Source organism: Phoenix dactylifera, chromosome 12 (assembly GCF_051530095.1).
Source record: "Phoenix dactylifera cultivar Ajwa chromosome 12, Ajwa_hap1_PhDact_Kaust_v1.1, whole genome shotgun sequence".
Lineage (NCBI taxonomy): Eukaryota > Viridiplantae > Streptophyta > Magnoliopsida > Arecales > Arecaceae > Phoenix > Phoenix dactylifera.
Window position 1 is genome coordinate 6,644,455 of NC_143201.1, and position 72,089 is coordinate 6,716,543.

The following is a 72,089-nucleotide window of genomic DNA, read 5'->3' on the forward strand; positions in this document are numbered from 1 at the left end:
AGCTTCGGGGTCGGCTCTACCTAGGCCAGCCGATGCTGGCCTTTCGGGCCCATCGGGCTCGGGGGGACGGGTGCCCCTTGCACCCACCTGGTCGGTGTTCAAGGGAGATTCAGCCCTCGAGAACCCTCGAGTAGCGCTGGAGGTATTCCGGGTCGCGCTGCTCCCAGCTGACCGGGCAATGATGCAGTCCATGAGCTATAATGCTTTCATGGACTACACTCGCTGCAACGCCGTCCGGGTAAGTAAAATCTTCTACTTGTGTAATCCGTATAGATTTTCTACCAGTGGCGCCTTAATACTTTTCTTTTCGTCTCTTTTACAGCATTTGCACGAGACGGAGATGCTGATGCACCTAGTCCAAGAATACCGGGAGAAAGCCCGGAGGTGCCAGCGCGGCTATGACGAGGCCCAGAGGAGGTACACGGCCGCCGAGGTGAAGTACCAGGCCTCTGAAGCGAAGTACCAGGCCTCTGAGGCCGAACGACAGGTGCTCCAAGAAAAAGTCGGAGCATCTGATGGAAGGATTCGAGCTCTGACCGCCGAGCTCGATGAAGAGAAGGGCGCGCACGCATTGGCAAGGTCCGAGCTGCGCGCCGCGGAGGCTCGATTGGCTAAGGCCGAGCAGGCGTTGGCCTCCCGCGAGCAGGAGGTGGGAAATGCCCGCCTCCGACATTCGGAGCTCGAGCAGGAGCTGAGGGGCCTCGAGCGGAGGGCCGCTTACCACGAGGCCCGGGAGATGGAGGCCCGGGAGAACGCCCAAAACGCAGTGAAGCTCTTCCGTGAGTCGGAAGAGTTTCACGAACTCATGGCTGAGGAGGGCGTGAACGGGCTGATCCAAGGCTTCCGGGATTTCCGCAATCAGCTGCGGCGGCTTCTCCCAGATTTTGATGTTAACCTGCTCCAGCCGGGAGCAGGGAGGGCGGAGGCAGAAGCAGAAACCTCGGAGGCGGAGGCAGAAACTTCGGGGGCCGAGGTGGTCGCGGCTGTCCCCGAAGTGACCGAGGTTGCCCCCGAGGTCGCCCCCGAGGCTACTCCTATTGCTGCCGAGGCCATCGAAGAGGTCCCGGCAGCCGAGCCAACCACTCCTAGTACTGCCGAGGCCGAGGTGGTCGAGCTTGAGCCTCCGATGTAATTTTTGTTATTTTTTGTAAGATCGGGATGGCTTCCCATACTTGTAAGGGCCAAACCCGGATTTTGTACTTAGCCTACGGGCCTTTTTGAAATGAATATACATTTCTTTTTTGAAAACTCTGTCTGCCGTAGCCAAGTTTTTCTGCTCGGATCCATTTTAGGTTCCGAGGATATGGGCTCTAGGTCCTCAGCTTTTCCCGCCACAGGGTTTTGAGTTAGAGTTTGGCTTGCCGAGCTCCATTGCTCGGTTCTTCGACTAATGGTATAGCAACGCTTGTGCTTATACCAAGGGTTTGGGCTCGGAACGTTTTTCCGAGCCTAGTCCAGAATTCGACTAAGCCCTAGGGCGGTCGTTAGGACTTGGGACTTCTTAATGCGGCGAATTTCGAATCCGAGCCTCGGGTTGCCGGGGCGAACCGGATTCTTTTCTTACAAATGGACTGCATACCCGTCAACCCGTGACGGGGATTCACCGGACTTGCAACAATGTGTCGGTGTCATGAGCACTTCTTCGCCGAGGCGATCGAAGACGCTCCTCTGTTCGGTGTCCGCTTTTTGAGGACATCGGCAGAGAAAAATCCAAGACAACGTAGAAGCATTAAATGAATGGGTACCTTGTACCATATGCGTCCTTGCGCCGAGGCGGCTGAAGACGCTTCTCTGCTCGGACTCCGTTCTTTGAGGACGTCGGCAGAGAAATTCAAAAGCAGAATAGATAATGTAAAAAATATTAAATAAATGGGTACCTTGTACCGTATGCGTCCTTGCGCCGAGGCGACTGAAGACGCTTCTCTGCTCGGACTCCGTTCTTCGAGGACGTCGGCAGAGAAATCCAGAAGCAGAATAGATAATGTAAAAAACATTAAATAAATGGGTACCTTGTACCGTATGCGTCCTTGCGCCGAGGCGACTGAAGACGCTTCTCTGCTCGGACTCCGTTCTTCGAGGACGTCGGCAGAGAAATCCAGAAGCAGAATAGATAATGTAAAAAACATTAAATAAATGGGTACCTTGTACCGTATGCGTCCTTGCGCCGAGGCGACTGAAGACGCTTCTCTGCTCAGACTCCGTTCTTCGAGGACGTCGGCAGAGAAATCCAGAAGCAGAATAGATAATGTAAAAAACATTAAATAAATGGGTACCTTGTACCGTATGCGTCCTTGCGCCGAGGCGACTGAAGACGCTTCTCTGCTCGGACTCCGTTCTTCGAGGACGTCGGCAGAGAAATCCAGAAGCAGAATAGATAATGTAAAAAACATTAAATAAATGGGTACCTTGTACCGTATGTGTCCTTGCGCCGAGGCGACTGAAGACGCTTCTCTGCTCGGACTCCGTTCTTCGAGGACGTCGGCAGAGAAATCCAGAAGCAGAATAGATAATGTAAAAAACATTAAATAAATGGGTACCTTGTACCGTATGCGTCCTTGCGCCGAGGCGACTGAAGACGCTTCTCTGCTCGGACTCCGTTCTTCGAGGACGTCGGCAGAGAAATCCAGAAGCAGAATAGATAATGTAAAAAACATTAAATAAATGGGTACCTTGTACCGTATGCGTCCTTGCGCTGAGGCGACTGAAGACGCTTCTCTGCTCGGACTCCGTTCTTGGAGGGCGTCGACAGAGAAATCCATCGATGAAGGAACGAGCCGAGCTCGTTGGTTGAAGCTGGTAAAGAATGAGCCGAGCTCGTTTGGCCAATAAAGACAACATCCCAACGTATCGGGGCATCCCGACCGAGGTCGGGGTGGGAGCACGAGCCAAGCTCGTCCGGTCAGAGGACCGCTACCCAATAGTCGATGGAGCACGAGCCGAGCTCGTCCGGTCAGATAGGACCGCTACTCAATAATCGATGGAGCACGAGCCGAGCTCGTCCGGTCAGAGAGGACCGCTACTCAATAATCGATGGAACACGAGCCGAGCTCGTCCGGTCAGAGAGGACCGCTACTCAATAGTCGATGGAGCACGAGCCGAGCTCGTCCGGTCAGATAGGACCGTTACTCAATAATCGATGGAGCACGAGGCGAGCTCGTCCGGTCAGAGAGGACCGCTACTCAATAATCGATGGAGCACGAGCCGAGCTCGTCCGGTCAGAGAGGACCGCTACTCAATAGTCGATGGAGCACGAGGCGAGCTCGTCCGGTCAGAGAGGACCGCTACTCAATAATCGATGGAGCACGAGGCGAGCTCGTCCGGTCAGAGAGGACCGCTACTCAATAATCGATGGAGCACGAGCCGAGCTCGTCCGGTCAGAGAGGACCGCTACTCAATAGTCGATGGAGCACGAGGCGAGCTCGTCCGGTCAGAGAGGACCGCTACTCAATAGTCGATGGAGCACGAGCCGAGCTCGTCCGGTCAGAGAGGACCGCTACTCAATAATCGATGGAGCACGAGGCGAGCTCGTCCGTGGAGAGCGCACCATAAACTCATGGACATCTTCAGGGAGTCCACGCAGGTACTCCATCATCCCGAAGTATCAGGGCATCCCAACTGTGGTTAGGGAAGAATAAACCTGATGCCATGAGATAATCAAGAAAATTGGTGAGCTCGGAATAAGTTCGCAATCCATCAGTTTGCCGTGAAATGAAATTTATAGAGTGAAATTCATAAGATAAAATTTAATGGTTGAATGATGAGGGACCCCTTAGGGTTCTACTGGTGGTACACGCGGAGATTTTCAGAGCTCCAGCTCCGCGGAATGGGAGTCCCATCTAGAGACTCCAATTGATAAGCTCCGGGCCGGCGAATGCGCGTGACTCGGTATGGTCCTTCCCAATTCGGGGCCAGCTTCCCTCGCTCAGTTGGTCGGGAGGTTTCAGCTCTTCTTAGGACAAGGTCCCCTGGTCTGAAAGATTTGACTTTGACCCTGGCGTTGTAGTACTGAGCTGTCTTTTGTTGGTACCTCGCCATACGCACTTGGGCGACCTCCCTTGTTTCCTCGATCAAGTCGAGGTTGCCTCTGAGCTGCGAAGAGTTGGAGCTAGCATCGTGGTGCTCGACTCTTGGAGAGGGGAGCCCAATCTCTAGTGGAATGACGGCCTCCGTCCCATATGTCAGGTTAAAGGGAGTCTCGCCGGTGGGAACGCGGAACGTAGTCCGGTAAGCCCACAGGACATTGTATAGGTCTTCGACCCATTGTCCTTTGGATTTGTCGAGCCTGGTTTTGAGACCCTGCAAAATAGTACGATTTGTTACCTCGGTTTCTCCGTTTGTCTGAGGATGCGCGACCGAGGTGAAGCGGTGGTCAATGCCAAGCTCGGAGCAGAACTCTCTGAAATGGATGTTGTCGAACTGGCGACCGTTGTCAGAGATAAGGATGCGGGGAAGCCCGAATCTGCAAATGATGGATTTCCAAACGAAATCCCGCATCTTCTGCTCGGTGATCCGGGCGAGGGGCTCAGCTTCCACCCACTTAGTGAAGTAGTCGATGGAGACGACCAGGAACTTCCTTTGCCCGGTGGCCAGAGGAAATGGCCCGAGGATGTCAATTCCCCACTGGGCAAAAGGCCAAGGGGAGCTGATAGAAGTCAAAAGAGCCGAGGGCCGGCGCTGAACGTTGGCGTTCCTTTGGCACCGGTCGCATCTCTTGACGAAATCCATAGCATCCTTCTGGAGTGTCGGCCAATAATACCCTTGGCGCAGAATTTTATGGGCCAAGGCTCGTCCTCCCAGATGGTTTCCACAAATTCCTTCGTGGACTTCGCGCAGGGCATAATTAGCTTCCGTTGGGCGAAGGCATCTGAGAAGGGGAGAGGTGAAGGATTTCCGATAGAGCTTTCCCTCGTATAGTATGTATCGGGTGGCGAGGCGCTTGATTCGGCGAGTCTCTCGTACATCAGCAGGGAGAGTTTCGTCTTGCAGATAGCTGATGAGTCCATCCATCCAGCTTGGCTCGAGCTCGGTGCAGAGGGTCTGCTCGGTCTCGTCCGTGCTGGGCTTTTGGAGATATTCCAGGACTGCCCCTTTGGGAAGCTCGCTCATGCGAGAGGACGCCAGCTTTGATAGCTGGTCGGCCCTGAGATTCTCCGACCTGGCAATATGTTGAATGTGGAAAGAGTCCAAGGTCGAGGCGAGATCCCGTACCTTCTGGAGATACTTCTGCATGGTCGGGTCTCTAGCTTCGAAGTCGCCCACAATTTGGTTGACGACGAGCTGGGAATCACTGAAGGCCTTCAAGTCCTTCACTCCTAGCTCTTTGGCTAGCTTAAGCCCGGCGACGAGCGCTTCATATTCCGCCATATTATTGGAAGCAGGAAACTCGAGGCGCAGGGCCTGCTCGGCGACCACCCCCTCCGGGCTGGTGAGAATAAATCCTGCTCCACTACCCTCCGAGTTTGAAGAGCCATCGACATGTAGAGCCCATGTAAAACTCGGGGTCTGCTCCAGCGGTGGCTCAGGTTCAGGCTTGACCTCATCTGGTATAGTGCACTCGGCCATAAAGTCTGCGAGTGCTTGTGCTTTGATCGCCTGTCTGGGCCGGTACTCAATGTCGAATTCCCCGAGCTCAATGGCCCATTTAGTGATCCGACCCGCACGATCCGATCTTTGCAGTGCTTGATCGGCTGGTCAGTCAGCACGGCCACTGTGTGGGCTTGGAAGTAGGGTCGGAGCCTCCGAGCTGAGATGACCAAAGCATAGGCGGTCTTCTCAAGCTTGGAGTATCGGGTCTCAGCATCCCTTAAGATCCGGCTGGTGTAATACACCGGTTTCTGAAGTTTTCCCTCCTCTCGGACCAGGACCGAGCTTACTGCTACAGGGGAGACAGCTAAATATAAGTAGAGGAGCTCACCCTGTTGAGGCTTCGTGAGGAGGGGAGGGGACGCCAGCAGGTGCTTTAGCTCTTCAAAAGATTGCTGGCACTCGTCCGACCACAAAAAGTTCTTCAGCTTCTTGAGGGCTGCAAAGAATGGAAGGCAGCGCTCGACCGAGCGGGAGATAAACCTCCCGAGAGCTGCCACTCGGCCCGTGAGCCGCTGTACCTCCTTGACCGTCCTGGGAGGCGTCATCCTTTGGAGGGCTCGGATCTTCTCTGGATTGGCCTCGATTCCTCGTTGTGTAATGATGAAGCCGAGGAATTTGCCGGAGGTGACCCCGAATGCACATTTAGCTGGGTTGAGCTTCATCTGGTACTTTCGGAGTGTGGAGAATGCTTCATTGAGGTCGGCTATGTGGTCTTGCGCTGCCTTGCTTTTCACCAGCATGTCATCCACGTAGACCTCCATGTTTCGGCCTATTTGGTCTTTGAAGATCCGGCTGACCAGCCTTTGATAAGTCGCCCCGGCATTTTTTAAACCGAATGGCATCACTTTGTAGCAGTAGGTTCCCCCGTCGGTGATGAAGGCCGTCTTTTTCTCGTCTTCTGGCGCCATGCGGATCTGGTTATATCCGGAAAAGGCGTCCATGAATGCCAGCAGCTCGTGACCCGAGGTGGAGTCCACGAGCTGGTCTATGCTAGGAAGTGGAAAGCTGTCCTTCGGGCAGGCTTTATTCAGGTCGGTGTAGTCCACGCACATACGCCACTTTCCGCTAGCTTTTTTGACGAGGACCACATTGGCGAGCCATTCCGGGTAGGATATCTCCCGGATGAAGCCGGCTTCAAGGAGCTTACCGACCTCCTCGGCTGCTGCTCGTTGTCGTTCAGGGGCGGTGCCTCGCTTCTTTTGTCGCACGGGCTTGCAGGTCGGCTTTACCTGAAGCCGGTGGACCATGACCTCCGGGTTTATTCCCGGCATGTCTATAGGCAACCAGGCGAAGACATCCATATTGTCCCGTAGGAAGTTGACGAGGCGACTCCTCCCGTTTTCGCCAAGGCCAGAGCCGATCTGCACGGTTAGCCCGGGAAAGTTCTCTCACAAGGGGACTTGAATTAACAACTCACCAGGCTCTACCCGCTCCTTCTGGGGGTTGACCCGTGCCTCCATAGCTTCAGTTGAGGGCTGGTCAGTCGTTGGGGCGGGCACCTCGGCTGGTCGTCTTGCCTCGTGGGTCGCTAGGTAGCATCGCCTTGCCACCATTTGGTCCCCTCGGACTTCACCGACTCCCTGACTGGTGGGGAATCGCATCAGCAGGTGGTGAGTTGAGACTGCTGCTCGGAGGGCGTTGAGTCCTGGCCTTCCGAGGATGGCGTTGTAAACCGAGGGCAGGCGTATCACAAGGAAGCTCATACCCACGGTACTTTTACGAGGGGCGAGCCCGGCTGTGACCAGAAGGTCGATCTCGCCCTCTACTGGGACTGAATCCCCAGTGAATCCAACTAGCGGAGCATTCATCCTCCGTAGCTGTTCTTTTGTCATCCCCATTTTACAATAAGCATCAAAATACAAAACATTCGCCGAGCTTCCATTATCAACCAGGATGTGTTTTACATCAAATTTATTTATGATCATGGAGATGACCATGGCATCATCATGGGGAGTTTCGACTCCTTCTAGATCGTCGTCTGAGAAGGAGATAGCTTCAGATGTGCGCGGGCGCTTCGAGGAGGCTCCTTCCCCTGAGGCTTCTCCAGCCGAGGTCCCTCCTCGGATAGTGTTGATGACGCCGGCGATGGGCCTGTTGGCATTGGAACCTTCAGGCTGTGCTGCTCCTTCGGCTGGCTTCTTCCCTTCGCGCCGGCCTTGCACAAACCGATCGAGCACCCCTCGACGAATGAGTGCTTCGATCTCATTTCGGAGCTGATAACAATCCTCGGTATCATGGCCGTGATCCCGGTGAAAACGGCAATACTTCCGGAGATCACGTCGGATTCTGGTGTCTGGCTTTGGAGGGGGGAGCCGGATGCAATCCCGATTCTCAATCTCCATGAGGATTTCAGCCCGAGGAGCATTGAGGGGAGTATACTTTTCATACCTCCCTTCAGGTGCACGGGCTTGCAGTGGGAACCTCGGGCGGAGTGACCTCTGCTGCGGCGGTCCTCTCAACCGGGGTGGACTCTTCGGGCGGGGCGGATTCTTGGCTCGTCGTGGAGACGAGCTTCTGGGTCGGCCGCGTTCCTCGCGGCGCCTCTTCTTGGGATTCTGCTCGGTTCCACCCCGCCTAACTGCCACGGCCTCTTCTGCCTTGGCATACTTCCGTGCCCGAGCGAACATTTCGTGAGGTCCGCTGGGAAATTCTTCTCAATCGAGAAGAGGAATCTGTAGGACCGGGCTCCAGTCTTCAGCGCCGACATGGCGATTGACTGGTCAAGCTCCCGGACTTCCCATGTTGCGGCGGTGAACCGGTCCAGATATTCCTTGAAGGACTCTCCCTCCTTTTGTTTGATGTCGAGGAGGGAGTCGGATGTCCGCCGCTGGGGCTGGCTAGCGGCGAAGTTGCCGGCAAACTGTCTGCCGAGCTGCTCAAAGGAGGAGACAGTACTTGGCTTCAGCCCGGTGAACCAAAGCCGGGCTGGTCCTCGGAGTGTCGCCGGGAAAGCCTTGCACATCATGGCTTCCGAGGCTCCTTATAGGTCTATCAAGACTCGGTAACTCTCCAGGTGGTCAAAGGGATCAGCCTTGCCGTTGTAAGGCTCCACCTGGGGCATTTTGAACCGGAGGGGAACCGGTTCATCTTCAATCTCCTGGGAGAAGGGCGACTTCGTATTGAACTCGAAGTCGCCATTACGTCCCGATTTTCTCCCGTGGAGTGCCTGGATTTGGCGCTCCAGCTTTTCGACCTTCTTGTCGAGTTCGTCATTCTGGAGGATCGCTACAGTGGTTCCTCTGGGTGCAGGTTGCCCTGGAACCGACTCGGCTTCTGAAGGCTGTGGCCAGCCTCCGTGATCTCTGACTGGGTGCTCTCTCCAGAGGGAGGCCTGGACTTGAGAGTCCTGACCTCGAAGAGGAAGCCCGCTAGTAGGGGGCCCCAGTTGAACTGGAGCCGGGGGAGGCGGTGCTGCTGGGATGCCCCTGGGTTGCAAGCTTTGAACGGCGGTAGCCAACGCCTGCACTTGCTGCACCAGGGCATCAAATTGTTCCGGTCGAACTTGAGGTGCTGGCTCAACCGGGGGTGATGAGTTCCGAACGGAACATTCTGGGCTTGGTGGAGGACGTCGAGAGGCGTTGGAAGCCCCTTTGCTTCTTAGCTTCATGGTAGCGAACTCGGGCCCTTCCTCTAGCGCCAACTGTTGCTGGAAATTGGACCCGGGGGCCGCCGTGAAGCCGTGGAAGGAGGAGCTCCGCTGCTGCAGGAGGCGGACGGCGGTGCGCCGGCTGGCTGCGTCCTCCGCCGCGGGGGGTGTGCAAGTCCTGCAAGAAAAACCGGTGGCCGGGCTCCCCGGCGCCGGCCCTCCGATGCCTAAGTCAGAGGGGGCAAGTATGTGGAGAAAGTAGGGGAGAGAGTATGTGGAGAAGACAAAGGGAATCTTGTGTTCGATTGTGTCTGTGCTGTTTTCCTCCTTTTTCCCCCAGGTCTAGGAGGGTTCTCTCCAGCTCCGGGTTTTTTCTCTTGTTTTTTGGTCCCTCCTCCCTTTTCCCCCCAGGTTTCCTTTTATAGGAGGATTTTTGTTACCTGGGAGGTGACAGGAGGTTTGTCCTGTTTTGTAATAATTGGGCACGATTTGGCCCATTAATGGCGTAATGGAGAACGGGACCGGATCAGACCGGAATCAGGGGGTTGTCACGGTCGATCGGACCTGTTGGAGTGGTTGAACCGCCGGCCGTAGCGGGCCTGGGGTCCGTGGATGGTAAGTGCATTTATTACCGAATGAACCGGCGGTCAGGTAGAGCCATGCGCTCTGATGGTTCAGTGATCCGGAGATCGTCTTGGGCCGTGTTCATTAAATGACTGAGTGCATCGGAGACTTGAGTCTCGTGCATTAATGGCAGGTCGTGCCGAATACCTGCGAAGATCTTATGCCTTGATGGCTTGGAGATAGTGGCAGGTCGCAAGCCGTAGGAGTTGTCAGTCCCTTGGACTTTAGACGGAGGTTGAACATTTGGTTAAGGCATCGGCTCGGCAAGAGTGCCGAGCCGAGCTGGTCGCCCAGTGGGGCGCCCTGTGGCGGGGTTGCTTCAAGTACTCCTGGTCGGCGCCCTTTAGGCGAGCACCTTCTAGCAGAGCGCCTTGGCGCTGTCTTTGGTCGGCACTTTCTAACCGAGCAGCTTTGGGTGGGGCACCTCTTGGCGCACGCTCTGGTCGACGCCCTCTAGTCGAGCGCCTTCCTGGTCGGCATCCTTTGGCCGAGCAGCTTTCCGGTCGGCGCTCTTCGGCCGAGCGCCTCTATGGATATATGACCTAGGGTTTTTCCCCTAACAATTAAAATCTTTTCCTACATAGTAATTAATGAAGTAGCCTTTAGTTTCTTTTAAATTAAAAAAAATTTATAATAAATGAAAATAGTCGTATATGATATTACTATTATATATCCGAAAATTGCAATCGTAATAATCTAGCCTTTTTGTAACTATTTAGGACTAGTTTTATCGTCTCTCATTCACCATGTAATTTCGAATAGCAAATATTAGTATGATATATGACAACAAAATTTTAGACAAATATAAATCAAGCTTGTAATCATCGAGTGCTTATTTGAGAGGCATCACCTCTTTTCCCTTGATCAAAGGGGCAGGTATTTGTTCTGAGTAGCACAGTACTTCACTTCAAGCCCCAATTAACAGGTCTTTGATTTTGCGAGCTTTGATTTGGTCCAGTCAAGGACCAAGGCTTTGACCTAGGTCAGGTGCGTTAAAGTAGTTAAACCCCCCCTCCTTAAAATAAAAAAATCAAGTTTGTTTCATTTTATTCTTTTTTTTTTATTTTTTTGGAGTAGTTGAGATTAAGATTAAGGAAAAAGCTATGTGATGTACATAACTCGGCGAACCAGTTCAAGATGTATCACTATATTGATGTATCACTTTAACAGCCATCTAAGCCTGCACTCAAGTGGGGCTATACCCATCCAAGTAACTTACCTTTGGTCCGGTTGGAGTGTACCTTTCCATTTGGCTGGAGGGTTCAGCCTTACCATAATATGGTGGTTATGCCTTTGTTTTATAAGCACTTTCTTTTTTTTTTGGTTGAGAAAAAGGGAACAAATGAAACAAAACGACACCCACAATGACAATTGTCTTCCTTTTTTTTTTTTTTCCAGTTTATTATCATTAGGGCATCCGTCCGGACGCCGGAAGCTAAATGCCAGATCAATTACCTCTTGAATGTAATGCTGGAAAATGTTTCCAGTCCATGGTCACTTGTTTTCCTCCTACTTATCACTCTTTTCACTATTTGGTGTCCACTTCTAGAATTTTTCTTGATCCTTGCTGCTCAATTAGTGATAACTTATTCATTCTTGCAACCCTCAAGCTGTAAAACATTGTGTTATGGAACAATAGAGGGAAAAAAATAAAATGAAGTTCAGAAATGTGCACAATGTCACAGTGTGATCATGTGTGAGCAAGACAATCTCTGCAGGAGTTGTACAATTTTAATTGATGTAAATATGTTTATGCTTCAGTTGGCATTTTGGTTGTAGGTCTGTTTAACTCTTGAGGGAGTTTTGCTTATGTATTAGGTAAGGCCAGCACCAAATCAATGAAAACAAAGAAAAAGAAAAGAAAGAAAAGAAGAAAGAAGAGGATGATAATGTACTAACAACATTTCAAGGTTCAAAAATTTAAGTACCATGTACATAATGATCAACATTTTTATATTTGACAAAATTTATTTTTTTTAAAAAAAAAAGAAAAACAAAGCATAATTGACCAATGTAAATTTTGTTGTTCAAAATTAGCCTTTCAAGCTGCCTTCATGCATCCAAACGCTGTCATCATTTGCCTATCCTATTCTTCTACTGTGTTTTTTCTTTGTTAATGGGTTAGGCTAACCTTGTCACTGGAAGGGTAAAGTGAACTGATAATTAAGGTCCCCTTGCTTGTCATACATGATCGAGGCATAGCATCCAAAAAGTAATTGTTAGGTATGCTGAAACATGAGTGATGGCATTTGTATCAAAAAAAAAAACATGAGTGATGGCATCATAACCAACTTTCTTGCAATATGTACTAACTCTTAGGAATAAAAGTATCAAGTTTTTAATATTCCTACCCGCCATAGTTGGCATCCCCTTTAAACATGGCCAGATGTCCATGTTATTACCCTTGTTTATCGTTATATTGCTCGAGTTAACCCTAATAAGTTGGCTTTTGACTATTGCAAGTAGGCCTGTTAACGAGCCGAGCTGCTCGGGCTCAGCTCGGGCTCGGCCTATTAAAAGCTCGGCTTGTTAGTCAAACAAGCTCGAGCTCGAGCCTAAAATGAGGCTCGTTTAAATTCGAGCTTGAGCCCGAGCAGCTCACGAGCCCAAACGGGCTCGAGCCACAACAGTGAGACCAAGAAAATGGGCCTCATTTTAATGATGTAAGGACCTCATTTGTGGTATTTAATGTGGATTTTTGTTATGGGGCTCGAGCCCGAGCTCGAAACGAGCTTTACGAGCCCAAGTCCGAGCTTTTCTTTTACCAAACAAGCCCGAGCTCGAGCTCAATACAGAGCTCGGTACCAAGCCTGAGCCCGAGCCCGAGTTCTGTGAAACGAGCCGAGCCCGGGCCTCCCCAAGCTCGGGCTCAGCTCGGCTCGTTAACAGGCCTAATTGCAAGCTCCTGTAATTTGATAGACATGCCTACAGAAACACACATGCATCGATCTAGGATTAGCTCAATTTTGGTTGCATCATGGAAAGACCTCATAGATTTTCTTTGTCTAATATCCACCTTCACTAGATTCCTGTCTAAATCCAACATAACCTCCACCTTCCTTGGAAATAATAATCTCCCGTTTTCTCGCGTTTCCTGATGTGCTCAAATGATAACAAATCCCTGCATCAATCTTGCTCTCTCTTCTTGAATCCTCCTAGAATTATCTCATTCACTAGTCTTGCTAATTCCTTCGCTTTATGATGTTCCCTCCCTTTCTTTGTAAAAGCAAAGCACCTCTTCACCTTTTTGTCTACGTATAATGTAGTATGGCAACACATGCACAACTAACCATGGGAAAAATTTCATCCACAGTAAATTCTACCTGGCTGCAGACACTAACATTGTCAACTTCCATTTGGGATATTTGTGATTTTAAGCTTGGTTAATTCTCCATTAAATACTATGATTAGCTGTAGATCTAAAATGTTGCTCGCGGCCATTTTGATCGTTTTGATAATCCAAAAATAAAAAAAGAAAAAAAAATAGCAGTCATGTCCTCCAAAACTTGGAAAGTGAATCCCAAATATTTAGACTATACTTGGTAACTTATACCCAATATGCCTTCTTTAACTTTCTAGAAAGGGCAAAAAAAAGAAGCATACTTAGATTCTGTTTAGCATCATTTTTTTTCTCTATTTTTTTTTTGAAAATAGAAACATAAAATCTGTTGCTGAAAATATGTTTGGTTATCTTGTTTCTATTTTTTTAATTTGTTAAATAACTGCTATTATTTCTAAAAAAATAAAACAAAAAAACTTTTACTTTTATTTTTTTTTGAAAGTAGGTTTCACTCCTCTCTCATCCCCTATGCCCAACCTCTCGGTCTCTGCTCCACCCTTCTGCCTTCTTGAGCCCTTCACTATCCACCCAACCGCTACCTATCTCTCTAATGACTTCTTCCGCCCCCTCGCTGCCATCCTCCTTAGTTTCGCCACCTTTTTTTGTCTATAAGTTCGTTCGTTCCTAGTGTCCATCTTTCATCATCAATAGTCCATTCTTTCTTTCTTGGTATCCATTCATTCATTCTCGACATCTGTCTTCCATCATTGTTTGTCAGTTCATTCTTTCTCTTGGGAGCAATGGTGTCTATCCATTCCAGCATTCGTCGGTGGCTCTTGTCATGTTGTCTCAGGTTGCCCCCCTCCCCAACTCCCTAGCTACCATCTCCATGCTTGCTCGGTTCCATGCTTCCGACTTCTACCGTGGTCTTTCATGACTTTTGTTATTAAAAAAAAAAACATATTTTATATTGTTAGAAATTCAAAGCAAATTTTTATTCTAATTTTTTTAAAAAAATTAGAAACAATATCCAATACAGCCTTAATTAAATATCTTATAAACCTAGATCTATCTATACATTAAAAAAATTATCATATTTAACTTGATACATATTTACATAAATACTTTTTAAGATCTTCCATAACATGTATGCTTAACCTACCCCACCTCCTATTGCTATCAATAGTAGTAAGTTGGACATTAAACTAATGCATATCATGCATCACACATAAATCCAAACATGTATTCTGTGATTACTTTAGTGAAGATTTGATACCGAAACCAGAAAGAAAGCTGCTAAATGATTGGAAAATTTTGTGACACTTTAAATAAATGTTTCAGTTGTCTTGGCTCTTGTAAGTTGGACCTCATCTCAAACCATCTCGAACAATTGGCTGCTTCTCCCTCCCACCACCGGACGTTGACTGACAGCCAAAAGGACCCAAAGCTCCTCCCATCCATCACGTAAATCCCAACCCTTCATTCAATGGACCTCACGCTCCTCGTCCAAGCTTTGTACTCCGCTGGGACCCACACCACGTTACCAGCGCTCCCATGACCTGACACGTGGGCCCGTAACTGTCGCCCAGGCTCGTCCGTTTCTGAACTCCGTGGATGCCACGTAGAGAGATAAAGGTTTGTTTAACGTACACCGAGGAGCACCAGAATCCGTGCCTCCGATCCTAGCCTTGAGCTGGCCCTGTCGGCTTATCCGAACGCAAAAGGATTGGAGGAAACGCCATTAACGAGTGTTATATTTTTAACTGCAGCTAATCCGACTGCATGGAGATTTCTATGCAAAAATTAGCCATTTTCTGCATCTGGTTAATGGAAAAGCCACCCTATTTTGACCTCTCGCACAGATATTTTAATGCAAGCGTAGGCAAATTTGATAAATACTTTGCACCATTTCATGAGAGACAGCTTAACCAATTATCTTGGTGAAGACATAAAGAAGAAGAATGCCATCCTTAAAAGAGTACATGAACATCTCTATCTTCATGCAAAAGTTTTATCTGCCAACAAGATTGCTCTTTTTCAGATTATTCGCATCACGATCGAAGGGACCACTTAGGAAAAATATGTGCAGTCTTATTCTCAATTATAAAAGCCTTTGGAGTTTAGTTATTTACTGTTGTAATAGAATCGATGACTGTTAATGCAATTTGTTTGGCCAAATTTTGGTTGCTTCATCTTGGAAGATAATAATCGTCAGGTTATCTTTGGAATAAAAGTAATGAGAGTAACCATACTATTTGACAATATCATTGATGTTTTTATAGCACAATATAATTAGCATTTGTTTATCTATAAAAGGTACTAGTATAATATTGATATGCTTTCATGTAAACAATAATATCATCGTCAGTGGCCACTAGGATGGTCCTAAAATGTTGTTTATAATTGCAATGCACATGTAATAGCTATTATATTTGCTTGACCCTTGCTTGCATATTAAGAGATTCTACATTTACTACTACATCCACATCCTCATCTATATATAAAATTATTAATACAAAAGGTATCACATTTAATATATTATTAGGGGTTGCTGTGGCAGTTGTATAAAGTAGACATGACATAACAACCATTAACTTCTCTGACCACTACATCATTTTTACATGCATCACACTGTAGGTCTCTTCCATTTGTACTCTAATCTTCATTTAGAATCATGTTTTATATGAAAATTTTATGCAAAAGGAGCTTCCTAATCCTCTTTCCTTCCTCTTTTTCAGGTTTATCACCATCAAGCTCAAGTTAATCCAGTGAGGACATAGATGACAGTCCACTGTTCTACCATTAAAACCCCACTGAAAGCAACAGGGGAGGGACTAGGGAGGGAGGGAGAGAGAGAGAGAGACTTAAGTTTTTTTTTTTTTTAACTCCAAAATCAAGTAATTAATTCTATTCTCACCTGCCTTTAACCATGGTTAGTAAGTGCTCTTAGCATCCGCAGCTATATATAATTCTCCCACTGGACGATTTTAAAATGAGGAGAAGTGGAGGAGAAGAGAAAAGCCGAAAAAAAAAGGGCCACAAAGAAGAAAGAAGGCTCTCTCGCTCCGGCGCGAGAGGGAGAGAGAGAAAGAGAGAGCCCCAAAAGAGCCCACCAGAAACCCAAACGCATTGCCGTCCTCGCCCTCCAAAGCTGCTGGAGATCGAGGGGCGACGAAGAGAGCTTATCCAATATCTCGATTGGATCTTTTCCCGCCGCTGGATTCGCTTTCCGGCGTTCCCGGAGCGAGAAATAGCGTTTTCTCGCCGGATATCGGTAGTCCGGTGATTGGCGGCGGTGGCGGAGTCGGCTGGGATAGAGGACAGGGGAATCGGCTGGTTCCGGGAGTGGAGGAGGTGGAAAGGCGATGTTTTGAGCAATGTGGGAGAGATGGTGGGGGATCGGGTAGTAAGCAGTTCTATCTATGGGATTCCGATTGTTAGGGAAAAAAAGGTGGTCTTTTGAGGTGATTTCCGGGATTGGTTGATTCGATCTAATGTTGTCAGTGGAGTTTGGATCTCAGTTTGTGGAAATTTTTGTCTGGTTTTCCTTTTATAGCAGTATGGGATCTCGGACCTCAGTCTTGTTATGAGTCAGAAATGCGGATTTGATTTGTTTTATTTCTCTGAGTATTAGATGTAGTTGGAGAAGTTATAGGAGATCTCACTAGATGAACTGAAGATTTATGGAGCAGGGTGTTTCTATTGGGGACTGAGGAGAGTGGTGGCAGATTGGAGCAAACAAGCTGCTTTTCTGGGGATTCAGAGAAGGTCTGTTGATAGATTACAACATATTTACATTTGTGGATCAGATCCATGGAGTCTCGAATGGATCAATACGAGATAATGGAGCAAATTGGGCGAGGAGCCTTTGGAGCGGCGATTCTAGTGAATCATAAGCTGGAGAAGAAGAAGTAGGTTCACATCGGTGCTTTTAACTTAAATTTGTTTATTTTCGAATTATTTCTTTACAGTTTGGGGGTCTTTGTTCAGCTGCTTAAGAGTTTTTTGGATTTCAGGTATGTTTTAAAGAAAATCCGGCTCGCAAGGCAAACTGAGCGCTGCAGAAGATCAGCTCATCAAGAGGTTGGTGAAATAGATGTGATTTTGCTTGCTTGTTCTGGTCATTGTTTAGAAATTGTGTTCTAATCTTTATGAAAATTTGAGACTAGATGGCTCTCATTGCTCGGCTGCAACACCCTTTCATCGTCGAGTTCAAGGAAGCTTGGGTGGAGAAGGTTTGAAGAGAAGTAGCTAGAACTCATATATACACTTAGATTGTTTATATATATAATATGTATATATAGACACCCCCAAACATACACACATAGAGCTAGACTTGGCTACACTCAAGTGGATGTCCACTTAGATTCGATCAGGTCTACATTGGACAACCGAGGCCCTATATTAATGATTCGAGCCGTTGGATATGATCTATTATGTCTAAATTGCTTGTACACCAAAAAACATGTGATTTAGAGATGGCTAGTCTATGCATCAAGTCATCAAAAATTAATTTTATTTAGTCTATCCAATTTTTGACCACTTGATGCATAGGCTAGGAGTCTCCAAATTATATAATTTTTAGCGTGGAAGCATTTTAGACGAAGTGGATCATATCCAACGGCTTTGATCATTGAGCTTAGCTAAGTCCATCTCTCTCTCTCTCTCTCTCTCTCAATATATATATATATATATCTTGTTTATAGCTTATGTCTAGATTATGCTTCTCAATGCAGGGCTGCTATGTTTGTATAGTTACAGGATACTGTGAAGGTGGAGATATGTAAGTGCACTTCTGATATCGGATTTTCTTTTTTCCATAAAAAGGAAACTTGGTATGCCTTATTATCTGTGGCATCTGGCAGGGCCGAGTTGATGAAGAGATCAAATGGAACGTATTTCCCGGAAGAGGTTATGACAACTTTCTGGATAATTTTTGACTTAAACAAGAGCTTTATATGCTGATTGTTTATTGATAATTGTTACTGCTCCTCAGAAATTGTTGAAATGGTTCACTCAACTATTATTAGCAGTTGAATACCTGCATTCCAACTTTGTTTTGCATCGTGACCTCAAGGTTTGTGAGTATATGGAAGCAACTCTGTCTTTCTTATTCTACAGTAAAATATCAACTGATTCTTGTTGCAAATTTATTTTTGAACCTTCTTGGCAGTGCTCAAATATATTTCTGACCAAGGATCAAGATGTTCGCCTTGGTTAGTTTCTCAGGACCCTTAAATATGTAGAGACTTAGATTTCTTAACATCATGCTAACTTTTATTTTTTCGCCTGTGTGTTTCATATTGATGTGCAGGGGATTTTGGACTTGCTAAAACCCTCAAAGCAAATGATTTGGCTTCTTCTGTATGTGTGATTTTACTTAATTTTTTCAATTTAAAAATTTCATGAAATTAGTGGCTTAAATAATCAATATTTGCCAGTCCTTATTTTTTATGTGAAACATGCTATTTGAGGAATCAAAAACCTGGGTACATTTGATGTTACTAAGTACTGGTAGGTGAGAACGGTATAGAACTTCTGAGAAAAATTTCACAGATATGCCAACATAATCCAAACATATCCGTTCAAGGGTGTAAACTTGAGGAACCGTGTTGTAGCTCCAAAAGTTTACATTATACATGATCTTGAATTTCAAATGAATTCCATGAGCTTCCTCCAAAAAGAAAAAACAAGGAAAAAACTGATTGCAATGGTATTTTCCCCAGCTTGTGATTGCTGTCAAGGACATTAATCAATGGCATGCTGATTCTATTGCAAACTTTTCAAGTGTTATCATCTTGACATACCATTATTCTGATTTTCAAGGCTCTCCATTTTGGAAGTCTCCTACATGGAAACTTTTGCTTGAAAGCTAATGCCATGTTTTAGAAAATGTTGCCATGAGATAATGTCTTTTATTGAAAGTAAAGGCAGGAAAGTTTTTTTCCTTTTTAGGGTCCAGGAAAATATATTTATGCCATTGGAGCAGCCATAATAGTTAAATGGCGTCCCCATTATTTTACATTCTTTTGTTGTTGTTTTTCTATATACTGTTGAATTTGCGATACTTGCTATGTCATTAAGAGACTGATGGCTGGGAATTTGCTTTGTTTAGGTTGTTGGAACTCCCAATTACATGTGTCCAGAGCTGCTTGCTGATATTCCATATGGCTTCAAGTCAGATATCTGGTCTCTGGGTAGGACAACTAAATTATAAACTTCTTCTTGCAGATGCTTTGTTAGAGATATATACTAAATTTTGAGCTTTGAATGGAATTTGGATGGGCAGGATGCTGTATGTATGAGATGGCCGCTCATAGACCTGCTTTTAAAGCTTTTGTAAGTTTCTTTCATTTCTTTTTCCCCTCTTGGTTATTAGAAAAATTGATGTGATGGCATTAATTCTCAACGATGTCAGCTTCCAACATATTCCCTTAGATTAAAGGTTCCTTACTGATATCAGTGCCAGCTTACACCTTATACTGAACATGATCAGTATATCTTATGCCTCCATTCTATCATAAGTGAAATAATGAAGCAGGAAATAGTTCCCTATGGTATGCTTACCTTTTGTCTTTTCTGCTTCTCAACAAAAGATGAATGATACATGGTCAACTTATTATGGGCATTGTTTTGAATTATATATGATTATATGCGTGCATAAAAAGAAATGTTACTGCTATTGATTTTTCTAACGTAAATAGAATGCAAAAAGTCAGTATTTTATGAAAAATATTTTGTTATTAAATAGAGGAAGACATTAAGTAAAAAATTTCATCATACATTCTCCAATTGAACTCTGCCTCTACCTTAAAAGAATGCAATAGCTCTGCAAAGCCTCAAAATGGTTTAAGCTCAAAACATTTTCATAGATTCAAGTATTGGCTAAAGGCCAGAAACAAAATATTTTGGCTGAATTATTTTGAAATTTTTGACAATCATAAATTGATGGACCTCAGAAACTGATAGATGCCTGTATAGTCTCTGTTTCAGAAATTTGGCACTTATTTCACTTGTTTCAGCCAAAAGAATATTGGTTTTGAGCTAGTTAGAGCATCATCTTGGTGTACATTCTATTTTAATATTGTCCATTTTTTCAAAATTTTGTTTGTAAGCTGATTTCTAGTTCCCCATGCTCTTTCAGTCAGTTTCAACAAGAATAATTTTTGAAGGACATTGGTTTGTTAAAAGCCCATAGAAAAGATACTCTATTATCGTTGGCTCAAACATGGGCTAAGACTGATTTAACCTTTAACATTTGCCACACAACAGTTCTGAAAAGTTCTTTTTTCCCCCTGCTTTTTCCTTTTTTAAAGAACTTCATGGTTGAAGCATAGAAACCTCCCGTGGATTCCAAACACTGCAGAGAGAGGATATAAAAGGATTGAGCAAGGAAGTTGTTTTTTACTCACCACCTACAAAATGATGTTCTGAAGTGTCATGTTAAATGAGGCTACTGCAACTGCAACTCAAATCTCAACCTTTCCCATGCCAAAAATAAATTTCATGGACTGTGTGGAGACTTCTAATAAAGTGTCATAGCTTTTCATTTTCGTTGAGTAATATACCGTGAAAATAAGTATTTCCAATGTTAAGTATAAAGAATCATGGACCAGCAAACTTGATATTGAATTTAACTATATGTATATGCATATTATTTATGTACAATATAAGCTTCAATAGTCAAACCAAAAACCCAAATCCTTTACATGTATTTTACCTAGACTATTGGTAATCATAAATTGAAAGTTCTTAAGGGCAAGACAAAGATTTCATGTGATTTGTGGTTTGGAAAATCTAAACCAAGTTATGTTGATCTTATGTGTTATGAAACTCATAGATCATGATCATCAGTGTTAATTATTGATAAAGCCCATCTTGCATTTTCAAAAACAACATGTGTATCCAACTATCCATTTTATGACTGCCTGATCCATTAAGAAGAAACTTATGAAACATTTGATTTTTGTTTTTAGGAATTCTAACTAGTCTAGGTCATGTAAGCTTTGTGGATTCTCTATTTTAGTGCCTTGCATCCATTTCATTTATCACCCAGTTTATTCATAGGAAACCATATGATTAGATGAACCATGTCGAACTGGCCGGTTCAAGGTGTATGGAACCAGACTGGTCAGTTATTGGTAGGTTTATTGATTCAACTCAGAAAATAAACAAGGCCCCTCACCCATTTGACGCTTGGATGAATTCAAAACCCTAACCCCGGCTACCTTTGTCCTCGTATGTCAATGATGCCGTCGTTGTATGATGATGACGACGTCTCTGGGTAAGTCTCTCTATCCTCCTCTTTCTCTCAGTCCATTGCCAGATTTGGGGCTCTCTAAGCTCCCCGTTGACAGCCTTCGATCTCTCCCTCTCCCTCTCCCTCTCCCTTTCCCTCTTGGTCCATTGCTGGATCTGGGGCTCTCAGAGCTCCCTGTCAACGGCCTTCGACCTCTCTCTCTCCCCCTCTCCCCCACCCTCTCTCGATCTATCTCCAGATTCAGGGCTCTCAGAGCTCTCTGTTGACAGCCTTTGACCTTTCTCTCCCTCCCTCTCTCTCTCCCTCTCCTTCCTCTCCCCCCTCTCTCTATCTATCTCTCCCCCTCTCTCTTCCTCTTTTGGTATGCTCTGGAATGGTGTCATACGGATCCCTATCGTATTGAACCAGTTGCTCATAGGTACCATCTCCGGTACTGGTTTAGGGAACTTTGATTGAAGTGCAACATGGTGAGAAAATTGTGGGATTAAAGGATTGGGCATATTGGCCTCATGCTGGCTAGGAGCTGGTAAACTATGGCTATATATACCTAAGTTAGCTAAACTAGGCCCAAACCACGATCGCATTGCACCCAGACCCAGCCCAAGCTGCTTGGTACCACTTGGCTCTAAGCAAGTATCAAGGCCCTTTCTTTTCCTTCTCGATCATTTGAAGGCAGAAGAGAGCTCTAAAGGTATTGGGGAGGCTTCTTTAACATTATTTATTAAACCATTTATTTCCAGTAGCCTTATTACATTTTGATTGTTAATTGAAACATATAGTTTATGCAAAAAAATATAGAAGTAAAGCAATAGAAACAAAATAAAAGGCAAAAGAGTTGGGGGCCAAAATAGACCATATGGTGTATTAGTTGTGCCAGAGTGTTCCAGTTGGTACTATTTGTTGGTGTTCTGTGAGATATGGCACACATCATCTGGTCATCGATACACCTTGGTATTTTTGAAGTTTGAATCCTTGAGAAATACATTGAGGTCGTTGAAAATTGAGATAACAAAAGCTAATCGCTCATTGACTATGCTCTAACTCACAAGGCCCCACCATGGGGCTTTTATACTCTGGCAGATGCTTTATGGGCTGATGGTTAAATGACAGATTTCTCATTGCCTCTTTGTGTGGCATACATTGAATTAGCTGCACCAGTAAGCCAAACATGGTGGTCGTCCAAAGGAGTATATGTTTTCACTTTGATCATTTGCTCCCCAACCTCCAAAATATTCAATCAGAGGAATTATATCTATGCATCTTTTCTTCATTTGTAATGCATTAAGGCTTATTTTACCCAAAAAGGAAACCCTTTGAAACATTTTGGTTCCTAGGCACTCTACATAGCCAATTTTATTTTTAGTGTTGGATTCTCTATTTTAATGGCCTCATCATGTAATTTGAACTGATACAATTCAGAATTAAATTGGTAGGATTCTAGCTCAGCTATCTCTCTCTCTTTCTCACTCTCTCACATGTGTATGTTTGTACATACATTGTCACAGATACAAAATGTGGTCGTGGCCATCCCATGTGTAGTTCTTGATTTTCTAGCATATTGGCCACAGTAAGCAACTACAGTTTTGCTCATGTGTTGGATACAAATTAATGTATAAGGTTATGTATCCAGCAGCTGCTTATATCTCAAGGTACTGACTGAGCTGGATTATTATTCTGCAACATGGTTTAAGGCGCCAATTCTAGATGGTATAAGTTGTAGTTGAACCTTATTTTTTTAGTCCTTTCTGAATCAGTCTTATTACAGGTTGGAGCCTTTTGCAGCTAATAGAAGATAGTTACTTGATCTTTTCTTGTAAATGAGCTAGTCTTTCAAATAGCTAACATGCGTCTTACTACTTTGTTTCACATGTTCACTCTATTTATTTATTCTGAAGAATTAGTTTGTCTGGGAATAGCTTAAATCAGTTTTCTTCTGTACCTTTTTATATGTTTAATACTCTTTTACATCTTCTCAAATGCTATCACTTATTCTGATAAAAAATATGACACGAAACATTAATGGCATAAGTATCGGGCAAGATTTGTATTAATGGCTCATGTGAAAACTTTTTCAGGATATGGCTGGATTGATAAGTAAGATAAACAGGTCTTCTATTGGCCCTTTACCTTCATGCTATTCTTCTTCCCTGTGAGTGTTCTCTATGCTATTACATACTTGTTGAAGCTTAGTGATAATCTTTCTTGGATGAAATCGTTGAAGATTTGTGATTGTAGGATGATTTGTGATTGTAGGGTGGTTTCATTTTGTTTTCCTCACACTTATCGGCTTTGCTTCTTTTAATGGAAAAATATCAATGTTTTGGTATTCATATATTAATCTTTGGTATTTGATAACATTGTCTACTCTGTTTTGATGCATAAGTATTTCTTATCATTTGACTTGGAGATACCAGTGTCTTCAGCATTTTTCAGTTGCAAGTGCTTAACATTGGTAGAATCTAGTGTTGTTGATAATCAAGATTAAATAGCAGACAAGATACCCAACATGGTATAGTCAGTAACAATTCATTTATTTGCTTTTTCTTTCTAGTTTAGCTTGGCCTATTCTAAGGCCCCAAGCTTGCAAACATCCTTTGACAGAGTTAAGGCCTCAGATCAAGTCTGTCCTTATTGTCCTTTTGGTTTGGGCAAATAAATATTTCAATTAGATATTGTTTGTTATTTTATCCTGGTTTTTATAAAGCAAGTAACACATTGCTTGTGTTTATAATAGTTTCTAGATAGATTGAAATTTGTAAAAAACAAGCTGAACCTGAGAAGAATTAGATAAATCTGTTTTTTTGAATATCTGCTATATTATTAACATATAACTGTAGTAGCATCAAGATTTATTTTACTAATTGTTCCCATATTATAATGAGAAAATGTGCATTTCTAATCTAAAAATGTGTTAATCGGATTTCTTGAAATTGATATGCACGCGTAGAGCATTCCCACATAAAGCCCGAGCAAACCTAAAACTTCAAAATCTCCTATAAAACATGTGAGAAAGTTTTGTTACTATTATTTTTGACCATATCAGTTGGCTTCATCGTTTGGTTGGGCCTTATGGGTTGGGCAGTTTAGACATGGACTGACTGTTTATGCAATCTCCTAAAGCCCAGATGACTCTTTCTGTTAATGATTTGAGATTACTGGTTTATTCTACTTAAAATATCTGCCATAAGCTCATGTTTTGGGAAATTGCCATTCAGTTTTTCCCTTTTTGTTTTTGCTTTCTTGTTTTGCTAGAATCAACTAGTTGAAGAGAGATCTGTTTTGGTGTAATTTCATGCAGGAAAACACTTATTAAGAGCATGTTGAGAAAGAACCCAGAGCATCGACCAAATGTAAGCCTTTCTTTTTAAGGTCGACAATTTTGGCCATTTGTAAGTTTTGGTCTCTTTATGTTTTAATAATACTATCTCCACAACTTTGTCTAATGATGAAATGATTTAATCCAATCAGGCATCTGAAATTCTAAGACATCCATATTTACAACCATATGCCAATCAGTATCGACCATCCCCTGATCCTTCAAGTGTAACTCAGTCACCAGAGAAGCACATCTCTACTTCATGCAGTGGTCAGAAGAACATGTCTGAAAGCCAAAACAGCAGCATTTCTAGCAGTGATAAGGACAGTTTGCAGTCAAGTGAGAGAAATACATCAGAGTTAGCAGTCAACTGTGACCACAAGGAATTTGAAAAAGACACTTCTTCAAATGATGGGGTTGCTTTTGTTCCCTCACAAGATGTCATAGGTGATTGTGATTTCTCTAAAATTGAGACAGAGAGACAAGATTCATCGAAATCCTTGCATGTTGATCAGCAGCCAAAGGTCGAGTCTAAGCAACCAAAGACTGTTAAAAATATAATGATGGCTCTTAAGGAGGGCAGACTCAGAGAGAGCAGCTCACCGGCGAGAGCCAGTCGTGTTAAAATAGGAGGTACACCAAATCATAAAAATGGCACAGAACCATCTCCCAAGTCATCTAAGCCTACTAGTTCCAGTTCTTCAAGCTCCAAGTCCAATGCAGAAGCTCCAGCTCCAGCTTGTGAATCAGTCAAGACCAATAGTGATTCTGCAAAAAGAGTGCTGGCATCACACCCCTTGAAGCATCTGGTGAGTGTAGATTCCATTATTTTTCACCTGCATTTTCGAATTGTCCCTTTTCATTCATTTTATCTGTCACTTGTTGCAGTTACCGGTATTGGATTGCTCCCCAAAAACTAAAGTTAGACATGAGGGGGTTTCACCCTCTGTTCCGGTAAAACAAGTTATGGAAGATAGCAACCCTATCAAGGCAAAGCAAAGGCTTCCACCTCCCAGTATTGTCAGAAGGCCTTCTGTCCCTTTAGCCAAACCTGCTGTGCCTGACAGTTCGAGTCCGACTGACAATGGTAACAAGGGTGTTCCTGTGAAGATAAGTCCAGAGCATGAGAGGAGTCAAAATCAAACTGTGTATAGCCCCAAGCAAGTCATTAGCCAGGTTGAGGAATCTGAAAAGATTTCTTTGGATCCTTCAAGAAGAATGCAAACTGATACAGGCAACTCGGGAGCACCATCTGTTCAGACTCAGGAATCTCTACAGACAGGGAGCTCAAACTCTAAAATCGATCACGCCAACGAGATCTTGCTCCCTAAAATTTCTGAATCTAATCCACCAAGATGTTCGATTTCTTCATTCACGCAGTCAAGAGTTGATTATTCATCTGTAGAAAGTCTAGATCATGATTATAAACATACACCAATTACTGAGGTCAATCCAGCTGACTTGCAAAAGAGTAGTGCTAGTAATGATGAACTGTGTCTGAGTTCTGTCCTGGAGCCATCCTTTCCCAGCTCTGAGCAGGAGTTTGTTTGTAAAGATGATGGATCTGTGATCATGCCTGAGAAGAATCCTGTTGCAACACAAAGTGGTGACGACAGGTTTGCTGTCAGAGAGCTCTTCTCATCCATAACCGATATTGCACCTTTTGTTTCAGCAACCCCAAAGAATACTCCTATGGAGAAGGGACCAGTTCCAAATCAGACTTTGGAAAAGCCGGCAGCTCATTTAACCCCAGCTTTTGATGATGTTATTCATGTCATAAGACACAGTAGCTTTCGGGTTGGCAGTGAGCAGCCAGCAATTGAGAATGTTGAAAAGGGTGTTCAGAACATAGATATGGGGAAGCTATTTAATGTAGTCAGAGAAGATGTGGACATGAGGAGTATCTCACCAAGCCTGAAACCTCCTGGATTTGTTGAAGCTGTAACTGTTAAATCTAATGTTTTAGAAAACAATATCATCAAGGAGAAACCAGACACCTTAGAAACTGTAAAATCAAATTCTACAGAGGTCCGATCACATTCATCAGATGTCAACCTTGGGTCAAAGGAAGACGAATCTCCAGCTAAAGAAACACTGGATGTGAAATCTTTTAGACAGAGAGCAGAGGCACTTGAAGGTTTGTTAGAGCTTTCGGCGGAGCTACTACAGCATAATAGGTTGGAAGAGCTTGCAGTTGTTTTAAAGCCATTTGGAAAGGATAAGGTCTCCCCACGAGAAACTGTGATCTGGTTGGCAAAGAGTTTTAAAGGGATGATGAATGAGGATGGCAGCCACCTGGGATGAGAATTCATACCCTTCACTTTGGATTATTATTTCCCCTTTCCTACCTCCAAAATGTTATTCATTAGTAATATCTCTTGCTCTTGCTTGTTTTCCACATTTTTTTTGTATTCTTTGCAAAAAATGTTGTAAATAGTCAGATTTGTGAACTAAATAAGACATCTTTTATCCAAACACATGAGCTTGAAGAAGTGATAGATGCATGTTATGATGTAGGATGAAGATATTTTTATTGGGCATTGCTTATTGATGCTTCATAGGTTTAGTAAATTGCATCATCCAGGTTATTTCTTCTATATTCACTTCCTAATCCATGTATCAGACCATCAGAACCTCCACTGCAAGCTGATATGCAACATCTACATTGCCTTATATTGCATTTCGTACATATGATAAGAATAATGAAAGGTTTTTTTCCTGTTTCCTTTTTAGTAATGTCTGATCATAAAACAAAATGGACTTGGAGATTTTTGTTTATAATTAAGGTAGATTAAGCTGCAGTGGTTAGCAACTTGGTGTACTAATCCATTAGCAAGTTATATATACTTGCAGATGTTCTGGTGTTTGTTTTCTTAGGTTGCTTATAATCCTAGTAATGGAACCTGTTGTGCAAAACTACATCAACGTTCACCCATTCATTTTTGGCCTAAAAGTTTTCTATTTTCCTTGTTAGTTATATACATGGGATTTGGTCTATTGCATGGTGTCTCGGACCATAACCCATTCCAAAGGTTGTAACCAGAGTTTGAAGATTATCTGATAAACTAGACTCATTGTGTCTCTCATTCCATTATAAACTAGAATATAATCTCTTGGTTTTATTAAGGGATGAAGCTATAGACAAATTTCAAGTTTAGCATGTCCCCACTTTTGATAAGCTTCTTGTTCACCTCTCCGTCGGTGCCAATTAAATAGTTTGTAGATAGACCAGAAAACCAATTTAAATACTGGTTGGATATGGATATGGTTATGGCTATTAAGATACAAACAAGACTGCATCAAAACATGAGGAAAGCATCATTTATATATGTCACTTAACCAGGCTGAAGCTGTGCCAGCCTTCAAGCTTTGATGCTGTAGGTCACGTAGACTGCATCCAACAAACTGACTGTCCCAGCTGACCATATATTGAAACTGCTGCTTGCACTAAAACTTCACTTGAATTCTTAAATGGTCAACTAGAACCTGGCGCATGCTTGACACACAAGAGGGACACCTAAAAGGATGGTCATGGTCCCATAGAAAGACAGGAGGGATATAGGTAGGTAGTGATGGTGCTCAAAACTAGCTAGGAAAATTTGGCATGCATAGCATCTTGTGTTAGCTTCTTTTGACAGCATTTAGAGCTATTGTTACCATCATGCTATGCAGTACCGATAGATATCGGTACTGGTATATCAGTATTGGTACGCCTGATGTACCGTATACCATACCGTACCGACACTCGATACGCTTATGCTAGTGCATCACTGGTACGGGATCCGGTATCAGTACGGCGAATCTTAGTTGTCATCCAAGTTATTTTTTAGCTACAATGCACATGCTTATCTCGCTAGCAGCGTCCAAGCTTCCAATCTCCTTTCCAATATTTCACTTGCTCCAACTTAAAAAGACAAACACCCAAACACACCATGATCAAGTCTCAGGCTGGAATGGTGGTTCTCTCTTTTGCTTATCATGTCATTTCCCACCATACTGCATGGAGGTGGAAAAAGAACAAAAGAGTTATCTGGTGTTTTTGGTTCCCAAGTAAGCTGAGTTATTATTTTACTATTTTGTAATCAGTGAACAAAACTAATAGAATGCTAGCTGTAGATAGTAAAATGCTTTCTCATCTCAAAGGTGTTCTTGGATACAAAGAACAAAAGAAAGAAAGAAAGATTGAGGCCAAAAAGAAGTATTGCTATGGGGAGATAATTTTTTTATTCACAAGAAATTCATTTGGCAATGTAGGGTAGGGGGTTGGTAACAATACCAGGAATTAATGTCATCCCAAGGGTTTCAATTGTTGAGAGATCAACACGATATTAGTAATAAGATATAACTTTTCATGTGCCCATTAATTGGTACCCTAAAGCATTTTCCAGCAAAAATTCAATGCTCCACATTTATGATTGTTTTTTCCCTGTTAAGTAACATAGATTACAGTTGCTGCGTGTACCTTATTAACTATAGTTGTTGCATGAGTCGATTTAAAACAAATAAAACAAAAGTTTAGATTCATATTTTTAATAATTTAGCACAAGAATGGTCAACTTGTTCTCATAATAACAAATAAATTTATTAATATATTTATTGGAACAACAATTTGATGATTAAAATAAAGAAGTAAATTTAAACAACGTGGAGAATAAGAGCATTTTTTTATGGATGAATACCCTTTGGATGAATACCATCTTGGATTGAAAGGAAGCTTGTGGATATTAGACTGAGCTTCACCCTTCTTTTTTATGGTCAAAATGATTGAATTGATACTAGGTTTCATGTAAATATGATAGGCTTTTTTGGGATAGATTGGTTAAGATTTGTTTTCTTTTTTAAAAAAAAAGTTTAAAAAAGTTTTTGGTGCTCCATCCCTCTCTCCTGATCTTTTTTTTTTTTTAGAAAAAGTTTTTGGTATTCTACCCCTCTCTCCTCTCTCTCTTACTTTGTATTTCTCTTTCGACCCATCTATATTCTACAACCTCTTTTTTTTTTTTCTCAATGCCTCACAATTCTTTAGTTTTAATACTTATGTGACACGGAGAATTAGGATAGAATGGAGGAAAGTTATCTAAAGTTATTTTAGAATGGTGGTAAAGCCTAACATTGCTTCATGATTGATGTTTTAGGATTTTTGATAAATTTTCATATTCTCTAGATGCTTTTTGTATATAATTGAATAAAACTATAAATATTTTTTTTTATTTATTTATTTTGAATTTATTAACACATGTATGATGCACATTTAAAAAAAATAAACTTTTAAATGAATAAATATAAATTATGAAAATAGTATTATTTATTTTTATTTATAAATAGTAGAAGGAGGAGTTTTTTTGGATGGTTTCACTGAAAAGGAAATATTTTATCAAGATTTTCCCTTTTTCGGTGGTAATTGACATTTTAAATGTTTTATTTATTTTTATCACAATTTTTTTGGTATACTATTTTCCTTACATATTTGTAATATATTTTTCTAAATTTTTCCATATTTATTGAAAGGATGGAGTTTTGAATCTTTTGATTTTTTTTAATTCATTTATGCTATAATGGTAATTAGGTAAAATTTTTCCTTACTGATTTACATAATGAATTCTAAATTTTATTTTTCTTATTTGTATATAACAAGGAACATCTAGGCAATCTAGAAAAAAATGAAAGTGCTTTTTAAGGATAAAAAACAGATAGACCGAATCTGAAAGAAATATTTTTTAGATTTCCAAACATTTATATTTTGAAACAGTAGAGATTTATGATGGAGGGGCCACTTACCACATCACAAAAAATTTTGCATGCCTCGAATTTCCTCTCACGTGATCCTCACATGCCACGCGGAGTTGCCGTTTACTTTACTCTCAAGCATTCTCCCCTTTTTTAACCTTTTTAATCTCTTTAACCTTTTTAACCCTTTTTTTGGCAATTCTCAGCTGCCCCGCCTTCCGAAACCTGCGACGAGGAAACGCCACCTAATCCGCGAAAACCGAGCTTAGGGACCTTTCAAGAAATCAATCTTAAACCAGGGACTGTCTGATAATAGTATCTTCTAAAAAGTACAAGTAAATTATTTTTTTTTCTACAAATCTTTCTAAATATTGAAATTTGCATGAATACTCTTCCAAAATTAATATTTATGTGTATACCCATATAAATACTTAATTTGTGCGTATACCTCCAAAATTTATGCATTTATATAAATTTTAATATTTAGAAGGATATTTATGCAAAAATCTAAGATTTTTTTTTCATGTATACCCTTCTAAATATATTAAATTACACAAATACCCTTCAAAAATACTATTTTCATATATACCTTTATAAACATTTTTTATTGCATGTTTATCCATTAATGATATTTTCGTCATTTTAATTTGGGTTTTTTGCGTACATATACTTCTAAACATTAAAATTTGAATGAATATCTTTTCAAAATTGATATTTGCACGTATACCCTTATAAAATATTTGTTTTCCTTGTATACTCTTCATTTTTCTTTTTTCTTGCATATATACCCATCCCATCTAACATCATTAAAAAATTAGAGGTTTAAAATTAAAAATGACTGAAATATCCTTAATAGGTAGTGTTGTGGTTCAAATTTGGCCCAAGGGTGACCACGCCGGTGGAGTCGAGGGAGCCGCCATTGGTTGGAAGGAGAAGACGGGAGCCACCTCCTGCACGACGGTTGTGGACCCGCACAAAGCCTCACTGGTGTTTCCGGTGAGAGCCCTCCGATGATCAAGTTAGAGTGGGATCAATTTAGTCCAGCTAAAAGAGGGTCCCTTAGAAGTTATCTGACCGAGCTATTTATAGTCCCGGTGGAGAGGCTCAGGTGGCAGAGGCACTGTCGGCTCTCATCATGAGGGAGCGTGGCTCTGAGACGGATGACGCGCAGCTTAGGCTGGTTGGTGGCGTATAGTACTGCCCATTCTTGAGAACAGTAGGGTGTTGGCAGTCACAGCAAGGTATGGCCGGAGTAGTCAATGTGTCGTCTGACTGTTGAAGGCCGGTTATGGAGATGTGGCATGATAGTGTTGTAATGTACGGCCATGTAGGTGGGCATAGGCGTGCACATGGGTGCGGTCGTTGGCGAGGCCGAATTCATTGAAAGGTCGCATCATGCGTTTGGCGAGGTCGGCTTGAAGGGTGCGGAGAGTAGCTCGGCTTCCTAGGTTCCGAGATGTGCTTGGTGGAGCACCCCGAGCTCGAAGGTCAGGGTGTACTGTTGAGGTAGGCGCCCCAAGTTTGGTCGGGGCGGGTCGGCGAATACTGGAGGGACCCCGAGCTTGGTCGGGGGAGTCAGCGAATATCTGAAGTTAGTGGAGCTTTTGGCGGAGTCTCGAAGTCGAGCTAACTCTAGGCCGAAGTGAAGGTTTAGCCGATTGGCTTTGACGCTTATTGGGCCGAAACTGGGCAGCCTTTTAGTTGTGGGCTGGACGATCCATTTTACCCTTCATCAAGTAGACGTGAGGGTATATATGCAAATAATATTTGGTGAGAGTATTCATACAATTTTACATATTTATGAAAGTTTACATGCAAAAAAATCTAATTTTATTTTCTCTATTTCAAACTTATTTTAGTTTTCGGTGAGAAGTGTTAACTTGTTACCTAATTTTGAAATAAAAAATATTCTTATAAATTTAATTATTTTTAATATAAATAAATATATTTTTGGCTAATTACGTTAACGGAATCGTTATGTCAAAATTATTTATAGAAAAATAAAGTTTTGTGAGGGTAGGCAAGTAAATATTAATTTGGAGGGCATTCGTGCAAATTTTAATATTTAGAAGGTATTTATACAAAAATCTAATTTTTTTTACGTGTATACCCTCTTCGATATATAAAATTGCATAAATACCCTCCAAATTACTATTTTCATGTATACCCTTATAAATGTTTTTTTTATATGTTTGCTCATTAATGGTATTTTCGTCATTTTAATTTTAAACTGCTAACTTCTTAATAACCTTAGATGGTATGGATATCCATACAAAATAAGTATTTGATGAGGGTATAAATGTAAATATTAATTTTGAAAGAGTATTTATGTAAATTCTAATATTTAGGAAGGTATGTACGCAAAAAATCCTTTTAATTTTAAATCACTAACTTCTTAATAGCGTTATATGGTATGGATATACATACAAAATAAGTATTTGATAGAGATATTTATGTAAATTTTGATATTCAGGAGGGTATGTCGGAAAAAAAACCTAAATTAAAAGCATCGACGCTTCCGGGCCGAGTGCCAGACCCGCCCCGCTTCGCTTCCACTCCAATAACGAAAAGTCGAAAACCATCCCTCTTCCAAGTTCAACACGCTTCCTCCAGATCCACGGAGGAAGGAGGAGGAGGAGATCGCCGGTGGCGATGGGGGCGATCGATACGCTGACGGAGAGGGCGACGTTCCTCCGGGAGTCGCTTCAGAAGAGCCAGACCATCACCGACGGCAGCGTCTCCATCCTCGGCTCCTTCGACCACCGCCTCTCCGCCCTCGAGGCCGCCATGCGCCCCACCCAGGTCCCGTATCTTCCCCTCTTTTATTTTTTCTTGATCTTTTCTTATCTGGATTTTGGTCTCGATTCGTTGAGATTTTTTGGTTTTATTTTGGTACTTCTGTGGTTTCCCTTGGCTTTAAGTTTTTGATCTTTGTCTTTTGTTTGTTTGATTTATGGGTGATGCAGGTGAGGACGCACGCGGTTCGGGTCGCGCATGAGAACATCGACAAGACGCTCAAGTCGGCGGAGGTCATACTGGGCCAATTCGATCGCACAAGAGAGGTTGCTCTCTCTCTCTCTCTCTCTCTCTCTCTCTCTCTCTCTCTCTTCTCTCTCGTTATTTGTATTATTTATACTTTAAGAATTGGTTTTGCCTCTGTATTCTTTCGTCCGCTACTATGATAAATTTCATGTGAAATCATGTCACTGAATCGAGGCACAGACAATAGTGTTTGAGATTCGAGTTCTTCTAATTAAACTAATTAAACTATCTCGCTTAAAATTTGGGAAATACTCTTAGTTTAGATCAAATGCTATTTATCATACAAATTTTAGCAAATATTATTTATGATACAAATTTCAAGGTGTCTAAGATTTAAAAAATGGTGAAAATACTCACAAGGATGTCTGTATGCAGTTAACACATTGCGTAATCTTGAATTCTGAACATCTCTATGTGGAGTTTATGGAAACAGGGAGCGACTTTTGGTTGGCAGTATGTTATGGCATACAATGTGTTACACATGGAAGCATAGTCTACTTGCTGTTTTAGTAGTCGATAGTATTATTGGAAATCAAAAAATTGGGCTTGTTGCTCCAAAGATCGGTTTTGATTATTTTAAAGATAAGCAATTTGTGACTATTGTCGTGTTGCTTGTCTGCTTAAAGGTTTGTATCTTAATGTTGATCATCTGTTAAATATGTAGGCAGAGATTAAAGTGCTGAAGGGACCACACGAGGACCTAGAAAGTTATTTGGAGGCAGTTGATCAGTTGAGAAGTGTCTTGCGGTTTTTTAACTCAAATAAAAGCTTCAGGAGCAGTGACGGAGTGCTTAGCAATGTCAATAATTTGCTCGGTAAGGCCATCGTGAAGCTGGAGGATGAATTTAGGGGACTTCTTGCCAAACACAGGTTTGCTTTTATTAATTCATTGGATGCCTTATTGTTGTTATTGTCCTCATAGTGGTATACCGTACTGTACGGAACCACCTAGTTTGGTTGGTGTCATACTGTGATGATTCATGGGCCTTGGTATGATATTTGGCCCGAACTGGTGCAAACTTGTCTTGACCAGGCCAAATGCTCAGAATTGCTTGATTCTGAGCATTTCGGCCTGTTAAGGGCCCCATACTAGTTTGGGGCTTAATAATTAGGGGGGAAAGTGCTTTACTCCCATTGTTTCAAGGTAAGAGAGGAGAAAGAGAGGAAGAAGAGGGGGGGGGGGGGGTTGGTGGAAGGGTGAGCAAGTGGTCATCAACTATGAACATGGATTAGATATGTACAAGGGATATCGACACACAACTTGGAATTGAACATATGCATGCATGTTGCATTTTCAATTTTTGACCATTGATATTTTACATTTTCAATATTATACTTAGTTAATTTAACATGTATTATAGAGTCACACTATTCTTTAGGCATGTTACATAAATAGTAAAGTATGTAAATAAACATCAAAAACAAACTTAGAACACCTTTTCTTTAAACTCAAAACTGAATAAAAGAAGCTTAAAAATCTTGAGAACAAAGAAAAACAAAACTATGTTATTTTTTGTTTTCCAGTATGGTACCGTATGGTACCATACCGCACCCTCTCTACTAGTAGGGTCTACTACTGAGATTGCAAACTGTGGTTGTTGCTGTTGTTGTTGTCTTGATACTACGATTCAGTGCGTGATTTATCAGGTTTTGTTTTAGTCCAATAATTCGTATTTAGATTTATATGAGCAGTACATGTCGTTTTTGCTATCATTGAATGCTCGATCATTAGGTTTGAAGTGTGATAGTTCATCATTAAATCTGTATAAGCAGTACTTGATGCGATTATGTTGGGGTACAATCAATATGTATGCATCATGTTGTGGTAATAAGATAAGTATTAAAATATTATCAATAGGTTGTATCAGATCGATTTTCTTGTTTATAATTTGGGTTGAGGAACTGCCTCTCCTGTTCATCACCCTAAGTTGCTCCCTACTAGGTGGGATGTCACGTACTGCTCAAACCATATTACTCATGATATTTGAGAAATACAGTGATAATGTGTTATTTTATGTATCCACGTGAAAAAGTTACATGGTTTAAGACTAAAAGATGAATAAAGACCATTCATTGAGTTCATGTCGTTGCTACTGTCATTTCATTATCAATGAACAAACACTATCAATAAATTGTTCAGACAAGACCATCCATTCACCATAGTATTTAAATTCAGCTATTCCATATTTTTTGACAAGTGACAACCCCATAATTTACCACTGAAGAAGAATAATGCAGGGAAACAATCTGTTCAATGACCTTCTCAAATCTTTTGTTCTTTCACTTTCAGAGTTTGCAAATCTAGAAGCAACTTGATCCCTTATAGAAGGAATCGGCCTTGGGGTTAACCAACTTCAGTTGAATTTTAGTTAAAAAACAATCTTGTTGCTAAGCTGTAGAAGTTTAACCTTGACATAACAGAAAAGAAATCTTTCTATAGACATTCAGCTATTCCATAGGGATCCACCTTTAAGTGAAGAAGTAATTAAGCAAGTTGATGTGGAATGCTGTTTAAAATACATTCAGCTATTCCATATGTCTGTGATTTAATACTTTGTTGGTGCAATGCCTGACTTATTTTGTTCATACTGTTAAGCTATAAAATGTTTTTTCTCAATATGATGCGGAATGGCTGCGATTTAATATTTCTGTTGGTGCAATGCTTGATTTATGTTGCTCATACTGTTAAACAATAAAATGTTTCCCCTCCCCTCAATATCGCATAAGTAGTATCTTCTGCTTGATCAGAAAAGAAGTGCATTCATTTGGAACTATTTTGCACCTTAATTAGTTCATTCTCAATTTGGTTTCAGCAAACCAGTGGAGCCTGATCGCCTTTTTGATTGTCTTCCGGATGCCCTCCGACCATCATCTGGGTCACCAGGGCAACAGCGTGATAGTGATAAAAACCCAACAGGTACCAATAATTCTGAGCATCAAGCCAAAAACTTAGAGACTGCTGTGTACACACCTCCGACTCTCATTGCCCCTAGAATTTTGCCTCTACTACGTAAGTTAGCTCAACAGTTGGTTCAAGCTGGACACCAACATCAATGTTTAAAGATTTACAGGTATAGAATTCACTTTGATGTCTTTTAGCTATTTTTTCTTCTTATTTTGTTGAAGAGGCTAGAAATAACCTGTTTTACATGATGATATGAGGACTGCTTTTATGTAGATTTTGTGAGCAGAAATAATGTTTTATAATTTTTCCAAATTATCATGTGAAATAAATATCTAATTGTTGTATAGAGTTTTGAATTATTCCTTAGGTATTATCACTAATGTAAGCTCTTGTTGTCTTAGTTTATGCGCAGTTCAATTTGGGTTGTTTTTGAAAAGCAACTAGGTCAGTTCCAGAAAGGTCTAAATATTAGGATCACCTGTACATGGAACTTCATGGTGTTAGTTTGAAGGTTCAAATGGTCGTATTAAGAAAGATATCTATCTATAGGAAGTGGAATATAATGGAAGTATGAAATATTGTCTGGTCATATAAATTATCAGTCTAAATAAGGTGATGAGAATATTGAGAAATTGGTATAAAAAGGACAATTTGGGTTGTTTTTGAAAAGTATCTAGGTCAGTTCCAGAAAGGTCTAAATATTAGGATCACCTGTGCATGGAACTTCATGGTGTTAATTTGAAGGTTCAAATGGCCGTATTAAGAAAGATATCTATCTATAGGAAGTGGAATATAATGGAAGTATGAAATATTGTCTGGTCATATAAATTATCAGTCTGAATAAGGTGATGAGAATATTGAGAAATTGGTATAAAAAGGAGGAGAAGAATGTCAGAAATGTAATTATTTGATGCAGTAAGAGCAAGGATAAAATTGTTATGATGAAATTTGGAGAGATATATGAATGAATATTAGGAGAGACTACCATCTGAACATACTTTGCTATTTCTATGTAGAATTTGATTCCACTGCAAGCAATCAGTTTTCCAGTAAGTTCAAGCTTTTATTTCTTAAAATTGTGAGGCTGCATCTATAGTCATTTTTATGAATCTAGTATTATTTAAGATGATGTACATTCTTTTGCTCGCTGCTATTTCAGAAAAGATTCTGCAATGGCAAGAATTAAATGGAGGGACAGGAGGGGCCCTGTTTAGAAAACATGACTGTACTGCAAGGAAAAGGAAATTTTTGCCTTTCTCACACCTCTTCTCAAATCCTTCTCTTGCCTGCAGCCAATCAGCCAGATTCAGTTTTCATAGCAAACTAAAATTTGAAATATCAAAGAAGAGAAGGTTATCTAGCTTCTAGGTTCTTTGTGCAATATGAGTGTGTATTGGCCTTAATACAACAAATTGACTTCATGATCTCTTCATAAAAGGTTGTTTTTCTTTGCAAAACAAACTAGTTTAGTTTGTGATTTCGCAAATTTTGGAGCTTATGATCTCTCTTCAAAATCATTGTTATAATAGGATACCCCTCTGTTAGAGAAGAAGGGAGTGAAATCAACTGAGTTTGGATTGTCAAAATATTCAAAAATGGAGAGAACATTAAGGAAGTGAATCTTGGAACACCTTAATTCATGGCTTTGCCATGAAATATGTAAGATTACCTAAATACTTTGAAATGGGTGTAAATGAGAAACCTTATCAGTTGGGTATCACCATCTTAGTTGGTATAGAGGAGATGGAGACTTGAACACCTCCATGAAATTTTCATCTTCTTTTCAGTGTCAAAGGAGTGGACTAGAATTTAGGTGGTACTAGGGTCTGCAGTACTTATCTGTCTTCAATAGAAGGTTCATTTCCATCCTTGATTTATTTATCATATACACTCAGTAGGCTAACGTGGTACAACCTTTTGGATAATTTGAATTCGAAGGAATTTCTAAGCAAATTGAAAATGAATAATTAAAACTGAATTTCTGAGCAATTCTGACAACTTTTGAGCCTTCCAATGCATCATAAGTATGTGTGGTAATTCGGAGGAACTTGTGATGGGAGATATAATGTGGATGGAAATTGTGTTAATAAGTTTGAAGAAACTTGGTTAATAGAGGTGTAATGCTTACGGTTAATTTGATTGTATGGAGTCCAAGAAATGTTTGGAAGTTAAAATCCAGTTCAGGATTTGGCACAGAGTAGTAGTAGGCTTTTGGAATTTACAAAGGCAATTTGATTTGGCACAGACTAGAAGTAGGCTTTTGGAAGTTACAAAGATGATTTGTTTAGCTATGATCAAATGTGGTCAGCTATAATCAACTATATGTCATTATGGTTGGTTAGGATCATGTTAGTCAGATATAATGACAAAAGTCTAGACATAATAACTTATGAATTCAAGTCACTTCCGAAATGTGGGAGGCAAATTTAGAAATTACATCAGCTACTTAGGGACATATTCAATGTGGACTCCTTGGTTTGTGTGGCTTTGGGCCATTTACATGCAACCTAACATATATTAATATGATCAAATGATTAAAATTGATACACCAATCCTGAATACTTGAGGTTATATGTATTGGTTCTTTTGCTTATTCCTCTGGAGTTGAGATTTTGGATCAGTTATTAGCATTGATATTTCATTTTTGAATAATCCCAACCTTATATAAGAAGCCCGTTTCTTTAAGTTCACATTGAATTCTTGTTGACTCAGAATCTGCCGCATTACCCAATGCATATGGGTTGAGGTGAGGATGCCATGCATCTGGCATGGGCGCACTTGAAGATCAAGTAGCATATGGCTTGAGGTGAGGATGCCATGCATTTGGCATGGTCTCACTTGAAGATCAAGCAGGTTCACTACCATGATGAACACAATGAGGGCTGATATACTAGTTATTTTTGTGGGCACCAGCTAAATTTTTGACCTATTTGATGGCCTCACTTGATCAAGAACTAGGTCGTCATATGCCCAGATAAACCCAAGTTTTTTGTGGCTTCCTTGCATTTTGTATGAGCCTACTTGAAGATTTACTGGTTGAATTTATAGTGATTATTCATGTCAACTTTATAAACCTTATAGACATCTTTAAACAGACGGCTTCCCTTGAAGATCAAGTGATATGAACATATCTTTTCATGGTATCATGTTATTTAAATATACTACTCTTCACATCACCTGCTTGTATCATCTTTTTAGTGTAAAGATACCATCTTTCTAACTTTGCATTATGAACAACTTCTTTGTGAGTAATCTGTAACCATGTATCCATGTTCATGAGACTTTTTCTTCTAATTTAGTACAAAGTATTTACTTCAAGGACATTATTCTTTGCCACTCAGTGAAATTCGTGCTACGGCTTTAGAGAAGAGCCTTTCAAGCTTGGGAGTGGAAAAACTCAGTAAAGATGAGGTGCAGAAGTTGCAGTGGGAGTCCTTGGAGGCCAAAATTGGCAATTGGATTCACTTCATGCGAATTGCAGTAAGGATGTGTCTGAAAATCAGCTTCAGAGTGTATTTCTTTTGTTCCTAGAGTATTTTGACCATTCTTGAAACAGGTCAAGCTGCTTTTTGCCGGCGAACAGCAATTATGTGATCAAATCTTTGAAGGCATTTCTTCTCTCAAGGATCAATGTTTTGCTGAAGTAACTGCAAACAGTGTTGCGGTTCTACTTAGTTTTGGAGAGGCTATTGCTAAAAGCAAAAGGTCACCAGAAAAGTTGTTTGTGCTTCTAGACATGTATGAAATAATGCGTGAACTTCAACCAGAGGTATAGTAAGCATACTTTCCTCCCGATAGAATGATACTGATCTTTCCATAAGGGTGGTTGCATGTTATAACTTCTAGTCACATTTAGCAACTGTTAAAGATGACAAAATTTATAGTGTCATACTGTCATACTGTCATTATAATGCATGACATTCCATAGTGTAATGTTTTATGAAGATTCTTTCTTAGAATGTTTCTGTCTATAGTTCAAACTTCAAAGTATCTGTATCTATTTTATTTATCATCTGAAGCTGTGCCAGTACCATGTCTTAATGTAGGTTCTGTCAGTGGTGTTTCATGTCATAGTAAGATACTCAAGATGCTTGGGCATTTGAAAAATCTTGACATTAGTTCATCAGATTAAGTTTCACTCTATGTCTCTTGCTTTTTACAGATTCTTTAGAAAAGGTTCAGGAGCCTAAAGCCCCCAAACAACATGTTGATTTACCACTATTGCATGTTATATTATGCAAGTACTATTATCTAATATTGTTCATTTAACTAATAAACTTTTGTAACTTGTTTGACTTGTACAATTTTATCAGTGAAACTCTTGGAAGTTGGAATACATTACTTGTATGACATAACTAATACTGTTTTTGGAAATAAAATTCTCTTTTAATGGATAGCTATCTATTACGGGAGTACTAGATGGCGAATAGGTGTTCAAATGGTTGCGTGTGGCCACATAAAGATTGAGGTAGCCATTGAAACATGAATTTTCTAAGCATGGTTTAGGTGGATCATCCAAGTGCCTCGATGATTGCTGAAGACCAACATTGAGTATAATGTCACACTATCATGTTATTTTATGTTGTGACATCACCCAAGATGTTCAAAGTTCAATACTTTGAAGTTAATACTTTTTAATGATTTGATTAAAACATTTTGAGCCAAGATATGTTGTTTTGATACTGAAATCCATACCAATACTATCCTATTACAGTATAGCTACATGGTACAACACGGTAAGGTTCAGTATATCGAGTGTCGGTTCAGTACTGTACCACGAACTGGTTCGGTATTGGTACAGTATGGTACGCTTGGTATGGTACGGTACTAATCGGTACAACAAACTTTATTTTGAACGATTGAAGTTTTACTTTGAATGATTGAAGTTTTACTTTGAGTTGTTAGTACTTTTGTAATGATGTTCTCTAAAAGAAACAACACTATCTTGTAGGTTCTGTAAAATAAAGTTAAAAATGAATAACATAAAATAAAGAAGTAAGACAGAAATAATAAAGATAAAAAGTGCACCAAGAAATATCATGACATAGGAAGGGGAGTAGGGATACAACAGGGCTAGCTCCTTTTAACTGACACGTAGTTACTAATAAAGGATTTCGTGTTAGATTGATTTCCCTAGTGGGGCTTTTGTGATTAGATTTGGTATTGCTTTAACATATGCAAATTGACATTTTGGGCAATTGTTATGAGGCTGTAGTTGTCTCCATGCTGTACCCGACTCATTTCACTTTACCTATTTTAATCTCATCCCAATTATTTATTTATTGTGAACTATTATTTTTTTCAATAAAAACTGATGATGAATTTAATGACTATTGTCTTTAACTGATTGGTTAGATCGAAACTATATTTGATGGCAAAGCTTGTTATCAAATGCGAGAATCTGCGTTGGGTTTGACAAAGCGCTTGGCTCAAACTGCAAAGGAAACTTTTGGTGATTTTGAGGAAGCAGTTGAGAAAGATGCAACAAAAACAACTGTTGCTGATGGAACTGTCCACCCTTTAACTAGCTATGTCATTAATTATGTGAAATTCCTCTTTGAGTAAGTTTTTGCAATTGTTCTACCTTTAGCTACCAATTTTGTTCTTGGCTAAGAGGAGCAATTTTGTTCTTAATTGTCTCGTAGGAATTCCACTAAACTTATTTCTGTCCTTGCACGTGGCTGTACTGGAGTTGATTTGTTTATGTTTATAATTATTATTATAAATAATATTTTTTATTCCTTCCCTTAGTCCCATTCATTTACTTGTTAACATAACTTAAATATGATTGAAACCATTGTTTTATCTGTAAACAATTATCCATTATCTTTGGATACAGATGCCTGTATTTACTTATTATGAAGCTATATCTTCTTGTTAACTTTTGGAAAATGCTGCTGTAGGCATAAGACAAAAGCATTGTTCCATGTACTTTGGGTCTGGTTTATGAATTCTAGAGGGCTTATCCCATTCATGGAGGAGTGTTATTCCATGTCAAACATTTTAAAATGGACGCTTCAAAATCATTTTTGATTTTTTTTTAATGTTCTCATCACAACCATTGAGGAGTTTTCTCGTCAATTAATTCGAACTTGAACTTGAAGCCCCTACTCGCCTTGGTGGTCACTGTTGGACAATGTTGCATATGACAAATTCATTTTAGATGATTTCCCCACTTTATTGATTGTATAGTTGTTAAGCATAGACTACCTCCAGGTTACTCATTTTTATCTTAATTGTCTGGTTTTGACAATAGGTATACTTTAATCAAAGAAGCAAACTCACATTCAAATCTTCTTTATTTTTAAATCATTATCCTCATTTGAATCTTTGGAATGTGGCAAACACATGTACGCCTTTAGACTTTAGAGTATTTGGTCTGAGTGGTGGTATCATTTGAGACTTAGTTAAAGTTTACTTGTCGAAGGATAGTTGGATATGGTACTATTACAACTGTGATTCAACCTGGAAGGTTAAGATATAACATAATGAGCAGGCAAGGATTGTCTTTGGGACGTTGCTGAAAATAAATGGGTAGTTCTTTGTGAGTAGCTAATTTTAATGTATTTGAAGTAGAGAACAAGGTGCTGGTAAAAGAAAGGTGAAGGATTATGATTCAAGATATATATAAGATGGCAATAAGATATGAATATTTTGTTAATGGCAAAACTATAGTGCTATATAAGAACAAGATAAAAATTTGGTGACATGACAGATGCTCACATGAATGTTAAATTTGTATCACAAGGGCGCCAAAGGTGTTGTTAAAGAAAAATAAACAATGCAAAAAATTCTTTCTATTACTAGTACGTTTGTTAATGTACAAGTTGATTTACATTTAGCGGTGAGGTTAACCTTGCCTTGCCTAGTCAAACTCAAGCTATGTGACTTTAGATATAGCTTTGGAAGTCAAAATGAGTAAGATGACTGGTTGTTGAGATTTGTCAATATGAATCCTGATAATTTGCAACATTCAGGTCAATGTCCAAAGCCAGAGCTAACAAGCTCAGAGGGTTCCACTGATAAATCCAAATAACATGTATAAATGTATGTGTCTCAGGTCATGATTCTATAAACGTTATTCACTATACATCTCAGAGGTGTCTGAAAAATTATCTCATTTGTGCGCTTATACCAAATCTATTAGATTTGATTTTATCCGCAAACTTACTATCATGTAGCAATCGCATTAGATTGTGGATTGGACAAGATTGGTGACATGTCAGATCTAGAATGGAGGCAAGATCTAACAACCTGTATTTTATCCACACGTAACACTAAGTTGGTGAGGTGTAATGGATTCATGTCTAGATGTGAAATCAAAGTGTTGAGGCCATCTAAATGGGTAGCATGGTTCTACCGAAAATTTCAACAGAGTGCTGACATAGAGCTAGCTGTTAATATAGGACCTGGGTTCTGTGTCTGATGTGGGCATCATGATATAGGTGCATGATCACGTTTCTATTTGTTTCTCTAGTGGGCACTCGTTATTATTTCTTCTGTTTCTTATAAATGAAGTCCACTATTGTCTATCATGCAGCACTGAAATAAATGTCAGCCTTAGGATTTTGATAAGTCAGAGCTGGAGCAGCATGGGCTGAGTTTCAATGTTCTAAGTACTAGATCAAGCAATCAATCCACCATGTTCTCTATTTATTGTGGCCATGCTCACTCATTGGGCAGTCATTGAGTTCTACAAAAGAAAAGACTCTGATGCCCTCTCCTTCTCTCTTTCCTTCTCCTTACCTACCTACTACACCACCACCTTTTTTCTTCCTCTTGTTCTTTGTGGGACAAGCGGATGTGGATACAAGTGTATATTCAGGAACTCTTGGTTGCTGAGATTTTCTTTTATCTTGGTGTTTCTTTCTTGCTGACTTCTACATCTTTTGCTTCCCTCTTTGATTCAAAATTGTCCCTTGTTTCTGGGGCTGGAGTGAACATCTTGTATTTTTGTTTGAGCAGTTTCTAGCTGCTAGTTAATTTTCAGATCTTATTCTCATTGCTGGTCCATGTGATTTAGTGGATTCTAATGCTGGTTATTTTTTTTGAACTTGTTCACGTCATGCAAATCTTTTAAGTTGTTGTCCATGGTTCATTTATGCTGATTGGTTGAAGCTGGTGCCAATTGAACTGGATCTTGGTTTCTAGCTTCAATTTATTGCATATTGATTACCTCTTGTTTTAATCTGTTGTTAGTGTTTTATGATGCTGGTATGCACAGGGTTGTGTTTCAGTTTAGGCTTCAAAATTCTCTGAAATTAGATTTTTTTTTTTTTCCGTTCTGAAAACTCTAGGATGTGTAAGGGTCCAAGCACAAAAGACGTTGGACTCAGAAGATTTCAAGAACTTGACAAAAGGAAGAGATGTCATAGTTATTCAAAGCTTCGCAACAAACTATCCTCAAGGATAAGAGAGAGTCGTGTTGGCGACTCATGGAAGATGTAGACTGAAAAAGAAAGAGCAGAAGTTCATGATTCGAGTTCAAAGGAAGTGTCTGTTCTGTCAAATTTTCTCCTCTTCCCTTGCTTTCTGTTTCTCTCCTTCTTTCATGTCTTCTTCACTCTCTTCCTCTCTTTTTTCTTTGTTTCATTCTCTTCCTTCCACTTTATCTTACCCTGTGACTGTCCACCTAGACCTAGTAATCCCTGCCTTAAAAAGGAAAAAGGAAAGAGGAAAGTGTGAATGGGAGGAACCCTCGCGAATCGAAAAAGGAGGGTGGGTACTTGGTGTTCCCATCGAAGTCAGCCCAAGTACCAGCTAAGGGGGGATAGAAAGGACAACCATTATGGTCTTAATAATGTATTTGCAGTGGGTTAGGTTACCTATTTGAATACAACTCGATTTGGGTGCATGCAAAAAAAAGGTCAAATCCATGCAAAGATGTGATGTAGGATAGCAAATAGATTTCTAAGGACTTGGTGTTATGGGGCATCAAGACGGAACATCAGTCTGGAATATTATTCGTTGTACGGGCCTGAACCGGGCGATATGGAGCGTACGTACGGTACCGGTTCGGTACCGATATCTAGTATGGGTGGCGTACCGACACTCGATATGCCGAAAAGATCTCGTATCGTACTGTACCAATACAATACTAGTGTGGCACCAGTACGAGATCTGGTACTGAGACGGTGAACCTTGGCCTGGATTTAGCTAGCATGCAGAATTAGCTGACAATATTCTAGCTTAGCAATGAAACACAATCTCTTATATATGATGTGTTGCCAAGTTACTGACAAAGGTTGATAAATGAGTCAAACTTCAGCAAAAAATCTTGATGTTGTGCTGATGTCCTCTGTTTGCTGTCTTCAATATCTGATCTGCTGGTGCTTCTATAAAGAGTAAGGTTTCTAAGTTGTTTCAAAAATTGCTTATAAATGGGTTTGTTGACTTGTAGGATTAGGTTATCTTAGTGAGATGACTGACTATGCTTAGGTGGTTTTAAGACAATGTAGGAGATGGATGGGTAAGTGGTCTGCATTGTAACTTAGATATGTTTGGTAAAAAATTGTGAAGGTCCATTGTTTGTAATTTTGAGAACCATTACCTTTTCTAGGAACATGCTGTTTTTAATTAAGAATGACTCTTGACAACCAGTCACGCAAAGTGGACATGACTTTGAGGCTATGTAATGGATGACTGCGATCTTATCAATCATTGAAATGTGAGTAATGACCTCTTTCTGAAGTTTGCCAGTTTCGGTCGAGGAAGCACCCCTTTAGTGTTTGCTTTGTCCAAAGCAGAGGCTACGTTTCAGTTGATCGCCGGCAGAGGTCAACCTAGAGGCAGCAATCCCTTGTCACAAACAAAGAAGGGAATATCTCTGTGCTCCGGGCGGTTTGAGGTCAACAGGCTGGTCTAGCGCGCAAGGGGCGACTGCCCGAAGTTCAACATTCGTTAGGGATGAGCTGCTCGGATTGAGGATAACCTCAACCCACTAGTCTGACTGTCCGAAAATCACTTTCGTTAGGATAGAGGGCCTGCCTCAACCCAGTTTAGGGGCTAGTTGGCAACCTGCACCCTTAGTTTGACTTTTTTTTCTTTTTTTGGGTCTTACAGATATATTGTATATGAATTGCTATCTTTTGCTCTCATTTTTCATTGATGTGATACTCTCTCTTCTCTCTCTCTCTAAATATTTTCTGGAGAGAGAATGCATAATGGTGCATTTATTAGAAGGTAGTGTATTTATAGAGTTAGGTGTAAACATTCTTACACAGCTATCCATTCATGTTGGAAGCTATTACTAAACACAAAAAAGACATGTATTTCATCCAACTTTTTAATTGCAAAAACTCTTGTTTTTAGGTGATTATGATATGATTCATACTCATGAATAGTGCTACTATTACAATAGCTTTAATATAAAATAAATGAATCTTACTAGATGGGGTATCAAGTTCTGGCTCTTGCATGTCCATGCTGGCTAGCATGTAACTTTCTGATCCAGTACCATCATGCAATATTGGATTGCTTCCGGTTGATAGTGATCTACTGCACAAGTGACTGTTCCAGCAGGCAAGACGTGTCCCAGCTTGGCACATCACAACACAGGTCACACAGCATGTGCAGTGCTGGCCGCTGGACTACCCTTATCAATGGCTTAAATGATCGACCGGACTGCCCTTAGATAGTGACAGTAATTTGACATTGTTGGAGTTGGGACTTGCAATTGGGAATGTGTTGTAATATAAATTCCATGCAATTCTTTTGCACGGTTGCACTCATTTTTTGGAGTACCTGAATATGGATAAGAAATGATTAGAGATTGTTGCCATTTCTTGAGCTAGATTCTGACCCTCTTGGGAGCTCTAGAATTGAATGATTCCAATGTACATGTGGCCATTAAATCTCTTAAGCAACTAGTTGTCTATGTTGATCTAAGATCATGATTTATTGGGTTATGGCTCATATAACTGACAGGCTGATGATATGATAATAAGTGAGGGCAACTTCATCCCTATTGGAACTGGTTTGGACTGGGACCCAGAACCCAGATTTTGAGGAAAAAAAATTGTACAGCATTTTTTCCCCCTTAAATTATAGATTTTAAAAATCAAGTATCGGCAGGCCAAAACTTAGTCCTAATGGAATTATTTAGTTCTTGCTAAGGATGACCGTTTTGGGAAAAAATTGTTTCCATTTCATATTTTGTTTGTGGATCTTCTCTCCTGGAAATGTTCTGTTTAACCTGTTTTAATTGTTTTTAAGAAAACATATTCAAGCACATTGCTTATCTTGTGGTCCATGGATGTTCCTTTTTTTATGATTGGTCTGTGGATTATGAAATTATACTGTTAGTTTGACCTTTGAAATAATTATTTCATGTCCTTTCACATTCAAGATAAAATGCATAAAACAGCTATCTGAGAAAAGCTACTAACCAACCATTTACAGCTATCAAACAACACTGAAGCAGCTTTTCCAGGAGTTTGAACCTGGGGATGATACAAACTCCCAACTGGCATCTGTAACAATGCGAATTATGCAAGCTCTTCAGACTAACCTGGATGGAAAGTCCAAGCAGTACAGGGATCCTGCTTTGACACACCTATTTCTTATGAACAACATCCACTATATGGTCAGATCTGTGCGCAGGTATGTTGTCATACAGTTACATGACGTTTTATGACGAGCATTTGGAGTAGATAAAAACAATGCCTCTTTATTATTTTCAGGTCAGAAGCAAAGGATTTATTGGGTGATGACTGGATTCAAAGACACCGAAGGATTGTGCAGCAAAATGCAAATCAGTATAGAAGGGTAGCTTGGGCAAAGGTTTTTAGTTTCATAAACCCATCTGAACATATAATTAAGCCTCTTCAAAAATGTCATGTATTTTTTTTGCAGCTCATGTTAGATTGATGCTTGTTAATGTCCTTGACTTCTTGACATTCATATCCTATCTATTGCAGATTTTTTAGTAACATTTTCTTAAATGATGATGGTAGATCTCTTTTGGTGCTTTGGCTTCTTAAGATTTACCTTGCAAGTCAGTGATGCTGATTTTCGATTACTTAGATGGAGATGCCTGCGGTTCTAAATATTGTCTTAGCTATAGTGGTGCTGTGCAACCTGAATTGTAACTAGTTACAAATTGGTTTTTGTTTTAAAAGTAGCTTAAAACCTTGTGATGGTATGGTAGAATTAATGCTATTGGAATCAAATGTAAGAGGTTGTAATCCTGCAACTGGACTGGACTGACCCACTTCCAATATGAAATTGGTTAAAAAAATAACCTGGTCTAATACGAAATGGAGTAATTTGGTTTATGCTTGGATTGAAAAATATGACCATTTTGAAAATGAATGGGTTTCCATTATTAGGTGCCACTATCAATTTCAGGCCAACCTAAACTGATCGGAAAGTAATACACTAAATGTTTTACAACCATGGTTTGCCGTACTGCTATAATACACTAAATGTTTTACAACCATGGTTTGCCGTACTGCTATAATACACTAAATGTTTTACAACCATGGTTTGCCGTACTGCTATAGTACCGGTACTGCTGCGTACCGGTACGGGGCGTACTGTACTGTACCGCTACAAAACACACCTTCAAGTCGGTATAAGCTCTGTATCGCCCATATTGAGGCGTACTGCCCCATACCATGATGCATATTGGTCCGTACCGAGGCGCATACCGGTCCGTACCGAGGCATACCGAGGTGCATACCGGTCCGTACCGAGGCGTACCGAGATGAAGTATATTGTACCATACCATATTATACCGAACCAATAAGATACCGATACAATACTTGGTACCGAGATTGCGGACCTTGTTACAACCTTTTTTGAATTTAAGAAAACTAATTTGCTTTTACTAGCAACTTTTATGTACATAGTCACCAATTCTATTGTTGATTATAATAAATGTGGTTATCAATCAAATATTATTGGAATGAGTTGTTGGTAGTGTTTATATGTTGTTTAATTGTAATTTTCTTGCATAACATGTTGACATCATTAACAATTTTATGCATGTCTTTTATGGTTGTGTATGGATTATTCTTGATCATTTGACTGAAAAACCTGATGAATAAATTATATAATCTTAAATCCATTCTTATCCATCCTTAATGAAAATGGATTAGGCTTGGATTCATTTGTTTGACGATTCAAATATGGGTTAGGTTTGGGGTCTGCTAATCTGCTGCTAAAACTGAGCAGCTTCCAGCCCTAGTTGTGGGCCTGGCTAAGTATTTATTTTTAAAAATATATATTAGCTAGTGATCTAGCCATGGTTTTGAGCCATACATACTGAGCCATATGTACTGTAAATATTTAATTATTAGCTGCATTGGGTAGCTTTATGTGTATAAAGCTATAACTTTATGTTACGTATATAATTAGATCTTTCAGTTCTAAGATATGCAACCATTTCTTTGAAAATATTGAATAAATTTTGAATTTTGCTTGACTCATTCCAGAAATCTCTAGTAATTTGCCATAATCTGCTAAAGTAACCCTGTGCAGGACTGTAAAATTCTAAATAAATAGGAGTTCAATGATGCATCTCAGTAGAGTGTGCTGGATGAGTTTCCTTTATAATTTTTGAAATCCTTTAATCCTCCACTTTTTCTGAAGAGCAGAATCGTACAACCTGACAGCAGTGATATGCATGTTGGACCTACAGATCGATCCACATGATGCAAGAGTGGATGATGCATGTACTTTGCTTTGTGCATGCACAAAAAATGGAGGATATGGAAATTGTTAAACAATAAATATTCTCTGATGCAACGTAGCTAGGCTTAGTTGTATACAAATCCTCATACTTTTTTCTTGTTATTTTGTCATTTTTATTTTATCAATTTTTTTATTGAACATTTTAAATAGAGATAAAGGAATAAAAATGTGCTCATTTTTCTACAAACCCATAATTCTGACCAAATAAATTGAAGTCTGCCTGCCAAGTTTCTGTAAAGCAATTTACTGTATGTCAAACTGTAGAAAGATTATAAGAGTTGAAGCTGCTACAATGAACATGCTATATAGAAGATTGGTCTGAGGTTGTGATCTTTTATTTCTCTACTTCCAACCGATAGCCAAATCATGCCAACTCGTGTGTAATTTGATTCTTCTCAAATTTTAAATTACTGGTTGATTTATGTCAGTTATCAACTTGATTTTAAGGTTATCAAGTAGCGAAATATCAATAGTTTTATCTAAGGATCTTACATGAGACATAAATATCAGTCACCATATTCAAATAGCACATCTTCTATATTGAACGAAAATACTCTTCAGGCTGTATAACTACCCTTTTTTTCATCAACTCCAGGTATTACAGAGCGTTTCTGGTCAAAGTTTGACTTCATCAGGAGGTGGTAGTGTGGTCGGAAGTGATGGAGGCAACAGCAGTGGAGTCTCGAGAACAACTGTGAAAGAGAGGTCAGGAATTAGATCTGGTTTTCCTGCTTATTGATCTACTATATATAATGGGAACTCTTGGAGTTGGCAATGTGAAACCAGACTTCAAGAGGAAGCCTCTAGACTGTAGGATCCTAGATAACAATTATGAAATAAACAAAGGGAAAAAAAGACTTGCGGGCCAACCTCATTATGAGTAGTCCTGCAATAAGTATGCATTCTTTCCCTCTTCTTCTGTTACTCTTGTGCAGTGTGCCCCCAGAGGCAACCCCTGTTTAATTGAAAAAAACACATGCAGAGCACATGAAGAATACCAGTAGGCAGTAGTGCTATAATGTATCACAAAACTGACCCACCTTTGCTGTCGTCAGGTTTAGGTCTTTCAACATGCAGTTTGAGGAGCTCCATCAAAGGCAGTGTCAATGGACAGTCCCAGATCAAGAGTTGCGTGAATCTTTGAGGCTTGCGGTTGCTGAAGTTCTACTACCTGCATATAGATCTTTTATAAGACGATTTGGGTATGTTTTTTCTACATGTGGCCTTCTATCCTTAAGTATTCCTAGAACCATTGCGGTCATACAGATTTATATCAGAACTGTACGTGTGCATCCATATTTTAATCTTTGAATGCAGACATGAATTATGTTGGTAGGATCAAACTTAGGGCTTTTAACAGATTGGATTGATATGACTGCATCATATTTGATATCCAAAATTGGATGTATATGGAGATGTTCATGTATATGCATGCCCTATGCAGTTTGGATTTGGATAAATTTTGAATAGTTTCCCTAGACTATGGTATGGATGTGGATATTCAGGCATGGTTCCTGCACCCCCCCTCGATTTATTTAGGTTTTAGTTCTAATTTTATGATCAGTTCTATATTGTTTATTATTGGCTTTTGAATCTATTGATTCATTCTAACGTATTCATTACATAAGACCTATTTATCATGTGTGAAATGATATAGACATCATAACCCTCTGCTATTTAAGTTTCTCTATGATAGCTTAAGCTTGAGAAGAGAGACAGGCTATCATTTGACATTCTCTTGTTCGAGTACCTTGTTGGACTAATGCAAGTTGTAGAATTGAATATACGGTTAATTCATCATCCTAGTAATTGGGCAAATTGCATGAGTGTTCAGTTGTTTGATTAACCTTCTTCATTTGGATTCTGTGTATAAATTTGCTTTTGGTATGATTAGACTGCACTTGTTTTTTCTAATAAGACTACAGATGGATGTATCAATTCAAAAACTGATTGCTCATGTTGAACATACTGAATAACGAATGGAGAGCCTAACCCAGGTTCTAAGTGCCATGTGCTGGTGCCAGGACAACCTGGCACTGGCGCGCTGGCACTAGCACTACTTGTTGTCCTGTTCTGTGCCATGCATAACAAGCATTGACATATGTGCCACATGCCGGTTTAGGCCTCGCACAGTACATGATAAGTGGCATGAACTGGCACAGGCAGTACTTTAATTTTTAAATCTAATGTCTATAATATGCAGGATGCAGAACGTTTTGTATAACAACTTATATTATTTTGCAAAGAGATGGATGACATCATGTAATAGCCTTTTAAAAAATAGAAGTGATACACAGTAAACGAAGATTGCAGTATCCCTTGTAACGATTAAGGAATTTACATTATGAATTCATGGGAGAAGTCAATAGAACAGTAGAATTAGTATTTGAAAAGGAAAGTGCTTCAGGGTGTCTCTTGTCTGCACACAAAAGCTCCTTGGGCCTACTAATGCTGGGTTGGCAACTCGTTATTCAATCACCTTCACATATCACACTAATTCCTGTAAGGTACGCCAACCCCCTGCCTTACATTCCAGGAGAACCTTTCTTTTGCACATAATGGCATCTCTAGCATTCCTAATTTAAAAATGGATAAGATTGTTTTGACTTGAATCACTTGATGATTGGAAGATCAACCATATAGGCTCATTTCTTGCTTAGACATTTAATGGTAGATTCAGGGATTAATGCATGTCCACACACATACACAGTCTTGATGCTAGGAAGGTCAATCATATAGGCTCATTTCTTGCTTAGACATTTGATGGTAGATTCGGGGATTAATGTGTGCGCACACACGTATTTAAACTGCACAGAGAGACTGGACCATTTACCACAAGCCCTAGGCTCTCCTTAGGCAATCCATGGAATCATACTATGATTAGATCATCGGCCTAGCAGTCACCTGTGGGCTCTTAGCAGCTCCTGCCATAAGATGATTCTCCATAAATCATGATGGATGGACAGAGTCGTGAAAATACATATTGTTGATATAATTTAGCTTGTTATTTTGGTTCACCGTACCTAAAATGTTATATGGCTGCTGTTCAGATGTATTGCAACTAACCTCTGCTATTGTCATGTTGAGCTCCGATTGGAAGCATAGTTGGGCTCATCAGCACCATCTAAGGCAATTCTATTCAAATCAATCTATCCTTAGCCCCCCTTCCCGGAAACAGAAAAAAGCAAAAAAAAAAAAAAAAAAAATTCTGGATTTCCTTTATATGCTGATATATTGGGACTCCAACTGTTTAGGGTTTTCCTTGTTGGCCCGGATCGGGGAAAAAGAAAAATAATATCCCCTGTTTTATTTTTATGATATTCGTCCAGTTGACTCTATGCTAGAGCCCAACCTCAAAATCCTTCATCTGGTGATGGAACTGATCCTTAGAATTTGGCATGAGAATCTCAACTTACCTTAAACTTTTTGCATCACAACCGGTTGCTTTTTTTTTTTTTTAATTGGAGAGACGACCACAACCCAATTAATAAATCACAACTACCACAAAGTGGGAAAAAAATGCACTCTCTAGCCCAAAGAAATACAATGGCCGTTTGCTCCAATATTATTTCCATGTGCTATGTGCTCTCCCCCATTTCTTCATCTCTTTATTCTCTCTCTCTCTCTCTCTGTCACACACAGGCATTATAAACAGCTCTGATCTCTTCATACATCTATCTAAATATTCCTAGATTTTTCTTGCAACAACACAAACAAGTTTCTTCTGTATAGTGAATGAATAATTTCTTTTTTTACTGAAGTAATTCGGAAACCAAGTGAAGTGAAACAATCCCTCTTTATCCAAATGGGTATTAACCTCATTTTCAAGTCTATCACAATTTCTCCCATCCCTTTTTAATCTTGCCAGTTTCGTCTATATTATGTACCAAATACCCATTGCTTTGTCATGGTAATGAAAACATTTAAAGCAGCTTTTTAGCATGGACATTCAAGATCATATGACAAGATGTGAGGAAGAACTTGATTTTGGCACCGAAGGCAAGCACATCTGCCATTCTTTAGTGCTACTCTTTTTAACTATAGATATGATTAAAAGAATTAGATTCATATGTAACATATCTTAAATCCCTGTTTCACAGGGAAAGCATAGTGTATCTGTGTTTGTTTTTTTCTCCTCTTACCATTTAATAGAATAAACCAAAAAGGTCAAAACTGTGTATAGGACAATGAAGCGCCTGCGCAGAAACTGTGTAAAATTCGGATATGGTTACCGTGAGATTCAATCAGAATCTTATTTTATATTACCACACTTATCTTCTTAATTTTATGTCGGTCCCCTCCCTGCCCACCCCACCCCCCTTCATTCAAGTTTAAAATCCTGGATCTTTTCTCCTGCTCTGGGACCATCCTTCAGAATGCACTTAAATTTTATGTGCCTCGTAGAGAGAAAATACTTACAACTTTTTCTGTTCTTATATTCATGGAATTTTCAATCCTCCAGTTCTTTTCACGGTAGCTCGTCTCAGCAAACTTTTACCTTTCAGGCCGCTGGTTGAGAATGGCAAGAATCCACTAAAGTACATCAGATACACTCCAGAAGATCTTGAGCGCATGCTTGGTGAATTTTTTGAGGGAAAGACCTTGAATGACACAAGAAGGTGACAACAGCTAGCTCCACCCCGAGCCTGGACACTGTAAGTATGCATGCTTTGTACAACCTAGGTCCACATCTTATTAGATGGGATGTGGCAGTTTGTTCCAAGCCTATAAATGAACCTGTGGCAGGTTTATAACCACGGTGCTTGTGCAAAATGTTTTCATGATTGTTGTCATTGGTGAGACCATATTTCCATGAAGTTTGACGTGAGAAGCCTTCTTTTTGATTTTACTTTTAGTTCACACGTTTTAGCTGCTGTATCAAAACAAGATCTATTCAGATTTGACATCACTTGGCGGTCTGATGTCTTTTCATATTATTCAACAAGTGTTTGAGCATTCTTATCCCTGCTGCTGGTTGATGGTACTCTATTGCTTGTGCCACTCTCTTGTGGTCATGTGATCTTTAATGAGATATTCGCGTATAGGGTGCAATTTTCCCACATTACGTCAGGAACTATTCATGCTAATGAATGTGAGTTCATACGTTCTAGCTACTGTCACTGTGTCAGGAACTATAAAATGTTCAGGAAAGTGCGTACTTTTAAAATGCTAGTTTTTATTAGAAAGGTTAATGAAATTTTAATGCCTGATTTTAATTCTGCTGTTTGTAGAAATTGCTGACCGGTATCGCAATGCTTATGAATTCTTGTCTCATTTCTTTCGTCTGGAACTCGGTTATTGCAGTACTAATCAATGCCTGTTTGAATTACTTCTGCGGGATAGGCTGAGATCGAGAAGAAACGGAGTGCGACAGGGGAAGGAGGCGGGTAAGGGGCCTATCCCTGCGCACTCTCTCTCTCCGTTCATCCCGCAGGATTCCCCAGTATTAACCCATATATGGCTGCTTTGAACTGAATCCCGTGTTATGCCTGCAATACCAAGCGCGGACGGTAACTTTCAATCTAATGATATATTAAGGGAATCATATTGTGGGGATGATGGGAGCAAACATGGCCAAAATGTTAGACAAAGATCTCAATTGATATTATTTTTTGAGGGCCAAAAAAACGTTTTCTTGGAGAGCTAGAAGCTTTTTTGAATGATTACAAGATGTTTGATAAAAAAGTTTATAATAGCTTTATGCTCCTCCAAAAGTTGGAAAAGGGTCATTAGGGATAAACTTCAATTCGTAGCTTTTTGATAAAAGCTCTACTTCACCATGTGGAAAACTGTTTTTGCTTGAGAGGTCTGGGTTCAAGCGCTGACAGCAGATTTTTCTTTTTTTTAAAATTGATTCAAAAATAATTTATAAGTTACAATGTTTTATAATAATAATTTTTAATGGTACGGTATGGTATGCCATAATTGTTAATATCGATGCTTGTATGATATAAATAGACTCCATCACTAGACTTCTATTAGTTCAACAACTACTGCATCTTTGGTCAACTAGGGTGGGCAAGAGATTAACAAGATGAGGAGCAGCTCCAGCCTAGGTGATCTCCTAAAATCTAGTAGCATGATTGTATCCACACTGCGTACTTTCAAAACAGATATGCTTGTGCTTGAATCCTCGTAGGAGCAAAAGTCTGTCTCGGCTTGTAGCACTGTTGAAGAATAAAATTTTTCCGAGTCGTGTTAACTCTCACTTTAGAATTTTCACCGCAATTTGGCAAGTACATAAAAAACTTTTGAGGTCTCTTACACCAGACCTCTTTAGAAACCACAGAACTTGCTAGTCAAAATCCTCCAGCAGCTTTGTCTCATCCTCTCCATGGAAAGAAAGCCTCAATCTAATCACTTTATTGTAATGAAGCAACAAGCATAGCATTGGCGAGAGTGTGAACGAGTCTTTTCCTTCCACCAAGCAAGCTTCATGCTGCTTATGATTAAGAGTGCAAATGGGTCGGGACCAGTTCATGAGTGACCTCCGACCCAAATGGTTTCTTGTTTGGATTCTAATTTTAGATTTAGATCCAACTCAATAGAATATCGAATTAGATCGGATTGGATTCACGGCTACAATTATTGATCTAACAGATCATTTGAATCGGGTCGGGTTGGATCCATGTATAACTTGGTCCCAACCTCAAAAATTCGATTCCGGTTCGAGTCTATTTAGGGTCAGAGGGCGGAGGATAAGGCAGTCTAGCTTGGGGGCATGATTGGGGGTGATGAGGATGAGAGTGGGGTCAAAATCTTGAATTTAGGATTGGATCTCGGGGCGGCTGTGGAGGAAGTTGGTGGTGGAGAGGATGGTGCCGATGGACATGATGGCGAGGGCGAGGAAGTGGAGGGAGTTGGGAGAGACGAAGAGGATGACGTTGCTGCGGCGGATGCCGAGAGCTACGAGGGCACTGGCGGCGGCGGCAGCTAGAGCCCGGAGGTCGGTGTAGTTGAGGGCGGCGTCGGTCATCGCATTGATGAATGCGGGCTTCAATGAGGAGGAGGGTGCCGAGTGGGAGAGGAGAAATTCGGGAAGGGAGAGAGGTGGTGTTGGAGGTAGCGATGAACTTTATGAACTATTGTAGATGCACGTAGTGGGGCAGAAGAAGCCACTTTCTTCTCATCTAATAAGTGAGGAGCCTCCCATCTCTCTCTCTCTCTCAACTGTGTGGCTCTATTGACTCTAAGCCTCCTCTAAGAGGACTTAAATAGGCGGGGGAGAGTTAAAAGTTGCCGAAAGTATGGGGTGGCTAGCGAGTGTGACGGGGACCTGTTGGACCCTTAACAAGCCATAGAGCTCTGGGCTGGGCCAGCTCCAGTTGACCTGTTTGGCTTGTACCCCTGTAGCCTACAAGCCCAAATAGTTTTGTAGGTTCAAGTTGGATCGGAGTGCGCTGTAGGATTGAAACCCAAAGTTATCCAAATTTCCAATGGATTGGGTCAGATCAGAATTCAGAAAACCTAGACTTGGCCCCGAAAATATAATGGGTCCAATTTTAGAATCCAACCCAACCTCATGGGGTCCTTTAAAATGGGTCGGATTGGGTTTAATTGGGTCGGATCGAGTTACGGGTCAACCTGATCTATTTGCACCCCTATTTATGATTCTGTATTGGCATGAAAATTGATAGAGCAGGCATTTGTACTGGCTTTGTCAACAGTTTTACAAGCCATCTTATATTTTTATCACATAATTCAAAGTAATTATCTAGACAATGAAAGATTATTCGCACAAAGTTGCTTAAGCTCTATTTGGGATTGCTTTTGGTAGCAGAGTTTTTGGAAGTAGAGTTTTTAACTAAAAACTGTTTGTTATTTGGTAACTATATTTTTGAAGTGCCATGAAACTTATAATTCATTTTGACAACCAAATTGATAAAGTACTTTTAGTTTGACAGTATGACAATGAAGAATATTGTATGGTATTATATAGTATAGTATAATATAATATAATATTATATATTATTATATATTACAATATTATTATAGTATAATTTTTTTGTAATAAGATATAATGTAATATAATATTATTTGAAAAGAAATATCGTAACCAATCTGATCCAGATATAAGAAAAGTGCGCGATCATGATTGCCTAGAAAATTTAAAAGTAGATTTTCACCCCACTCTCATCCCATCGCCTAACTTCCTAATCTCGGTGCCTCCCTTCTGCCTCCTCGAGGCCTTCATCGCCCTACTCCTCCTTCTCACGGCTGCCCACCTCTCAGGCGACTTCCTCCTCCGCCTCGCTACCGTCATCCTCAGTCCTGCCACCTCTTCTATCCATCTATTCATTCGCTCCATGTATCTATCTTTTGCCATTGTTCGCCCATTCTTTCATTCTCAGCATCCAATTCTTTTGTTCCCAATATCCATCTTCCATTGTCGTCCATGTGTTCGTTCATTCTCTTGGGCCAGTAGTGTCCATCCATTTCTAACATCCATCGGTTTGATCGAGTCCGCTTCCATTTGAGTTGCTTCCATTACATTATCCTCTGTTGCCCCCTTTCCCTCTCCCTACCCTCTCGATGCTTGCTCAGTTCCATACTTCTGACTTTTGTCATGGACTTTCTCTTTTGTTATTAAATAAAAGAAGAGGGCACCAAACAAATTTTCTATTGCAAGAAATCTAAAAAAAAGAAAAAATTTTTTCAGTTTCCAAATTTTTTAAAATAGAAAAGTAGAAACAATAACAATCCTCCTTCCCAATCTCTTTAATCATCATGGATTCACACTTTATTAGCAGGAAGAAATAAAGGTGATATTTTATTATGCTATTTTACCACCTTCAATCGTCGAGAGACTAAATTGGAGGATATTAAATAAGAAGTGAATCGTTAAAAATCTAATTTTCCTTCAAATGTTTATACTATAAGAAAAAACAAATAATTGAAGATATAATGGAAAAATGCACCACTAACCTTCTCAATCACTTGGATCAAAATGGACTGGTACTTTAATTACACAAAAAAAATAGAAGCAATATTTTTACCCAAGTCTTGTTCTAATTTAATTAATTTTTTTCTTATGCATAAATCAAATTGCATGCATATTTTGTGCGCATATTTTTTTTGAATATTTTCTGGTCCATGGAATTTAGTTTTTTTTCTTGGTGAGCGGAACTGCATGCATTCTTTGTGCATTATTTTTTTGTTTTTTCGTGTGTATACCAATGTACGCAAATAATTTATTTCATGCTAAAAATCTAATTTAAGTACAACTAAAATCTGTTGTGCACAATTTTTTTTTGAGTAGATGAATCACTAAAACATTATTTTTTTATGTATAAATTAAAAAATTCTTTTAATATGCTTCCAAAGATATTCCAATTTTTCTACAATTTTTTTTTTTTTGGATTTTTGAGAGAGATCGAGTTGTCTCTCTTCTTTTCGAGATCTTGTTTTCTTCGGCATCCTACTCCAACAGTTGCCACTCCAACATATCATTCACTAGGCGGCCGATGATGGAGGAGGGGGGGGGGGGGGGGGGGGGGGTGATCGTCAATGCCGCGCTTGATTTTGGGGCGGTACGTCAATCACATTAATGATTGTTGCACCAACATCATCATGAACACGGGCGTCGATTAAATTGCGGAGACCGGATGCTTCCTGCTCGGACACAGGGTCTGGAAGGGCGTATCGCTCGCTCGCTCGCTTGCTCTGCCCATCTCTCTCTACTCCTGACAATCCTACCTCTCAATCTATGTCCTCTCTCCCCCCCCCCCCTCCTCTATATTTTCTCTGATGCTATGGGAAGTGCTGCCGATGGCTGCCTCGCTACTCCACCCCCTCCTCCCACCAGCTCCTTATAACTCTCGCCTCCCTATCGTCATGGACAAGCCCAATCCAATGCTGGACGCTGGATCCGCCGCCTCCACTCCCTCTCGCCCCCATTACTCCTCCAGCCTCCTCCTGATCATTGTCAAGCCTTGTATGGGTCAAGTTCCAAACCACCGCTACGTACCCACTCCCTTGTCTCCTTGCTGCTCTGCCACCCCACGCCTTGATCCTATTTCTTGATTATAGAAACGTTGAGGGCAGAAAACTTATGGTTGTGCTAGCTTGACCAATTCTATGTGCTTGTTTTCTAAGCTTCAATATCATCAAAAGCTAATTTGAAAATACTTTGTTTCTAGCAAGTAACAAGAGCTCAATATGAAAGCCAACTACATGAAGGTATATTTCAATGTCAGACTAATTTATTTTAATGAAGGCAGCTCCAAATAGTACATTCATTAACCACCCAAATTAATAGAATATTTGGAGCAGTACAACTTAAAAGGCATTAGTTACAACAGCCACAACGCCACTTCAAATTTTCATCAAGCCCACATTCTCCACTAGGCCATCCTTGACTAGGCCTGTTAATGAGCCGAGCTACTTGGGCTCGGCTCGAGCTTGGCTCGGTAAAAGCTCGGCTCGGGCTCGGCTCGTTAGTCAAACGAGCCTGAGCCTAACATAAGGCCCGTTTATATCCCAGCCTGAGCAACTCACGAGTCCAAACGAGTTCTAGTCTTCCAGCTGGCTAGCGGCCCAACTCAAACGAGCTATAGTCAGTAGTCACTAGTTAGACTAGTCTGAAGTCTCCCAGACCTCAGCCAGCCAGCGGCCTAGCCCAAACGGAATTACCAAATACCAAATGAGTAAATGACTGATTCGGTATTCGGTAAGCATGAGTTGCCCGAGTCTCCCAAACTCCCACTCCCAGCCCTCCCCCGAATCCCGATCCCCTTCCCTGACTTGCTGCGGCGCAGCTCTGCCCTAGCCCCTAGCTCCTCCATTCTCTCGACGCAGCTCCTTCTCTATTCTCATTTCTCTGAGTTCTCTCGACGGTTCGAAGGCTTGAAGACTGAAGCCCTTGAGCCCTCTGCCTCCTTCTTTCACCACAGCTGTCTCTCCGCCCCTCTTCAGCTTCCTTTCGCCATAGTTTACTCGAGCCCCCGACCACCTCACCTCTCCGACTCCGCAGCTCCACCGACTGCACCACAGTACCAAACCTCCCTCCTCCCCGAGGCCTCGAGCCCCCGACCCCTCCTCCCTGACTCTATAGACAGCACCACCGAAAGGTCCGAAACCTCCCTTCCAAACCCCCCACACCCTTCAAACCCCCCTTCACCCCTGTCCCCTACCTCCCTCCAAACCCCTCTTGCGGTCTCGCCCTCCAAACCCTCCGGCCCTCCCTCTCCTCCAAACCCCTTACCCCTTCCCCTCCAAACCCCCACACCATACTACAAGACCCATCTGGACCTCGACGACTCGATCCCTCGACTTGCTCCTCCCAGACCTTCCCCTACCCGTCTTGCTGCGGTGCCGAGGACCTTCCTCGACGTGCTGGTGAGTTTCCTCTTCTTGCAGCACCGAGGAACTCCCTGACTTGCTTTACTGTTTCTGTTATTATTATTATTATTATTTCTGTATGAAAACATGTTTGGGAGGAGGGTTGAATGTTATGCTTTCAAGTGTTTAAATGTATTGGCGTCTAAATTTGATTGATTTTGTTTTGGCCTTAAATAAGCTTTGTATGGCATGCTTATGTGTTAAATATGTAATTTGATTGGTTGTTTATATTTTTCAAGAAATGTCAGATGGCCAACCTCAATTCGATCAACATGCCTCTACAACTTATAGTGCAAACGAACTTGTTGAATTGAAAAATATTATTGATAAAGATGATGCAATGGATGAAATGAAAGAAGTTGGTATAAAAAAAATCTTGGGATGACTCAAACAAAAGGAAGAGATCTGAGGTGTGGACTGAATTTGATATCGTAATAGTAGATGGCAACACAAAGGCAAAATGTAATTATTGTAGTACTAAATTGGCATGGAAGAAGGGGGTTGCCACAACTCGTCTTAAAAGACATTTAAAAGCTTGCATGCCTCAAAAATTTTCTAAGTCTAGCGAAGACAAAGAGTTAAAACAAAGCTTATTGTCGTTTGAGGTTACTCAAGGTTATGCAATGCTAGCAACTTACAAGTATGATAAAGACAAGATAAGAGAGATTCTTGCAAAGATATTTATAGTGCATGAGTATCCTTTTAGGATGGTGGAACATCAATTCTTTGTTTTATTCTGTAAAGCTCTTAATCCAAAATTTGAGCTAATAAAGCGGGTTACTTTAAGGAATGACTGCATGAAAATGTTTGCAATTGAGAAGCAAAAGTTGAGGTCAATGTTAAGAAATGTTGATAGAATTAGCTTAACGACTGATCTATAGACCTCAAATCAAACAATAGGGTATATTTGCCTCACTGGACATTTCTTAGATTCTGAATAGAAGTTGCAAAAGAGAATTTTAAATTTTTGTAGCTTGGCACCTCCCCACACGGGAATTATTATTGCTGATTGTATTCTTCAGTGTCTAACTGAATGGGGGATTGAAGATAAGGTTTCCACTATTACATTAGACAATGCATCTTCGAATGACACAGCAGTCAAGGTCTTGAGGGATAATTTTGCAATCAAAGAAAAGCTTTACTTCAATGGAAAAATATTTCATGTTCGTTGTTGTGCACATGTTTTGAACCTAATGGTACAAGATGGTTTAGCAGAAATACAGGATGTAATTGAGAATATCCGTGAAAGTGTGAAATATCTGAAGATGTCTCCTTCACGACTTCATAAGTTTAAATAAATTATTAAACATTTGAAGTTGCCAACCTCTAAAATTCTTCAACTTGATGTGCCTACTCGATGGAACTCAACATATGAAATGCTAGAGTCAGCATTGGAGTTCAAACCGGTGTTTCCAATGTACAAGGAAAGAGACTCCAACTATAAATGGTTACCATCCGAGGAGGATTGGAGACAAGCTATAGAGGTTTCAAAATTTTTGGAAACTTTTTGGCTCTAAATGCAGCCGATAAATAAAGATTTCAGTTTGAAAGATATAAGTACTAAAGCAATGAATGAATAATAGCGGGGATTAAGGAACAAAAGTGTAAGGAGACAAGCACACACAAACATAGCAAATTTATAGTGGTTCGGTGTAACCTACACCTACATGCACTCTCCAAGATTCTTGGAAATTTCACTATAACCTCTCTGATTATAGTGTGGTCGTTTTTCGAGCTCACAATCCAACTCGTTATTTTTTCGGGATTACAACGAACCCAGTCGGTTTTTATAGAATCACCAATTAAAATCTTAATCTATTTATTTTTCGGGATCACAAACAATTCAGTCGGTTTTCACAGGTTCACCAACCAAAACCTTTACACGTTTGTTTACTGGGCTCACAAACAACCCAGTCGGTTTTCATAGGTTCACCAACCAAAACCTTTACCCTTGTTGAATCTCCTGATTCAACAACTTCCAATTCAGGTTTGGAAGAATCTTTACCAGTTTCAGAACAATTGAAACTGTTACAGCAGAGTTAAAACAAAGAAATAAATGCTGACATTAAGTAAACAAAGCTCCAAAATAAATGAACAATAAATGTAAATATGAAGCTTAGAAGATGGTTGTTGGCTGCGGTTGAATGTCCTAATTGTACAGCAGCAACTTGTTAAATATCCCAACTAGTTTCCTCACAAAATGGTTTTTCTCTTTAAAAGCTCTCTTGTGAGGATTTGATCTTCGGAAGCTTAGATTTTGGGTTTTAGATTTTCTATCTTGTTCCTCTCCTTCCTCTCCTTTGTTTCTCTTAACGCTTCTTTGAATATATGGGCTTCATACTGACCAGGGGGTACAAACTAGCCGTTAGACCAAAAAACTATCCGTTGGCACCCAATAAAAATCCTGTTGAAAGTAGCCGTTGGAGCCGTTAGGATAATAGAGGTCGACTCACCAAATTCAAGGGTCATCCCATGTACTAAAGAGGATGACTCACTAAGTACAAGGGTCGGCTCTTTTCTTCAATCCATAGAAAATTCTTGCGCTGGCCTCAAAGGGTCGATTCTTCAATGTCGGGGGTCGATTCATGTAGATATTGGGTCGACTCCTTAAGTACAGAGATCGGCTCATCTAATTGGTTTCAGGCGGTGATTCTTCTCTGTTCTTTTTGAACTATACAGGGGTTGACTTCTTAAACATAAGAATCGGCTCATCTAACTTGTCTCAGACGGCAATTCTTTTATGTTTTTTTGAACTGCACAGGGGTCGACTCCTAAAACATAAAGGTTGGCTCATTAAGATTTTCTGAGTATTTTCAGGGACCTTTTATTCTGTTCTTGTTGATTCTTTGGAGGGTGTAAGTGCTATTTTCTTTTTGAAATTTAAACCTTCACATTTAAGCCAACATCGTTAGAGTACGCATTCAACTCAATTGTTTTTGTGATCATCAAAATCCATCCTTCAGGATCAACAATATCAATCAATTGCATTCTGAAAGTATGCCATTAGCAAATTGTTGTTAATACATGCAAAAGAACTGAGCTTGCCAAACGCTGCGACTAGTCTGAAACTTACATTTGGACTTCATCCATATTAAAGCAAACTTAAGGGATGGCTGATTCGATTCGGATGTTATATGGATGTATCATGCCCGCAATGCCAGTGAGATCTTTACCATTCAAATCTAGACTCATCAACATCTTAATAGCTGAAGTTTGGATTTTTTATCGAATCTATCTTATCCATACTCCAGTGCAATACGGTCCTCATGGAAAATTTTTATCTATATGTTGAAAATCAAAGCCCAAACTTCTCAATGGGTCTCCATTCAAGTAGAGAGTAATAAAAAAACAATGAGGGTTTTATGCTTGCACTCTTCGGTGGGCAAATTGGGAGGGATCCAAGTCCTTGTATGGGTCAAGTTCCAAACTACTGCTACAAACCCACTCCCTTGTCTCCTTACTGCTTTGCCACCCCAACACCTTCATGGGCGAGCTTTTGCAGTTAACCTGTGAGGACCCGTGCGGGCGTGTGTTTAGTCCCACATCGGTTATTCACTAGGTAGATCTTGAGTATTTATACAGGATCAAGGAACCCATATAATACCTTCCGGATAGCCATTTTGGGTGAGGTCTTGGGTTGTTACATAACCGATTCTAGATCCAGTTGTGGATCCACCAATGCAAGATCGGCACCTCCCGTCCCTATGCTCGATTTGCCTCCACCACGAGGCAATCCTAGATGATGAACCATTACACTCTGAAGTTGCTTCCTCCATCATTGCTCACCACTGTGTTTGCTCTTCCCCACCATTGAGAAGCTCACCACTGTGGCATGAGAGTTTCGATGAAAACTCATGGCTTTTTTACGGGAGTGGTCTTGTCATATCTCTATGCATATTGGACGGATAGGTGCAGGAAGGCTCTACGCCCTCCAAATTTCTAGAAAATTGTAGAAAAATTGCCATGCCGCGCCTTAGTCCTATTTTTTAATTATAGAAATCTTGAGAGCAGAAAACTTATGGTTGTGCTTGACATTCTATGTGCTTGTTTTCTGAGCTTCAATGTCATCAAAAGCTAGTTTGAAAATACTTTGTTTCTAGCAAGTAACAAGAGCTCAATATGAAAGCCAACTACATGAAGGTATATTTCAATATCAGACTAAATTATTTGAAGGAAGGCAGCTCCAAATAATATATTCATTAACCACCCAAATTAACAGAATATTTGGAGCAGTACAACTTAAAAGGCATTAGTTGCAACAGCCACAAACCCAATTCAAATTTTCATCAAGCCCACATTCTCCACTAGGCCATCCTTGACTCACACAACTTTTCTTGCAGGGCTTATTGGTGCAAAATGCCTTTTGGAAATTTTTATTTACATAGCAACGAGCATTTGCTCCAGACAATTCATCTGCAAGCATGAAAAAGAAACAATCAATTAATGATATCATTAATGGCAACAACAATATTAAAATTTTTAAGAAGGATAACAGGTAATCTTAGATTACCATCTACTATTACCCTCTAATACTTGGAATACATGAGTCTGGGTTTCAAGTCGTAAGCTGATGCTTCAAAGCTCAACAAACATTTAATTTGTAATCTATATATTTTAAAATCATTCATAGCTTTCTCGTAATATATTCAGCTTAATTTACTATCATCAAAGTAGAGCATAGGAAGTTTGTAATAGCTTTTCTTTATGGCTAAAGATGGGAGTACAGTGTGTTCTGATAATATCAAGAAGTGGTTGCCTCCTGTCATCCCTGGAGTCACCTAATGCACCATGTTCGGTTGGTAAGGTTTAACAAATTTTGAGTGAGGCTCTGACCTAATCCATTCCCTCTGGAAAACTTTACTATCGCCTAAGCTTAGGGGTATAAATGGGTTGGGTGAGTGACGTTGACCCAACATAGTTTCTTATTCAAGTCCTAATGCTAGACCCGGATCCAACCTAATAGAAGATCGAGTCGCGTCTACGGCTATAATTTTTGACCCAACGGGTCATTCGGGTCGGGTCAGATCTATGCAACCAAGTCCGAACTCAAAAAGTTTGGATCCGAGCCATATCCGTGTAGGAAAATAAGCCAATACTCTAATGACTTTGCTTACACATCAAATATCTGTATCTATGAAATTTATAAACCCACATTCTCCCTTACTAAAAGATAAATATATCACCATTTCCTACTAAAAGACAAAAATATCAATATCCTATTCTAACGAAAAAGCAAACTTCAATATATTAAGCCTAAAGCAAAACTACACTAAAGTAAGGAAACACTAAAAGACAAACTATTCCAGCTAGAATTAGAACAAGAAACAAAGATAAACTAGAAGTAGAATCTTAAAACAAAGAGAACAAGCAATATATTTCCAACAATAACAACATCAACAATTTCAGTGTTAGCAAAAAATGCAGCAAACTATAAAACAAAAGACTCTGATTCTTTTTCAAGCCCTCGAATATTATATGCATGCACACATGAAAAGTTAGCAAACATTATACCAGAGGCTAACACGAGCAGCAGAAGCATCAAAGAAAAAATCACTTTCTTCTTTGCATCCATAGTGTTGTATGTATTGTGCTCATATGTAGGAGCAATATGATGGATATATATAAACATGAAACCTTGTCAATATGTGCAAACTAATGACTATTTTTTATAATATGTGGAAGCTAACGACTATTTTTTATGATAATTAACTTTCAATAAAAGATCAAGCACCCACTTTGATGGCATTACCTATTGCCAAAGTGGTAAGCATTCATCGGAGTCACCACAAAATGAGTGTGTGGGCATAGGGTAGAAGAGAATAATTTACTAGCTATAAAAATAAAAAAAAGTTAGAATCCTATCCCTATCTATCCAAACACATTTACTTTCTATGAATATTATCCATATTTTCTGATAATATTTAATTCCTATAAATCCTATCCCTATCTATCTGATAATATTAACTTCCTATGAATCCTATCTCTATCTATCCGATAATATTTACTTTTTATAAATCCCACTCCTATCTACCCGAAAACTTTTTCTTTCTATGAAATAGCCTTGGTGGTTATTAAACACAATCTTTTAGTATCTTTGTAATTTTAATTTTTTGCTAAAATTCATTCCGATGACGTGAGGCTTGTCAATATTGGTTAGCTAGTGGATAAATTTTTATAAGATCCTTTATGAGAATAACTAGTTTCTAAAAATCTTTTATAAGATAATTAACATTCTATAAAAGTTAAAGAGCTTGCTCTAATGGTAATACCCACAACCAAAGATGTAAGAATTTGAGTCACTACAAAATGAGTGTGTGGGCGTAGTGTAGAATAGTGAGATTAACTCATTCTTATGCTCAAAAATTGAAATACAGTGATGCATTTTTGAGAATAATTAACTACATATAAAATCAAAAAATATGTTATAAAATTCTGTCCCTACCTATCCGATAACATTTACTTCCTATCCTATTACTATCTCTCTGATAACATTTATTTCCTAAGAATCCTTTTCTGATTTATCCAATAACATTTACTTCATATGAAATAGCCCTGGGATTCATTAAGACACAATCTTTTAGTATCTTCATAACATTAAATTCTTTCTAAAATTCATCTCTACGATGTGAACCTTGTCAATATTAAGCGACTAACATTTAACTTTTTATAACATTCCTGATGAGAATAACTAATTTTCTATAAAATTTGTAAGATAATTGACATTTCATAAAAAAATAAAGTGCTTCTACTAATGGTATTATCCATTGGCAAAGGGGTAAGCACTCGGTTGGAGTCACAACTGAATGAGGGCATCGACATAGAGTAGAAAGGTGAGACGACTAACCAATTCCTATATTCAAAAGATGAAATCATGTAAAATGTTTTTGAGAATAATTAAGTACCTATAAAATCAAAAAAAGAAACATTTAGAATCATGTCCTTATCTATCATGCAACATTTACTTCCTTTGAATTATGTTCTTATCTATTTGGTATTATTTACTTCCTATGAGTCCTATCCCTATCTATCTGATAATATTTACTTTCTATGAAACAACTTTAGTGGTCACTAGAACACAATCTTTCAGTATCTTTGTAATATTAATTCTTCCTATAATTCACCCCTATCTACATGGAAACATTAACTTCCTTCAAAACAAACATAGTAGTCATTAAATCATAATTGTTTGGTCCTATCATTCCAAACCCATTAAGAAGACATAAATAAAATAACAATGCTACAAAACTAACAAGGGAACAGAGTTGAAGATGTGCGGCAGCCACTTGTGCACTTCTCACAGCATTGGTCAATGCACTTAGAAACCATATCAAATTTGTTACCACCAGTCCACTCCATTGTAACTCAAAATTGGAATGAGCAACTAATAGCACCAATTACTGAAGAAGAAATTGAGGGGGCAATTAAAGATATGCATCCTGATAAAGCCCTAGGACTAGATAGGTTTAATTCATTTTTCTTCAAAGAATACCGATGCAAAATTGAAAAAGATGTCATTTTTGCAGTCAAGGACTGCTTTAGATATCCATCTATGCTTCGTTCATGGGAAGAAACCTTTATAACCCTTCCGCCAAAAAATACTAATGCATCTCAGGTAACTGACTATAGACCTATTAGTTTATGTCATACAATATATAAAATAGTAGCTAAAATAATAGTAAAAAGACCAAGACCTATGTTGCCTAACTTAATATATTTAACTCATGGGGCATTTGTACATGGTCGCAAAATAATAGAAAATATTTTAGAAGCTCAAGAAATTATCCATTCCTTGGAACATGCTCTTAGAACTAAAAGCTCAATGGTAATTAAGTTAGATATGAAGAAAGCTTTAAATAAAGTTAATTGGAACTTTTTGTTTGCAGTACGTACTATCACATTTTGGTTTTCATCCTACATTCGTTACTTGTGTTTATACTTGTGTCCCAAACCTAAGAACGTTATGCTAGTAACTGGTTCCCCTACATCTTGTGTTCATTACCTAGTAGTCATTTTAGAAAGGTGATTGAAGAAAGGTAGTACCAATGTCTTAGGAATCCGCATCATCAAATTGTTTAATTTCTACGTGGACAGGATCAAATTAGTTTTCGTTCTAGTAACAAAATGAATCCAGTCAATGCAAGTTGCCAAATGGAAACTCATACCATCGACCATTTCTTCCTTCTGCTGGCAATTACGAGAAAGCTGTCATGAAAATACAATCAGATGTATGGAGGCCAGCCCTTGCTTGCTCCACTGAAAATTTTAGATATTTTGTTGTTTTTATTGATGATTATTCCTGGTTTACATGGTTATATCCCTTAAAAAGAAAATCTGATATCTTCGCATGTTTATTCACTTTCATAAATATGGGCAATGCTAGTTTAATGTAAAAATTCAGATCTTCCAATCAGATGGTGGTGAGCATTTCTCAGATAATAAGTTTGGTGACCGATGGGGGGAAAAGTGGACCGTCCGATGCACGTGACCAAGGCACCCAAATCTAGTGATGCACGTGACCAAGGCACCCAAATCTGGCGATGACTTAGGCAAGCACGACCTCGGCGGACTCGACATTGATAAGCCTGATCTCACTAAACATGGTCTCGGCAGCCATGGGCTTAACGAGCACGAGCTTGGCGTGCGCGACCTCGGCAAGCATGAGCTCAGCAAGCGCAGTCTCGACCGAGCAGAGTTCGGTCGACCTCGGGGCTAAGAAGGACCCAGTCAAAACCCACAACCGACTCCTCCGAAAATCAAGCTGATCTCCGAATTGAAACGGCCACCACATTCTCCATATCTGGGATTGACCCCCATGATCTATGCCATGACAGCCGTCAAATTTAAAATTCTTCCGTTCTCCATCAAAGGCCAGCTAATTCGAATCCTCAAACCGATTAAGGTAACTTATTTCAGCCCGAAATCCCCGCCATAACGCCTGATAGCGTGTAACCACCACACCTCCTCCTATAAAGAGGAAGAACCCTAAGGAGAAGGGGTCTTCTTCTTCCTCCTCCAGGCTAGGGCTTTTCCAAAAAAAAAAAAATCTCCAAAATCCTCTCTGATGTAAGCATCGGAGGGGCTTTGCTGAAACCCCTGGCCTAGGCTTTTTGCAGGTTCGCCAGAGACAGCCGACCACCATCGCCTTCGGCAGAAGTTCTTCCCATTCGCCCGTCGGAGACCACCGTCCGCCACCACCCGCGGCAGAAGCTCTTCCCTTTGGTCCACGATCACCCTCGAGTCCAATTTCCAGCAACAACATTTGGCACTAGAGGAAGGGCCCGAGTCGTGATCATGAGACTAAGGAGCAGAGGAGCTTCTAATACCTCCAGACAACGTGCACCAACTTTCGGCCGTTCAGTCCAGAACCCGCCGTCGATGCCTCCGGTAGGCCAAGCTCCATAGATCCAACCACAGCAGTTCGACACACTGATGCAACAGGTCCAAGCGTTGGTTGCGGCGGTCCAAGGCCTGAAACAGGCGGGGGTTCCTCCTATGCCGCCCCTGCAAATTCGTACTCGATCAGCACTCCCGCTGAATGGGCAGGTGTCGCAAAGTCGAAATCCCCGCCGCTGTTCCTCAAGGATCAACGACGGGAGACAGCGTCCTCACCAGGCCTCTCCCCAAACGTCTCCTCTGGAGGAGTCGTCAGGATAGGAGGCCACAGCCTTGGGCTCAGCCGCAACCATCCGAGGCCGGGTCAGCCCTGGGTCAATCTCTGCTGGGACGGACAACTGTGCCGACGTCCCAAGGTGGAGAACTCGACAAGAAGGTCGAGGAGCTCGAGCAGCGGATCGAGGTGCTTCGGGAGCAAGGAATAAGGCATGAGGGCGACCCCTACTTCACCATCAAGTCATCCTTCTCCTATCAGATCGAGAACGAGCCGATCCCACCAAGGTTCAAGATGCCATAGATAGAACCGTATAGTGGGGCCACCGATCCGCTGGCTCACTTGGAGAGTTACAGAGCTCTCATGGCACTGCAGGGATCTTCGGATGCCCGACTGTGCAAAGCCTTCCCTGCCACTCTTTGAGGGATTGCCCGACTTTGGTTCTCGGGGTTGAAGCTGGACACCATGTCCTCCTTCGAATAGCTTGGCAGGCAGTTTGCGATCCGCTTCGCTGTTAGTCGGCGTTAGCAGCGAATGTCAGATTCTCTCCTTGACATAAAGCAAAAGGAGGAAAAATTCTTGAAGGACTACATCGACCATTTTACCGCCACTACTTGGGAGGTTCGCGATCTCGACCAGTCGATTGTCATGTCGGTACTAAAGACTGGAGTTCGGTCTTCCAAGTTTCTCTTCTTCATCGAGAAGAACTTCCCCACCAATTTCACAGAGATGTTGGCCTGAGCTCAGAAATCGCAAAGGCAGAAGAAGCCATGGCCACTCGGCGAGATGCTGCCGAATGACCTTCGAAGATGCAGAAGAAGCGTCGCGAGGAGCGTGGCCGCCCGAGAAGTAGGTCGCCCCGCCGAGAGAAGAACATGCCTCGGCTGAAGAGCTCGCCTCGCCCGAGACCGCAGCATCGACCGAGATCACCACCTTGCCTGAGGTCGCCACCGAGGAGGCTCAAAGACTATACTCCCCTCAACTCTACTCGGACCAAGATCCTAATGGAGATAGAGGGTCAGGGCTACCTCCGACTTCACCGCAAATGCGACCGATGGAAGCTCGAAGACGTTCTAGAAAGTACTGTCGTTTCCATCGAGACAATGATCACGACACAGAGGATT

General features: G+C 40.5%; 2 protein-coding genes across 3 annotated transcripts; both read left to right on the plus strand.

The window, feature by feature from the left end:
• Positions 1-16,066: 16,066 nt before the first annotated feature.
• On the plus strand, positions 16,067-27,127 carry NEK6 (serine/threonine-protein kinase NEK5). 2 transcript variants are annotated; one of them, XM_008800640.5, is made up of 14 exons: positions 16,067-16,987; positions 17,093-17,159; positions 17,246-17,311; positions 17,813-17,859; positions 17,942-17,987; positions 18,073-18,153; positions 18,250-18,292; positions 18,391-18,440; positions 19,192-19,273; positions 19,366-19,415; positions 23,412-23,485; positions 24,635-24,686; positions 24,805-25,461; positions 25,541-27,127. In XM_008800640.5, exons 1-14 carry the CDS (start codon positions 16,890-16,892, stop codon positions 26,954-26,956), a joined length of 2,829 nt encoding a protein of 942 aa, XP_008798862.2. In that variant the 5' UTR covers positions 16,067-16,889; the 3' UTR covers positions 26,957-27,127. The 2 variants fall into 2 exon arrangements, with proteins under 2 accessions (XP_008798862.2, XP_088564301.1); XM_088708175.1 differs by lacking the exon at positions 17,246-17,311.
• Positions 27,128-32,888: 5,761 nt separating this feature from the next.
• LOC103713638 (exocyst complex component EXO70A1-like) lies at positions 32,889-54,982 on the plus strand. Its single transcript, XM_039115898.2, has 12 exons — positions 32,889-33,178; positions 33,343-33,438; positions 34,083-34,288; positions 36,232-36,489; positions 39,665-39,803; positions 39,880-40,092; positions 41,679-41,884; positions 47,724-47,924; positions 48,005-48,104; positions 50,614-50,723; positions 51,074-51,220; positions 54,524-54,982. The coding sequence occupies exons 1-12, from the start codon at positions 33,029-33,031 to the stop codon at positions 54,639-54,641; spliced, it is 1,944 nt and encodes a 647-aa protein (XP_038971826.1). The 5' UTR covers positions 32,889-33,028; the 3' UTR covers positions 54,642-54,982.
• The last annotated feature ends 17,107 nt before the right edge of the window (positions 54,983-72,089 follow it).

Excerpts from the sequence above, each read along its gene's own strand:
- NEK6 (XM_008800640.5), top strand. The coding sequence starts at position 16,890 with ATGGAGTCTCGAATGGATCAATACGAGATAATGGAGCAAATTGGGCGA. Across the intron at positions 18,441-19,191 it reads CAAATGATTTGGCTTCTTCT|GTTGTTGGAACTCCCAATTA; the intron begins GTATGTGTGATT and ends TGCTTTGTTTAG. Across the intron at positions 24,687-24,804 it reads ACCCAGAGCATCGACCAAAT|GCATCTGAAATTCTAAGACA; the intron begins GTAAGCCTTTCT and ends TAATCCAATCAG.
- LOC103713638 (XM_039115898.2), top strand. The coding sequence starts at position 33,029 with ATGGGGGCGATCGATACGCTGACGGAGAGGGCGACGTTCCTCCGGGAG. Across the intron at positions 39,804-39,879 it reads TTCACTTCATGCGAATTGCA|GTCAAGCTGCTTTTTGCCGG; the intron begins GTAAGGATGTGT and ends TTCTTGAAACAG. Across the intron at positions 48,105-50,613 it reads GAAGGGTAGCTTGGGCAAAG|GTATTACAGAGCGTTTCTGG; the intron begins GTTTTTAGTTTC and ends CATCAACTCCAG.